General features: G+C 49.2%; 1 protein-coding gene and 1 long non-coding RNA gene across 3 annotated transcripts; one reads left to right on the forward strand and one right to left on the reverse strand.

Annotated features, from left to right (window-relative positions):
* Positions 1 to 20491: 20491 nt before the first annotated feature.
* LOC123086708 (WD repeat-containing protein 20) lies at positions 20492 to 29938 on the reverse strand. The gene is made up of 11 exons (XM_044508481.1): positions 29465 to 29938; positions 28671 to 28985; positions 28473 to 28581; positions 28281 to 28380; positions 27519 to 27606; positions 27350 to 27433; positions 25404 to 25500; positions 25225 to 25312; positions 21935 to 22040; positions 21751 to 21843; positions 20492 to 21157 (listed from the first exon to the last, which is right to left on the reverse strand). Exons 1-11 carry the CDS (start codon positions 29630 to 29632, stop codon positions 20717 to 20719), a joined length of 1689 nt encoding a protein of 562 aa, XP_044364416.1. The 5' UTR covers positions 29633 to 29938; the 3' UTR covers positions 20492 to 20716.
* A 37676-nt stretch (positions 29939 to 67614) lies between these two features.
* LOC123086710 (uncharacterized) lies at positions 67615 to 70473 on the forward strand. 2 transcript variants are annotated; one of them, XR_006441100.1, is made up of 4 exons: positions 67615 to 68150; positions 68656 to 69025; positions 69119 to 69346; positions 69507 to 70473. It is a non-coding gene; the product is annotated as an uncharacterized lncRNA (long non-coding RNA). The 2 variants fall into 2 exon arrangements; XR_006441099.1 differs by having other exon boundaries at positions 67615 to 69025.
* The last annotated feature ends 1616 nt before the right edge of the window (positions 70474 to 72089 follow it).

Genomic DNA, 72089 nt, shown 5'->3' on the forward strand with positions numbered 1-72089 from the left:
CGATCCTTAATTCGGCCACCCGTGCCCGCATTAAGGCTCGGGGGCTACTGGGCTTCGGGCTTATCATTTACTAATATTAAAGGGGCGTATCGATCCCCTGATTTGGTGTTGCCACCCGACTAGTGTCTCGGGGACTACTGCATTGGCAATCCAGTGCAGAAACTTTAAGTGCAATATAGTTTTCGAGGAGATTATGATCCTCACGTTGGTCGGCTGCACCCAACCTGAGTCTCGAGGACTCTGCACACCGCTTTTTGTGTCCCAAAGTATTCTGCCGAGCTAGGATTTGATCCTCAGACCGATTTTGCAAATCAACCTGAGTCTTAACGGCTACTGGGATCAGCAGTCTTGTGTCATCCTTCAGGTGCATCTCGGGTTTTAGACCGATACACACCTTGAGGGCTACTAGCTATATATCTCAGCAGAGAATAAATTGCACCAATAAAAAATATTGACAAAAAATCGGCCCACGGTCGGGGTGGTGCACCACCTCGGAAACAGTCCGGCATAAAGCTCGGGCGCTAGTTGCTGGCTCCATAGAGGGCATTTCCGGCATTAAGCTCGGCTAAACTCCTTCAACTCTTTTGGACCAAGATGATCTATGACATCTTGGAGATAGTCCGGCATTGGAGCTCGGATACATTTCGACGTTGGAGCTCGGAAGTAGTCCGGCATTTGTGCTCGGCTGCAAAAGATACCTCGAATGTTGTCCAGCGTTAGAGCTTGGACGCAAGAGGACACTGCCTCCCGGGAACAACTCCGAACCCGAGGTGTGGCACAAAAATAACAAGGCATTGATAAAGGCCGGAAACTTAAAGGGGCTCCTCAGATACCCGATGTGTAAACTCGTCGAATGCATTTCGGCGATCCTCAAGTTCGAAGATGAGAAGATTTGTTGAACCAGTTTTCAAGACTGACAACCAAAGATGAAGAACAGTTCGGAAGAATTGAGGAGTGTCACTAACTTGAAGACCGGTTCAGGGGGCTACTGACGATGTCCTGGACTAGGGGGTACTCACCACGTCATCTCCCGATCTAGTAGATTGGGCCGAGGACCCCCCATGGCCGTATACTCATGGGCCAGTTCGGACAGCTGCCGCATACATGGAAGATTCCACAAGACTTGGCGATCAAGACAAGGACTTCTCCCCATCGGCGTATTCGGCTAGGACTCTTGTTATCCTAGGCCTCTGGTGCATTATATAAACCGAGGCCAGGCTAGTTGATAGATATACATACAAACATACCATAGGCTAGCTTCTAGGGTTTAGCCTCTCTGATCTCGTGGTAGATCTACTCTTGTAATACTCATATCATCAATATCAATCAAGCAGGACGTAGGGTATTACCTCCATCAAGAGGGCCCGAACCTGGGTAAATATCATGTCACCTGCCTCCTGTTACCATCCGCCTTAGACGCACAGTTCGGGACCCTCTACCCGAGATCCGCCGGTTTTGACACCGACAACAGTCAAGTCCAAATAAAAGGAAGTTAAACCCCAAATGCTAGATCCCCGATCGTCCCAACTGGGCTCCACTACTGATCATCAGGAAACGAAACAAAGTAACGACCAAGGTCCTCGTCGAACCCCCCACTTGAGTTCAATAGCATCACCTGCACTGGTATCATCGGCACCTGCAACCGTTTTGGAAGTATCCATGAGTCACGAGGACTCAGCAATCTCACACCCGTGAGATCAAGACTATTCAAGCTTATGGGTAGGACAAGGTAATGAGGTGGAGTAGCAGCAAGCGCTAAGCAAATATGGTGGCTAACATACGCAAAAAGGAGTAAGATGAGAAGCTACGCAACAGTCGTGAAGCTAGGAGTGACCAAGAAGTGATCCTGAAACTACTTACATTCAAACATAACCCAAAACCATGTTCACTTCCCGGACTCCGCCGAAAAGAGACCATCACGGCTACGCACACGGTTGATGCATTTTAATTAAGTCAAGTGTCAAGTTCTCTACAACCGGATATTAACAAATTCTCATCTGCCACATAACCGTGGGCACGACTCTCGAAAGTTTATACCCTGCGGGGGTGTCCCAACTTAGCCCATTACAAGATCTCACGATCAACGAAGGATATTCGTTCTCCCAGAAAGACCCGATCAGTCTCGGAATCCCGGTTACAAGACATTTGGACAATGGTAAAACAAGACCAGCAAGACCGCCCGAATGTGCCGACAAATCCCGATAGGAGCTGCACAAATCTTGTTCTCAGGGCACACCGGATGGCCCAGACATCGGATTGGCATAAAACCTGGTTGCCCAGGGGGCGCCGGACATCGCCCAGGTTGGACCAACACTCAGAGGAGCACTGGCCCGGGGGTTTTAAAAATAAAGATGACCTTCGGGTCCGCGGAACCCAAGGGAAAAGGCTTAGGTTGTTAGGCAAATGTAAAACCAAGGTTGGGACTTGCTGGAGGAGTTTTACTCAAAGCAAACTATCAAGGGGGTCCCATAACCCCAACCATGTTAGGAACGCAAAATCAAGGAACATAACACCGGTATGACGGAAACTAGGGCGGCAAGAGTGGAACAAAACACCGAGCAAAAGGCCAAGCCTTCCACCCATTGCCAAGTATATAGATGCATTAATTAAATAAGAGATATTGTGATATCCCAACATATCCATGTTCCAACATGGAACAACCTGCAAGGCACCTGCAACTAGCAACACTATAAGAGCGGCTGAGCAAAGCGGTAACTTAGCCAAACAATGGTTTGCTAGGAAGGTCGGTTAGAGGCTTGACATTGCAATATGGGAGGCATGATAAACAAGTGGTAGGTAGCACGACATAGCGATAGAACGAACAACTAGCAAGCAAAGATAGAAGTGATATCAAGGGTAATGGTCATCTTGCATGAAATCTCGCAAGGAAGAAGAACGAGTCCATGAAGAAGACAAACGGACGTAGTCGAACGGATCCTCACAACTCCGGAATGAAACTGAAGCTAACGAGAGAAGCAAACCGGAAAGAAACAAGCAACATGGTAAACACACAAGCATAATCATGGCATGATGCACAAACAAGTATGATTCATGTCCGGTTTAATGAGGCATGGCATGGCAAAGTGCAACAAACAACACTACAGGTTAAGTGGAGCTCAATATGCAACAAGTTGCATATTGATGAAACACCACATTCGGTTATTTAGTTCACTCCCGTTTAGGTACTCAACAAAATTAAATGTTGGTTAACATGGCAAGAGGTGAGGCAAAAGTAAACTAACTATTAAGGCAAGTTTAAATGAGGCCGAAACAACAAACAACAAGTCCAGAAAAATCCTCATATGCATATATAGCAAATTTGAAGCAAACAACAATTTTAAACATTTTAAATGTTATTATCATTATGCGGATGACATGTTCAAGTTTTATGCATTTTTTGTTAAAAGTTGACATGAACATATTATGAAGCATTTGTCACCGTGGTGGAAAGAAAGGGTGCCACGGCGACGATAACGAAAATGGTGCCACGACAACGTTTCGGTTCCAGTAACTCGATTGAGATGCCGGTGCAAAAGATAGGGCGTGAGCGAATTGAGCAAGATGGTGGGGTGCTCCCGACAATCGGGTTCCCATGGGTTAGTGGCATGGAAACGAGTGACAATTCGGACACGGTGCCAACATACGGTTCATCTCATGCAACATGCATTTGTCCACGAGTCATTGTCTCGGTGGTACACCTTTGAAGCATGCGTTTTCGAGGCGGTTCGAGTTAGGTGCAATGTAGAGGAAGTAGACGTTCTCGGGACGGTCATAATGGAAGTAGTGGTACACGGCGTCGGTAATGGAAGTAGTGATACATGTTTCATAGAGGGACTTGACAAATACGAGTAACTTGGGGTCGACGGTAGTCGTTCACGTTCTTAGTCGCACAAGCTTCCGTAGATGTTCGGGGTCACGGCGAGGGACTTGACATCCATGGAGTCTTCGAGGGTTGACGGTAGTGGTACTTGGCAAAATGCACGTCGACGGTAGTTGTTCTCGTATCGTCATGGAAGTAGTCATTCACTTGACGGTCTTATCGGAACCTCGTTAACGCTAGAGATCCACCTTGGCGTTCCGAAGGGGTACTTGGCGATTTCAGAGACGGCCGAAGACGACCTTGGTGGTTCTCGTTGACCTGGTACTTGGCGTCATTCCCTGTTCGGTGGTCGTTCTAGGCAACGGGCGTCGAGGTACTTGGCAGATTCGTGATACTCACAGTCTTGGTCACACTGAAAGAGGCACTTGGCGAAACCATTCAGGGAGGAAGTAATGGAGTGATGCTAGCAACTGGTGGAACTCCACGGTCGACGCCACATGGGTGTACAGAGGCAAAACTGGCACTGCACATATGCGGTTGCCAAAGGGGAATGTTAGTGTCAAAATCGGCGGATCTTGGGTAGGGGGTCCCGAACTATGCGTCTAGGCCGGATGGTAACAGGAGGCATGGGACACGAAGTTTTACCCAGGTTCAGGCCCTCTTGATGGAGGTAAAACCCTACGTCCTGCTTGATTAATATTGATGATATGGGTGTTACAAGAGTAGATCTACCATGAGATCAGAGAGGCTAAACCCTAGAAGCTAGTCTATGGTATGATTGTATGTTGTGATTGTTGTCCTACGGACTAAAACCCTTTGGTTTATATAGACACCGGAGTGGGTTAGGGTTACACAAGGTCGGTTACAAAGGAGGAGATATCCATATACGTATTGCCTAGCTTGCCTTCCACGCTAAGTAGAGTCCCATCTGGACACGAGACGGAGTCTTCAATCATGTATCTTCATAGTCTAACAGTCCGGCTAATCGAGATAGTCCGGCTGTCCGGAGACCCCCTAATCCAGGACTCCCTCGGTAGACCCTGAACCAGGCTTCAATGACAATGAGTCCGGCGCGCTGTTGTCTTCGGCATTGCAAGGCGGGTTCCTTCTCCAAATTCTGCGTACCTGTCGAAATAATGTCCGGTTCCTTGTGACGGTTTGTACTCCTTAGCTTCTACGCCCAATAATGGCCACTTCCCACGTGTCGAGCGAATGTGAAGAGCCAGGGTGTTTTCACATTTACTCCCCTAGCTATGTAAATGAGCCGCCTATTTAAAAAGACGAGGATTCAGATCAAAATCACATCATCCTCCATTGCCGAGTCTTCATCGGAGTGTACCCGGCAGAGATCCATTCCACCATGGCCGGTCAACACAGCTCCTCCTCTCGCACCCCTAGTTCCAAGCCTGGAGATTGGGAGAGATGTTCCATCCTGCACAGCAAATTGGTGATGCTTCAGTCCAAGGGATTTCTTCCCCGGCGTACCCGGTCCCGGTTTGAGCTGGGCTTGCCACCTATAATGGCGGAGAGCAAGCGGAGAGTCGTCCCAATCCCTCCAAGGGAGAGCGGGTATTCCTTGTCCCTTATCTGGTAAGAGGGCTCGGATTCCCAATTCATCCGTTTCTCCGGGGGCTTCTGGAGTTCTATGGCCTCCAGTTGCACAACCTTACGCCTGCCTCCTTGCTGCATATCGCGGGATTCGTAGCCCTTTGCGAGTTATTTTTGGGCTGTGAGGCTCATTTCGCTTTGTGGAAGAAGCTGTTCTGCCTTGTGCCCATTCCAAGAAGGGATCAATATATCAAGTGGGCGGAGCCGAAGTGTGGCGTATTACTGGGACCGGATACCTATCCGGAACCCCGAAGAAGACGTCCGAAGACTGGCCTTCAGAATGGTTTTATATAGAAAATGTCCCCCTTCCGGACCCTATTCGGATCGGCCTTACTGAGTTTGACAACGCCCCTTTGAAGAAGCGTCGGAGCTGGCGTCCACGGAGCCCCCTGGATGAAGACGACCGGGACATTCTTTATCTGATGAGCCGGATAAGCTCTTTAGCTCGATCCGGATTGACCATGATCGAGCTCATGGCTATATGCATTATGCGGGGGGTGCAGCCGCTCCAATATAGAGGCCACCCCATGTGGGATTTCAACGGGGAGGATGACGCCACCCGCCACGGCCGCAAAGGGCCGGGATCGGCTGCTGATCTAATGAAGATCTTGTCCACTTTATACAAGGGAGAAGAGAAGGAATTCCTCCATGTCAACCCGCGGGGAGGATTCTCTATGTACAATCCTCCGAGCTGGGTAAGCGGAGACTTTTCTCGCCCATCCGTTTCATATTCCCGTAGTTTAAGTATTCATTCTGGCGATTTCATCGCATGAGCTGCGCCAGGCAGTAAAGGAGATAAACAGCCCTCCTCCACAGCCCGAGGACCCTGGACGGTCCCTTGACCCGGCCTCCCAGGAGGATCCGGACATATCCATGGAGCTGATCGACAGGGTTTTTTTACCAAGGGAGTAATGACAATACCTTGGTGGCCATTACGGCCAATTACCCTGGGCTAGTTCCGGCCTCACAGGTGACTGAGACCGAAATCCCAACACTTAAAAAGGGATCCGTCCTTGTGCTCTCTTTTTTTTTATTGTCATATAACAGCCGTGTCTTGCAGGGGAGGTCCTCGGGTCAGAAGGCCGAGCCTGTGGCAACTAGCCAACAAGGGGCCGCTGGGCCAGGCAGGCTGAAAAGATCCGCAGTCCGGATTGAGGCACCGGCGCAGCGGTATGGTGCATCATTTTTATTGCAAGACATTAGTTACAGTGGCATATTAACCCATGCCTTCTTTTCAGGAAAAAGAGCGCTCGCCGGACTATGCCCGGAGAGGCTACCAATCGCGCCTCCACAAGCCAGGCTCCAAGGCCGGACTCAGAGGTGGGAACGAGTACAAGGCGTGCGTCGGGTGCTCCTCCGACAGAGGATACAGATAGACTATCCACCACCCATTCCGAGGTGGAAAGTGCCATGAACCACAGGCGTCGCCGGACTGTTCTTCGTGACGCTTGTTTCTCCCAAGAGGCATTGGATGCCTTCAACTCGGGAGACGCGCACCTCCGTGCCGCTCAAAATGGTCTAGCCAAAGCCACGGAGCAGTATGTAAAAGACATACGGGTGAGAAAATTTGATGATTATATATATATCAGTAGCCCCTGAGACTTGAAACAGTTAGGATAACTGATTTAAGGATCATTTGTTATGTAGGTTCTTACAGAAAAGAATACTCAACTATCCCAGGAGCTGGACGAGTGCAAAGCCCAACTCCAGGCCGCAATGGCCGCAGCAGGGGAGCCCAAAGAGACCCCCTCTGGTAACATATCCGTCAAATGATAAGTATCATATTGGAGTGCGGCTTTATATGCAGATCTGACGATAAAATTGCAGATGGCGCTGGAGTGAATCCGGATAAGCAACAGCTCATACGCCAGCTGAAGGCCGGTGAGAGCGTGCTTACAAGGGTGAGGCAGGAGAAGAATGATCTCCAAGATGCCAACACCTAGCTGGGCATGGAACTAAAAGATGTTCGTGCCCAACTGTCGGACTCTGTTAAGGAGAATCGGCAGCTTCGACACAGCATATTTAGTAAGTGCTTGAACAAACTTTGAAAAAGAGTTCGGCGAGGAAGCTGGCTGACAGAGTTATGTCTGTAGGTATGCTAACAGGTCGTCCTGCCGAGGAGATGCCTAGTTCAACGGGTGATCTTCTTCCCGAGCTCGCACAGTTGCATGAACGAGTTCGGCAGGTGATGCAAGGCGTTGCCCAGGCCTTGTGGCCGTCCGTCTCCATACCCGAAGGCCTTGGAGAGCTTGCAGAAAAGTTGAAGGGAGCACGGCGGCGTTTCCGATTATGGAAGATATCGGCCTGTCGTCAGGGCGCCAGGGAATCTTGGGCAATGGTGAAGACACGGTACACGAAGGCTGACCCGAACCACATGGCCGAAGTCGGACCTGTGGGGCCTGATGGCAAGGAGATCCCTGTGAATTTAGTGTATGGCCAAGTAGAATTGGCCGCAAAGTATTCCCAACAGGACTGTAGACTAGACAGCCTATTGGAGGGCATTGAAGAGGAATTCAACCAGTCAAATTGACTATGTAATTTTAAAGTGACATATATGATGTCTTCTAGCCAGATTGTAGATCGTTTGTCGTGGCAGACCTTTTCGCTTCAACCTCGGGACCCGACAGTCCGGAGTGTATCCGAATACCCTCTCGGTTATATAAAAACCGGGGCATGCATGGAGACCAGGCGTAGGGGTCATTAGTGCTTTATCAGACAAGTGACCAACTGTTATGTTATATTACATGGGTAGTAAGAAACATCTTCCAGAGAGAATAGTTCCGTTAAGGGTTCCTTTCCCTGGGTAGGCATGCCCTAAAGTGCATGTCTGGACTGCGACAAGAAGCGCAGTGAAAACGTCTAGGGGCAGATATGGATAATAAATAAAAGTCATCTTTTGTTCACCGACCGAATATTCTCTTAAGAACACTAGCTTTTGGCTTCACCCAGTCTGAGGTACACGTCCGGCTGACCCGGCGGTAATAATCGCAGAGGTGCTCCCCTTATGCCCTAGCCGAATTAACAGGAACGTAGGGCATAAATACAAGAGCCAGGCAGCCAAGCTTGGCCAAAACTTAAGTCATATCGATGCATATAATGGTGAAAAAAGGTACATGCCTAAGTATAACACATGTGTCGGGCATTGGGCCCAGGTAAATAATTGAAGCTTCTGTGAGAGAAGCCCCCAGGTATGAAGAGTGCGGCTAGCGCATCTATGATGTATGAGTGAGGCACAAGGTGATCCTTGAAGGCCTAGGGAAATAAAAAGAAAGGAAGGGAAACAAGACAGATGATGCACGTGCAGAAAATGGACGAAGGGAGGGGACTAACATAAAGTCCGGAGCTAGGCGTAGAATCTTCGGAGCCTGGCTACGTTCCATGGGTTCGACTCGAGTCGACTGGTTGATGCATCCCGCAGTCGGTACGCTCCACCAGTCAGAACTTGGTCGATAATGAAGGGACCTTCCCATTTGGGCTCGAGCTTGTTCTTTTTCTTATCTGGCAGCCATAGAACTAGTTCGCCAACGTTATAAGTTTTGTCCCGTACTTCTCTGCTTTGGTATCTGCGAGCCTGCTGCTGGTAAAATGCGGAACAGGATTTGGCTATGTTGCGCTCTTCCTCCAATGTGTCCAGACCGTCCTGCCGATCGAGCTCGGCTTCTCTTTCTTCGTACATGCGCACTCGAGGTGAGTCATGAATTATGTCACAGGGCAGGACTGCCTTTGCGCCGTATATCATAAAAATGGTGTATATCCGGTACTACGATTTGGCGTGGTCCGCAGTCCCCAGAGTACGGAGTCGAGCTCCTCTACCCAGTGTGTATCAGACTCCGTTAAGGAGCGCACTAATCGGGGTTTAACGCCGCTCATTATAAGACCATTTGCTCATTCGACTTGACCGTTGGTTTGTGGGTGATAGACTGAAGCATAATCGAGCTTGATGCCCATTTTGCTGCACCAGAGTTTTACCTCGTCGGCCGTGAAGTTCGTGCCGTTATCAGTAATGATGTTGTGGGGGACGCCGTAATGGTGTACAACCCCGGATATGAAATCTATCACCGGTCCGGATTCGGCTATTTTTACCGGTTTAGCCTCTATCCATTTGGTGAATTTATCCACCATGACCAATAAGTATTTTTTTATTGTGAGTTCCCCCTTTAAGGGGTCCGACCATATCAAGCCCCCAGACCGCGAAGGGCCATGTAATGGGGATCGTTTGGAGGGCGGTGGGTGGCATGTGGATTTGATTTGCAAAGAGCTGGCAACCAGTGCAGCGTTGGACCAAGTCATGTGCATCTGTCCGGGCCGTTGGCCAATAAAATCTTGTGCAGAAGGCCTTGCTTACAAGAGCCCGGGCTGCGGCGTGATGGCCGCCGAGTCCGGCGTGAATTTCTGCCAAAAGATTCCGCCCTTCCTCTTCGGAGATGCACCTTTGAAGGACTCCGGTAGCGCTTTTTTTGTACAATTCTCCCGCATGGACCCTGTAGGCTTTGGATCGCCGCACTATGCAGCGTGCCTCATTTTGGTCCTCCGGAAGTTCCTGTCTAATTAGGTAGGCCAGGAATGGTTCTATCCACGAGCAATAATGGCCATTATTTCGTGGGATGATTGTGTTATTTCGGTGGCGGAGCCTCCGATTGTGTCAGAGAGTTCGGTATCGAGTATTTTGACCGGGTTCGGACTGTTGTTACCGGTGTCCCCTTCCCATGCTACGGATGGCTTGAAAAGCCTTTCCAGAAAAACGTTGGGAGGGACCGCGTCGCATTTTGTGCCAATGCAGGTGAGGATATCCGCCGCCTGATTGTTTTCCCGAGCCACATGGTGAAATTTGAGCCCCTCGAACCGAGCTGACATTTTTAGGACGGCATTGCGATAAGTGACCATTTTTGGATCCTTGGCATCAAAGTCTCCATTTATTTGGGATATCGCGAGGTTTGAATCCCCGCACACCTCTAGGCGTTGAATGCCCATGGATACTGCCATCCGGAGACCGTGTAGAAGGGCCTCATATTCGGCTGCGTTGTTGGAGTCCGTATACATTATCTACAGTACGTATTGAACGGTGTCTCCTATTGGGGATGTCAAAACGACGCCAGCCCCTAGACCAGCCAACATTTTGGAGCCGTTGAAGTGCATGATCCAGTTTGAATATGTGCCGTACTCTTTAGGGAGTTCGGCTTCCGTCCATTCAGCGACGAAGTCAGCCAAAACTTGCGATTTAATAGCTCGCCGTGGCTTGTAAGTTATGTCGAATGGGAGGAGCTCAATGGCCCATTTGGCAATCCGGCCCGTCGCGTCGCGGTTGTTTATAATATCGTTAAGTGGTACTTCCGAGGCTACCGTTATCGAACACTCTTGAAAGTAGTGTCATAGCTTCCGGGATGCCATGAATACCGCATATGCTATCTTTTGATAATGCGGGTACCGTGATTTGCATGGAGTAAGGACAGTGGACACATAGTAAACCGGCTTTTGAAGGGGAAATTTGTGTCCGTCCACTTCTCGCTCGACGACAAGCACTGCGCTTACTACTTGATGAGTTGCTGCAATGTATAATAGCATTGGTTCGCCAATGTTTGGCACGGCCAGAACTGGGTTTGTTGCCAATATGGCCTTTATTTCGTTGAGTCCGGCTGTGGCGGCGTCCGTCCACTCGAAGTGTTCGGTGCGCCGAAGGAGGCGATAAAGGGGTAATGCCTTTTCTCCCAAGCGGGAGATAAAGCGGCTTAGAGCCGCCACGCATTGTATTTGTTTGAGGTCTGTTGGGGTAGCCAACTGTGACAACGCTCGAATTTTGGCCGGATTAGCTTCGATACCTCTACTGGAGACAATGAATCCCAGGAGCTTTCCTGCTGGTACGCCGAAAACACATTTTTCCGGATTGAGCTTGATGTCATATGTTCGGGGGTTGTCGAATGTGAGCCTCAAGTCGTCTACTAGAGTTTCGACATGCTTGGTTTTAACGACGATGTCATCCATGTATGCCGCCACTATTTTGCCGATCTGGTTTGCCAGGCATGTCTGAATCATGCGCTGATATGTTGCACCAGCGTTTTTTAGCCCGAAGGGCATTGTGTTGAAGCAGAATGGGCCGTATGGTATGATGAATGCAGTTGCGACTTGGTCTGGCTCTGCCATTTTGATTTGATGGTAGCCGGAGTATGCGTCGAGGAAACACAATGAATCGTGTCCTACGGTAGCATCGATGATTTGATCGATGCGGGGGAGGGGGAAGGGATCCTTTGGGCAGGCCTTGTTAAGGTCCTTAAAATCGACGCACAAGCGCCAGGATTTGTCCTTCTTTGGTACCATCACTAGGTTTGCTAGCCAGTCTGGATGTTTTATGTCTCTGATGAATCCGGCCTCCAATAGCTTGGCTAGTTCCTCTCCCATGGCTTGTCTTTTAGGTTCAGAGAAACGTCGAAGAGCCTACTTGACTGGCTTGAATCCTTTTAGGATATTTAGGCTGTGTTCAGCCAGCCTGCGTGGGATTCCTGGCATGTCTGAAGGGTGCCAGGAAAAAATGTCCCAGTTCTCGCGTAGGAACTCTCGCAGTGCGGCGTCGACATCAGGGTTTAATTGTGCCCCGATGGAAGCTGTTTTTGTAGGGTCCGTTGGATGGACTTGGAATTTGACTATTTCATCCGCCGGCTTAAAGGAGGTGGACTTGGATCTTTTATCGAGTATCACGTTGTCCCTGTTCACCGTGGAGCGTAGCGCAGTAAGTTCTTCGGCCGCTAGTGCGCGGAGTGCTATGTCTGGATCACTAACAAGAGTGATGATTCCGTTGGGCCCGGGCATTTTGAGCTTCATGTACCCGTAATGGGGTATGGCTTGGAAGATTGTAAACGCCTCCCGCCCTAATAGAGCGTGGTATCCGCTGCTGAACGGGGCCACTTGGAATGTAATTTCTTCGGACCTGTAATTATCCGGCGTGCCGAATACCACGTCTAGTGTGATTTTTCCAGCGTAGCGTGCTTCCCGACTGGGGATGATTCCTCTAAAGGTTGTGCTGCTTTGCTTAATGCGGCTCCAGTCTATTTCCATCTTTTGAAGAGTTTCCTCATAGATGAGGTTTAATCCGCTGCCGCCGTCCATGAGTACCTTGGTGATTCGAAAGCCGTCCACAATTGGACTGAGGACCAGTGTGGCTAGTACTCGGGCTGTTTGGAATTTAGGTTCGTCACTGGCATTGAAGGTAATAGCCGTGTCGCTCCAAGGATTTGTTTCTGCTATGTGGCAGATTTCGGACGTGCTGTGGAGTGTTCGCTTCTGTCTACTATTTGACGTGAAGGTCTCAAAGACCGTTAAGACCGTATTGTTGTCCTCGGGGTGGTGCTCTGTGGTTTTTGGGAGGAGTAGATCCTTACCACTTTTGGCCACCTGCCGGAGTATCCAGCATGCTCTAAGGCTATGCGTTGGTATCGCATCCGCTGTACTATGAATTTTGCAGGGTCCGTTGAGCCATCCCTCCAGTACGGTTCCTTGCCCCGTAGAGGGCTTTTTCTTTTTGGTAGTTAACCCAGGTGTATTGTGATAATGCAGCTTTTTATTTCGGACTAGGTTTGTATTCAGGGCCGGATTATCCCAAAATTTTATTTCGGTTTTCCAGGCGCTTTCCATCGCACAGTACTTTCGTACTATGGACACCAAGTCGGCAAAGCGTGTAATTTCACGACGACTTATGGCGTTGAGGATTCCCTTGTCCATGCAATTATTGCAGAAGAATGAAATTGTGTCTTCCTCACGGCAGTCCTTTATCCTGTTCTTGACCAGGAGGAATCTGGCCCAGTAATGGTGTACTGTTTCTTCGGGCTCTTGCCTAACTTGGGATAGATCGCATATGTTTGGGTGGGTGGGTAGAATTGAATCCGAATCCTCACCCAATCTGAGGCTCAGTGGCCAAGGAGTTTCTGAACTCGAAAATTTGGATTCTTGGATGTTTTCCGGTAAATCTAGCCCGTTGCCTGATTCTGGGTTCAAGCTTTGAGTGACATCCTCCCCTCCGCGGGTATCCGGCTTGGAGGGATCGGGAATCTGGATGTAGCTAGTCCTTAAGATGGATGAAGGGTTGCTGCATTGTTCTTTCACCACTGCAACGTGATGGGTGACCTGGGGAGAGTTAATTTCTCTCAGATCGGGTTTAGGACCAACCTGATCATAGTCTGTAGCGACTCCCAGGGCGGCTGTCTGGAGACCCCCTAATCCAGGACTCCCTCAGGGACAATGTCGGGTTGAGGCGGAAGACCGACGACGCAGCTGCGAGCACCGGGAGGCGTGGCTCTGACGAGCAGGGCCGGAGACGAGGTGCAGAAGGGCGGAGACTCGGGACAGAGGAGCTCGTGCCTGCTGCGACCGGGGACTCGGGCAGGAGGGCTTAGCGTGGCCATGGCTGGGAGGCGGAGAAGACGGCGCGACGGCAAGGCGAGGTCGACGACGAGCTGGAGAAAGAGCTGCAGCGAGGGTCGCGGAGAGGCAGAAGCGACCGGCGAGGTCGGACGCGGGTGTCGGGGAAGTAGGTGAGCGGCTGGCAGCAGTCCGCCAACGAGGTGCAGGGGGTGAAGAAGACGGTGCGGCAGCTGAGTAGTGTGGGTGCGCGATGACGGTAGCAACCCTATTGCCGGCGATGTCCTTGGCACGAAGCAGGGGAGGAGGAGCAGAGGAACGGAGTCACCGGCGGAAGAGCAACTCGGGCGCTCGAGATCGAGCTCATGCGCGAGGGGCTGAGGGATCGGGCGCGGGGCTCCTCCCTGGTGCGTGAGGTGGGAGACGAGGGAGAAAACGGTGGAGGGAGATGGGGCGCTGGGTCTGGCAGCGCGAGGGGAGAGGGTGAGGGAGAGATCGAGTGGAGGGAGATGGGGCGTTGTTTGCAGGCTAGGGTTGGAGTGGCTGGGCCTTAGAGGCTGTTGAGCTAGGGAGGCCGGCGGCTGGGCCTGGTTGAGCTAAAGGGCCGGACTGATTGGGCTGCTCTCCCTCTCTCTCCTCTTCTTATTTCCTTTAACAGAAAACAATTAAATAGGAGAAAAAGAAAGAGGGGGTTAGGGAAAGAATTTGCGCATGCGTATAATTTTTCTGGACTCACAAAAATGTGCATGTTCACATGAAAAATAGAAGTGGCAAGATTGCAGGAATTTAATTCAAATGGGTTTGAACTAGGACTTGGTATTTGAAGTGTCCAAAAATGTTGAAATTTTTGGAGGAACCTCGGCAAATGGGAAGAGAAAATGTGGGCAAGGTTTTGAAGTCGAACTTAAAGTAGAAAAGACATGGGGAATATTTGCAAGTGTGTTAGAATATTTATTATAGCTCCCTAATATATTGGGAGGATATGTTATATAGAGAAATCACCATGTGAGTTCCCTCAATTTAAATAGATCAAAGATCTATGCATTTTATTTAGTGGAGTTGGAAAAATTAATGGCATGATGATATGATGCAATGCACATGATGCAAAGATGAATGCAACAAACAAATAAATAACAGAGCTAACACGCAAAACATAGAAGGCATCTGGACCGTCGGTCTCGGGGCGTCACATATATAAACATAAAATGGATCATGCCAACTAATATGATGTTTTTATGCAACTAATAAAGCTCATGATGACAACTGAAGACTACCAATGTGCAACCTGCAAAAAAATAAGAAAATATACTAGACCTGAAAACTACAAAACGTTATAGGGGATGTGCAATGATAAGAAATGATATTGCAATAAGATAACAATAACTAAAAATAGTTTGCAAGGAACTGCTCAATAGCTCATAAACACACACAAAAAACCACATACCTCAGCATCTGCTGCGAAAGATGTGGCAGCTCCTCCAACAACTGCTGCCTGCACAAAAATAGTGACCAGTGATGTCAACTACAAGATGCCAACTAATGTCAACTACAAGATGCTAATTAATGTCAACTATATTTAGATCAAGATGACCAGTGATGTCAACTACAAGATTGTTATTAACCAACTACAACAAAAATAGTGCTGGCAATGGCTGCATAATTTCATCAGCGTCTAAAAAGCGAGAAACACTTATATTCAAGAATTTACTTACCATAGAAGATGACTCAGCTCCCCTTCCAAGTGTTGCACGTCTAGTCCGCTTTACAACACGAAACTGATCAACATCCTAAGAAAAATAAAAAACATGAGCGTGGGAAAAACAAAAACAAAATTATATAACCCAAACAAAACCAAAATAAGGCGCTTGTGTCATCAGCATGCCACTTACCTCAACTTTCTCTCCCTGCTGAACACTCCGCGCAGGTCGTGGCTGGCGGTTAGCAGGATGCTTCGAGTTCCGGCGAAGCGACTGACTTCCAGAACGCTGATTAAGCAACCAAAGAAAACATGAAAAAATGACATTACCATACGTGCATAAGTTGAAAACAACTCAAAAACACAGAAAAAGTGAAAAAAAATACAACTTCTTCATTGCCATCCGCATCTCCTCCTATTATAACCATTTTTGCCCTGCGGGGGGAAATACAACAAAAGAAAACATAGTTAGAAGATGCACAAACAAACTAGAGAAATCATAAAAGGTTGCTTTGATCTGCAGACCTCTACACATAAGCAGGACACATATTGCAAAAACCTATAAACCATGTGGACAACCAACTACTACAATGATGCAGCCAACTGGACAGTCAACCTTATGCAAACTGGACAGCATATAAGCCAACTAAGTTTAACTGTGGCAAGAAAATAGTTAACTAAAGGCAACAAGATCATTATGATAACTTATGTAGCTGGGACAAACAGAACTTGTGCAACAAGAATATACTATATTGGAAAATTGGCAAGCATTGGAACTGATTTGCACAAACAAATGGTCCCTAGTTGCACACAGCAGGGGAAACACACATGAACAACCACATACACAACAAGACTGACAGATTGGGTAGACCATGTTGGAAAATTGGCAAGCATTGGAACTAATTTGCACAAATAATGATCCCTAGTTGCACACAGCAGGGGAAACACACATGAACAATCACATACACAACAAGACTGACAGATTGGGTAGACCATGTTGGAAAATTGGCAAGCATTGGTACTAATTTGCACAAATAATGGTCCCTAGTTGCACACAGCAGGGGAAAACACATGAACAACCACATACACAACAAGACTGACAGATTGGGTAGACCATATTGGAAAAGTGGCAAGTATTGGTGCTAAATTGCACAAACAAGGGTCTCTGGTTGCACACAGCAGGGGAAAACACACAAACCACCAGATCTATCACAAAGGCTCGCAGCTTGGATATAGTGTATTGGATAGAAGTATATTGGCAAGGATATGTACTAATTTGCACGGGTAATGGTCCCTAGTTGCACACAACAGGGGAAGACACATTAACCAGGATATCCACCACAAGGCTGGCAGATTGGCTATATTATCTCAAAAATTGTCTACAACTGCTCCTAATTTGCACAAAATCGTAGCATACTAAGGTCGAATCGAAGCAAACACAACAAGGGACCCTATGCAGCCCGCCAAATCCGTCACCGTCAACCTAGACACGGCCTCACCCCCGGCAACGAGACAGAGAGAGGAAGGACAACAGAAGGCCGACGTGGATGTCTCCGTCGACCGCAAAACCCAACAACCACACCCACCAACACCAATGCACCCTCCCGCCATGAATCCCCACCACCATTGTCCTTCCTGCCGCACAAATCCAAGGACAGGAGAGTCGAACGGAAGCACACATGACACGTCTACACCAAATCGACCATACGAGGCAGTTGATGCCATAGGAACCCTAGGAATCTCGGCCCGCCATTTCCGCCAACAACGACCTCGACAAGACCTAGAACCCCCGGCGACGAGACAAAGAAAGGGAGGACAATAGTAGGTACCTGCAACACCGGCAATGGCCAGCACCGAATCCCCCCACGGTCCAGTAACGAATCCGTCGGCGATTTGAGAGCCGCAACGTGATTCCGCCGCAGTTACGGGGCGAGAGCGAGAGCGGAAAGGGAGGAGAGGAACGGGAATGCCATGCCCAGCGGAGGAAATGGGGGAGAGAACGGCTCGCATTTCGAAACCGCCGCTCACGATCTCCCTCTAGCCACTTACATGTGGGTCCCACGCTGGCTCGGATAAAGACAAACCACCCACGACCGTGTGGTGGGAGGAAACGGACCAGGCGGCACCTGGCGCTTGCGCGCTTCGATCGCGACGCGATCGTGCGGTGGAGAGTCGGCCGCTCGTTCTCTCCATATAGTGCGTGTGCACTTTTAAGATTTCAGGTTCAAGTTATAAATGTAAAAGAAGTGGGTAAGCGAATATCCAATTCTGAGCCTGGGCTCATTTGCACCCGGTCAAAAACAATTTATAAAAAGATTGAAAAAATTCAAAAAAATCCTATTTTTTTATGCAAGGTAGATAATTTGATGCATGAAGTGCGCTCCAAATTTCAGAGCATTTGAACATTTGAGTAGCTCTCAGCAAAAAAGACAAATTGGATCGAAACAATATATGAACAATACACTATTTAACAAACCTCAAATTTGTCTTTTTTGCCGAGAGCTACTCAAATGTCCAGATGATTTGAAATTTGGAACGGACATCACGCACCAAATTATCTACCATGCCAAAAAATGGATCTTTTTTGAATTTTTCTAGTATTTGTTTTGATTTTTTTTACTCAGCGCAGGTGCAAATGATCCTGGAAGCCAAAACGCCTCACTCGTACAGTGGTGTACTAGTAAAATAATAAATGGCCATATCTAACTATTATATGGGTTAGTTTTTAGGTTGGCTATAGATAAAATGGGGCAATGCTAATGCGCTGGGGTGAGCGATTTCCGACAAAATCATTGTGTCGTACTCTCTCCATTCCAAAACAGATGACTCAACTTTGTACTAACTTTAATACAAAGTTAGTATAAAATTGAGTCATCTGATTTAGAACGGAGTAAGCATTAGGCAAGCACATCGGGGGGCAAAGAGATTAGAATAGAGAACTCGCCCACTTTAAAATCAGGGGGGAAACTGTGGAAAGGGAGAGATTGGGATCGAGCGTCCCAACGCTCATATAATTAGCTCCACTATCCCTACAATTACAGTGCTCAAGTTTCATGAATACGAGGACCTAGTAAGAGGGGCATGTATTGGAACATGATCAACCATGGCGTGGAGTCAAACCCACAAAAAAATGAAGACAATGCTTTAGTGAACATTCAGTTATGCACTTGATCATTTTTTTAAACGAAGGCAAAAGTTTTGCCTCATCCACTAATTAAGAAGAAGAAAGTTGTCTGATTAATTCACAGAAAACCAGGCTAAAATCGTTACAAACTTCGTCACGAAAGACAACCAAGCCATAATTCCATGATGCAAGCGGACTACTTCCATATCAGAGTAAATTGCACAAAACCACCACTTTGAAGGCTAGATTTGCGAAAAACACTATAATACATTTTTTTTGTAAAAAACACCATGTCTACGGTAATCTTTTTGCAAAAAACATTGATCGGCGGATCTTGCTCAGTTAAGTGAGTTTATGACAAATGGGGCCCGCCAGTCAGGTTGACGTGGCACCAATTTCTCACACCGTTACATGAAAACGTTTGCTGGACATGGGGCCTGCTTGTCAGCCTAACAAGCCTCTCATGGGCATTCCATCGAACAATTTGCGTGCAACGACTATGGCGGGCTCTGCCTCGTCTAGGGGCAGGATGGGTGACCTCGGTCGGGGTTGGGACGGGCCGCGGCAGTGAGCAGCACGCAGCGGGCACGGCGGGTGCGGCAAACAACAAGCAGGCAGCGGCACGACGAGCAGGCAGCGGGCGTGGTGGCCACGGCAGTGAGCAGCAGGCAGCGGGTGTGGCGAACAACGAGCATGCAGCAGGTGCGGCGGCGGCGGCGGGCAGCGGGCACGGCAGAAGCGAGGCGCGGCGGCGGCGAGCAGCGGCCGCGACGGGAGGTTGACGAATCAGTTTTTTTTTCTTTTTGTTTCAATGACAAGTGGACCCCACAGGGCCACACATGATGATAACGTTAGCCAATGTCGCCGTTACTTAGGCTATGCCACGTCGGCCTGACTGGCGGGCCCTATTTATCATAAACTCACTTAACTGAGCAAGATCCGTCGATCAGTGTTTTTTGCAAAAAGATTACCGTAGACATAATGTTTTTTGCAAAAAAAAATATTATAGTGTTTTTCGCAAATCTAGCCTTCAAAGTGGTGGTTTTGTGCAATTTACTCCCCACATCATGACACAAGACCCCAACACACTACCCCTACAACCTGTCGGCATATGCAACTCATCCTAACAAAACTGCCCCCATAAAATAAGTTGAAAGAAAGACATCATCAAGCAACCACGACCTTCCCTATAGCGCCAACATATACAGGATGAAACTTAATAATTGTGTCCAAAGTTTGTCCATGTGCTTGCATGTTTATTTTTAAGACCTAGACAGTTTTTGGAGTCTGTATACAATGGGTATTTAGCTTACTCTAAACTACACTGCTTTGCATTATAAATGCCAACAGTTCCCATCAGCCAAAATCACCCTGGACCAAACAAAGAATCAACAACGACAACTCAACCAAATTTCAGTGATAGGTCCAAAATCTTCAAACTCATCTCTCGTGGATGAGAGGAGAGCCCATTTCACAGTTGAAATACTAGTCCAAATAGATAGTAGAAAGCATAAGACATAGGTAGCAGAACATAATCATTTTAATTCAGATGCATTCCCTTCTGTTCTTAACATCAACTTGCCTCAAACTTGTGTGGGACAACTCAAGCATTTTGTTTCTCATAAGACTACATTCAAGTGACAAATCAACACTCAAAAGAAGAAGAAATGGAATACAATACCCAAGGGGATTCAGAAACATTGTATAAACAACAACAACAACAACAGTAATTTACAGTTCCATTGATAACACAAGCAGGAAAGCAACGTTATGGGGGGCAAATGGAATCTGATCTGTAACCTCCAGAGCGCCTAATAAGTGAAGATACCATTAATATGCAAAGAATGGGTACATACTCTAATCTATTGAGATGTTATGGAAGACCAGACAAATGATATGGAACAACAACCAGTAAACTTTTACTATTCATCTGGGGGCAATATCTGTATCTGTACAGGAACAAGTTCCGTTATTCTTTTGTCACATAGACATCTATGAAGCACGCCTCTGTCGCTGGCAGACTTCCCAGCGAAGCCCTGCGTCACTAATCGCCACGTTAGTGACAAGATATGAGTAGCCATGGCTGAGCAAGCATGATAAAAATGCAAGCAGAAGCCTTTGGTCATGAGAAAATAACAGATGATGGTTGCTTGAAGCTAGAGCTGGAAGTGCCTGCTTTGTTTGGTGATGTTATCATCTTATCCTTGGAGATGGCATTGCCAGCTGCCAGCTCAGAAGAATTTGGCCGCTGGCTGTTTTCACTGTGTTGTGGCCTGGCCCAGATTTTGATTAGCCCCTCACGGCATATGGTGACGATCGATTCACTGGTGAATTCTAGGCCAGAAAGGGGATCAGCATGTACTCTGTGTGCAACGAGGGGTGAGAGCTTTGGTACGTCTCGCATCCGTGGAGACGGCTGAAGAACACCAGTAGGAGGAGGACATGCACTGTCCCAGTGTGCAGAAGGGCTTCCACTGCTAAATGTTGGGGAGCCGCTGGAAGGATGTCGAAGTGGCACAGCAATCTCATCCATTGCCAAATCCCAGAGAAGAAGTTGGGTATCCTAAGTGCATGCAAAGGTAAATACATTATTTCCAGTACTAACCCAGTACGAAAAGCAATGCTAAATGGTAGCTGAAGCATAGACCACATGACAGTAGCACATCCTATGCCCAAGATAAAATCATGGAACCTCAAGTTGTAATACTTGGTCAAGAGTATATATATTCAATGCCAAAACAGATAGAAACCTATTTCGAATTCAAGATACATGAAATACAATGGAACTTATTTGTGATACCCAGTCCCTCATGAACAAGTGGTAAGTGGCACAGAGTGTAGCACAACTTTTTAAGCAAAAAAAAGCTAGTGAGACACATGAATCATGATTCATCAACTCGGTAAGAATACTAATGAACAAGAAGCAAGCATGCTCATTTTTCACAACTGCAAGTCACCTAAGCAACCCAACAAGTAACCAATACAAAATTCAGATATCACTAGCATTTAAATCCTTGTCGCTATAACAAGTATACAAGGAAACAAACAGATTATTCTATGATGTATCATTATGATTTCCGTTAGAATAAAAACCATAAAAGTTACAAATTAGGCCCAGATTAACAAATTCATTCATTCATATAAATTTACTGGTACCTGGCCAACAGAACCAAAGCGATACATGACATTTTCTCCTGCATCATCAGAACTTGGAGGGGACCAATACGAATCAAAGGCAACTGAGCTAACCTGCAACAGAAAAGGAGATCTGCATGAAAATTGGAAGTTCCGATAAAAGCATCAATATGCTGCACAAAGACAACTGTAATGATAGTAGCACCCATGATGTATGCCCCTCGCCCCACGCAACCATCTTTCTGTCATCCATGCTCCATACTTGCACAAGATCATCTTCCCCGCCTGATAATATATATTTTCCATCCGCACTGTAACAGGAGAGCACAAACAAGCCAAATTATTAACATCTTCAAGGGCATGCTGTTATACAATTATGTGGTAAAAACGCTAGCTTCACAAATCACAACTGTTGTGAAATGGCACAAATAAATCCAATTACATCAGGACAATTGTACAAGCAAGACTAGCTATATTTTGTGACTACATGCAAAGTTGGATGCAAGTATACATCACTACTTAGAATGTTACACGATATTCATCAAACTTCCTGTGAAACCGAATAAGAAAATAAGCCAATAACATCAGGACAGATAAGGCCAAGAGAGCCTCAAGTACAAATATGAAATTTTGATACAATGTTGTATCAGACGATGATAGCTTTAAAGTTTAATTCCATGACATCTCAAAAGCTGGGATTCCAGACGCTTGCCATAACAAGGTAGTCAATTCATGTACAAAAGCATAAGCAGAAGTGCCAAGTCAACACAACTTTCAATAAGCAGGTGGACAATAACGAACTTCTATTTTATACAGTATATACCATCAATAATGACAGCAATTTGCTAGCAACCAAATCAGGCAAACTTTCAGTATAAGATCATTCAACCTTCAACCATGTGCTGTGTTTCCAAGAACTTGCCGTGCCCCAATTTATCGCTAGCAGAAATCATGGCTAATTGAACAAAATGTGCCATTATCAATCCATGTCCCTTCAGCTTCTTATAGTTAATTAAAAACCTTACTTGGTAGCCTGCAATTGCGAGTTCTTATCGAGCAACTAACAAACATCATCTCTAGATGCAGACACATTGCGTTCTATATGATGAATGATTGAAGTTTAAGATATAATCAAGAAAATGACAAGCATGCTGCACCAAGTCACCGACTATGTTTCTGCTAAATCCGCCGGCTCGGCCCGTTTTTGGGGCCGGCGATCCCAGGCCGAACCCAGCGCACTGGGGAGCACTTGGGGGCTCCGGCGGAAGGGAAAAGAGCGTCTGGGCCACCACTGTCAGGCGAAAACACACCTTTGCACGTCCAGATCCCCCCCCCCTCCCGCCGCCTTGCCGATCCCGGCGCCAACCACCCCCCACCACCGCTAGATAGACCATTCCCCCCGCCGAAAAAGAGAGAGGGTTCCGTCGCGGCATCCTCACCCCGTTCTTGGGCGAGTTTTCCGGCCGCGCAGGGCAGGATACGGGCGGCTGCGCGCCTACCACACCCGCCAGGTGTTCGGCGATTTGTCTGCTCGGCCATGGACTCGGACGCACTCGCGGCGCTGCTGGAGGAGGAAGCCGATGCCGACGCCTAGGACGAAGAGCATCTCATGGTCGTCGCCGCCCTAGCCAGCCTGCTCGCGAGCAATGCAAAGCCGCGGCGAGGTGGCTCGGCGCCGGGCCGAATGAAGGCGAAGCAGAGGCATCGACTGGAAGGCTATTGCTTGCTCTACTCTGACTACTTCGCCGACGCTCCATTGCACGGCGACAAAGTATTTCGGCGCCGTTATCGGATGAGCCAAAAGCTCTTCCTCAGGATTGTGAATTCCACCGAAGAGTTCGACAACTACTTCAAGTGCAAGAAGGATTGCACCGGCACACTTGGATTCACCTCACTCCAGAAGTGCACGACAGCTACGAGGATGCTTGCATACGGAGCTCCCGGTGATTCATTCGAAGACTATGGACGCATGGCCGAGTCCACGACCATTGAGTGTTTCTACAAGTTCTCCAGGGCAGTGGTGGCAGTGTTTGGACCGCAACACTTGCGATCACCCAATGCTGAAGACACTGCTCGGATCCTAGCACAGAATGCAGCAAGAGGATTTCCTGGGATGCTTGGAAGCATCGACTGCATGCATTGGAAATGGAAAAACTGTCCATTTGCTTGGCAGGGAATGTACAGAGGCGCCAAAGGCGGTCGCAGTGTGGTACTTGAGGCAGTGGCCACACACGACCTCTGGATTTGGCACTCCTTTGGTATGCCAGGAACTCACAATGACATCAACGTACTGCAGTACTCCCCTGTCTTTGCCAAGCTTATTGAAGGTCATTCTCCTCCGGTGAACTTCGAGGTCAATGGGCGACAGTACAACAAGGGATACTACCTAGTAGATGGCATCTATCCGAGATGGTCCACATTTGTGAAGACTATCTCAAACCTTGTGGCAAGAGGCAAGTACTCCCACTTTGCGAAGGTTCAGGAGGCTTGCAGGAAGGATGTCGAGCAGGTATTTGGTGTGCTCCAATCTCGATTTGCTGTTGTCCGGTACCCCACTCAAACCTGGTCGAAAGATCAAATGTGGGAGATCATGACTTGCTCTGTCATCTTGCACAACATGATCATTGAGAGAGCCAGTGTTTAACACTGAACCATATTACATGCAGGGTCCTCTTGCCCAAGTTGATCACCACCTACTGGCAACCTGGACAGCCTTCCTCAATATGCGTCAGGAGATCCAAGACCCACTGGTGCATCAACAACTGCAGCAGGATCTGGTGGAGCACCTATGGAGGCTCAAGGGCAACGCCTAGCTCGACGTGTGATGAAATATGAGTTTTTATTTGTTGAACTATATAATTTGTATTGAACTATTTGTTGTTTAACTATTTGTTGAACTATTTGATTTCTATTAATTTTCTGTGATGAACTATGTGATAAAAAATAGCTTCTGTTGAATTTGCGCCGAAGCACGGCGAATATGGGCCGATTTGTGCCGATAGCGGGCCAATTTTGCGCCGAAAGTGGGCTGAAAAGCAGACAACTTTGCGCCAAAATTGGGCCGATATCGGCGCCTGGGGGCGGCGGCTGGGAACTCAATCGCCCCCAAGCCGATTTTAGCGCCGGTTCACCCCGAGGCAGCGATATTTCAAGCCCCCTGGGGGGGCGAACGGCTGGAGATGCTCTTAGCTACTGCTCTTGCACCGTTTCATATGTAAAATTGGCCACTTCTTATGAAGATCTAAAAAGTTAATTTACAAATGGTGTTATGTGATTCACAGATGAAACAAGATTACAAGAGGTAAGCTCATATACAATCCTAGAATAATCAGTCAATAGCAGAACTGATGCAACTGCGCAAAAAGATAGGGAAATATGAGTTTCTGTTTTTGTGAACATCATATCTGAACTACTAGTTAGTAAAAGGTAGGTGCAGGCATGCGACAAAATTGGCACCAAATACCAGAGTAACAGTAAATGCAATTGGCAGTTTACCTCCATGAGCAACACAAAAGAGCACCATAGTAACTTTTCCCACCAAATATTAGTTGTTCTTTCGCGAAGTCAAATACTCTTAAATAACCTGCATATAATCGAACAACTTAAGTACAATGTGTCACCAATAGGAAACCTTTATCACATGTCAATTCTCGTTCTTGGCTAGACAAAATTACCATCTCGCCCAACAGTTGCCATGTAAGCTCCATCCGGCGAAAATGAAATGGCATTGATTGCACCTTGACAGATGTGCCATCTTGCAGTAGGATTGCTCTGCAGCATTATTTACATCCCATAATCAATGATAGCAGCTACAAATTTAAATTCATCATGTTCAGGAATTTCTTGAGTTTCCTTGAATTAATGTTTTGCAGCATTAAAAGAACATAGCAAAAAATAGTAACTTCCAGGTTCTTAGTACTGGTTCCAGTATGGTCTGCTGGTAAAGTGATGCTACTTGAGAACTTGGCATTTCCTAATATGATTGAAATAAAAACCAAGTGACAGGTAAACACCACTGCACTAAATCCAATGCAAGGTTGACCCAGCATAAACAGTCTGCTCTATGTCAACTAGCAAGTGTGAGGACAGTTCGACCACATGAAGCTTGTGTTGAACGCGTCAACTACTAAGTGAGAACACGAGAATGAGCTTGTGGAAAATTAATTTTCTGCCATCTTCAACAACTGGGGCATATATGATCCGTAATCCCAGGATACTGGTCTATCTTCACAATTTACATAGAAATGGAGACTACTGCACTATGTATGGTCTCACATATCTACCAAGTTCGTGACACATAATTTCAACCATTGAAGGGGAGCCTTGGCGCAGTGGTAAAGCTGCTGCCTTGTGACCATGAGGTCATGGGTTCAAGTCCTGGAAACAGCCTCTTACAGAAATGTAGGGAAAGGCTGCGTACTATAGACCCAAAGTGGTCGGACCCTTCCCTGGACCCTGCGCAAGCGGGAGCTACATGCACCAGGTTGCCCTTTTTGAGATAGCAAAGAAAATAAACATGCGATCAACTTAATTGTAGGAAAGTAAATGTGGTGTTCCACTTCCCTAGAGGAACTTCTCTAATTATAAGAAAGTAAATGTGGTGTTCTCTTCCCTAGAGGAACTTCTCTAATTATACGAAAGTAAATGTGGTATTCCTCTTCCCTAGAAGAACTGTTCTTGTCATCGAAGAACTCATGTAAAAAGGGAAAACGGTACCATCCTTGTTCCCAATACAAGTTAAATTGTCATACACTTCACCCAGATGAATTAAACCAGAGTAATTTGAGGGTTATTGTGTCGCATGGGTGGGGCAAGCCTCATGACTCCCATACTTTGTTGCAGACATTCTTTTCCGGCATGTTATAATATCTAGTTTACATTGTTGCAGATGTTACACAAGATAATGTAGCAATTAAGTCTATTTTTGCACGCAAAGGCTATTTCAATATTTAGTTTGTGTTGTTGTAAATGTTATCTCAAATGCCGCGACAGCTGACTTAAGGTTTTTGCATACATGTTATTTTGGAGTGTTTCAATAAAGCATCAAAAGACGTTGGAATGTTCAAATTATGTGAGTTTTAGAGATGTTGGATACGATATTCCACAAAATGCTTCCATGTGCAATAAAACAAGATTTGACAAATATTTGCAAGGGCCTATGCACACTCTATTTGTGTTCAGCATCCCTGACACAGACTTACAACATCTGATGCTGAAAATGCTACCATTAGTTTTTAAAAATGCTACAATACATTTAAAATGACTGATGGATCATTCTACCTTTTAAGGGATGTTACAAAGTGATAAACAACTAGAGATCATAAAATCCAATAGTGAACTAAAAAATGATTATAAAACTGATATTACAAGCATATACATCATGGATATCGAACCCAACAAATTATTGTGTTAGTAGTCCAGCTACTGCATGTTAGGCATCGGTTTTCACAGATGCACAGGTGGTAATTATTTCCTTCAAAAAGTTCCCAGAACAAGTACCTCTCTATTACCAAATGTTTAAACATGACAGCATAAATGACCATGCCTGTACACATTTTCAAGTGAAGAAAAAAATCAAATGCCATAACTATTTAAACAGAAATCAAGTGCCCTAAGATACCTTATTGGACTTTGCATGTGAAATCATCAGCTGATTTTGATCCCTTACAGTTGGAAATGCCCAGTCAGCACTTCCATCCTTGGACTGGACATAGAAAATAATTGGTTTAGATTTGGCATAATGGAGTATGATTACTTTGTAACAAAATTCGATGACAGTAGGCACTCACTTTGTCATACACATACAGATTCCCATCAGCATTGCTGACAACAAAAATGCCTTCACGCTCTGGAACCCATGCAACACAAGTACAGTGGCTGCAATAACGGCATCTAGTAAAGTCAAACTTGAACTAGTTGCAAATATTCAAGTTTTTTCAACCAGTATTTACATGTATATAGATAGTCCCACAACCTATGTGTAAATATTCGCTTTAGATGCTGACTAGCCAAGGGATGTATATCACCTCAGCTATTCATACCAGTCCCCCACCCCCGCCACACACACACAAGATGCTTACACTAAACACTCCTCGCACACTCCATAAAGAAGAGAGGAACAGGACAACTATCGGACCCACCATGGTAGGGTGGCATTAAGGGATATTCAGAACAGGGGAATGTCGACATCTCTCACATGCCAATTTGAATCAGGCAGCATGAAAAGACATGCAATACAAAGCATGTTGCCAGGCATAAAGCAAAACAAATGTTTGCTACTATCGACTGAGCACCATCAAAATGAGGAGCTCAAATGAAGTTTTCGGCCCTAGTCCTTATCCATTAATAGCAACAGTTTCCTATAAGTTACAACTTCTAATAATGCACAAAAGGAAACTCTGAGTCAGACCATCTTTCATAGTTATCCTAAAACAACAGTGTGTTCAGGATGTGGCATAAAACAAAAATATGAAGAAAAAGTTTGTTACTTGTAAGGTAATTCTCATACAAATTTATCACTTCCATTATTATTTTAAAGGAAGCAAACATGCCTGTTGGCAGTTCCATCTTTGTCTTTATTGATAAAATGCTGAGACATAACAGGCTTCTTTCCAGGATCTTGCAACTGTTGCCTCAATGACATTGAATAGACTGCACAATGGACACATATAAATATAACTCGTCTCGGTCTCAGAACAGAGTTCAATTCTAAGAACAAAGCATTCCAAAAAGAAAGCACTCACCATCTCCCGACCATAATCCAACAATCACGTCATGCCCATCTTTGGCCTCCGAGTCAAATGCATGACAAACTGGGTTTGAGTTGCTGAAGTGGATGGACTTTACTGGATCCTGGTGCAATTAACAACTTGATCAGAGAAACGCAAGGCTGCATATTTGTAAGTAAAACTTTGGCATGCATTGGACAAGGGAACTAATACTTTGTCATGTGAGTTGAGATCACTAATGAACAGTGTATCTGCGGTATTGAAGATGATGTATGTTCCCTTGCCATCGTAATTCGCCACGGCTTGAGATCCACCAACGCCCGTTGACATACCAACGCCGCCACCCACACGGCTGCTCCCTGAAACAGCCCTGCTGACACCATTGCTGCCTGCAAAGCTAAGTGTCCGGCTCCCATTCCCGGTACCAAGCAGTCTTGCAGCTGCAGATCGCATGCCACTGCCGGAACTTGGTGTTGACGGTGTAGAGCCCTGCCCCACGGGCTTCTCCTTCAAATATGCCACTGTCATCTGCCATCGTCAAAAGATATTGATGTAAACTTAACTTCTCATAATATACAAGAATATAAATCGCAATGAAGTCGATCATCACGAAGCAAGCAAATAACTAAAACAATCGCTTATACAGTTAGAATCCCAAACGAGAAACCCCACTAAATTCATCACACTGCGAGGTTCCATAAATGGTCACCGGTTAATACTTGCAACCGAGGACGCCGGTCTTACCAGAAGCACAGTAACCTGACCAAAAATGCCACGATCCAAAACTTACCCGAAACCCTAACTAAAACCAAATAAAACCCAACCAGATACGCGAAAAGAGACACGCCTGAATCCGGCACCTGATCAGGTCAACACCCAACGCCACAGCTCAATTCCCCATCCCATCCGAGCGACCCATCGAGATCCCAATCCCCGTCCCAACCCGCGCGCTAACCGCAAACCCCGGGACGTGATCGCCGGTACCGCGGAGTCGCGGCCCTTCATACCTCGGAGACAGTCTTGCCACCAGAGCTGTGGTTGTAGTGCAGCACGGAGGGGGAGTGGGTCTTCTCGTACTGCAGCTTATGCCGGCCCTCGGGAGTCTTGAAGTAAGTCTTGAGTCCAGGCGCGCCCCCGGCTGCACCGCCCCCGCCAGCCGACGACGACGTCGCCATACCCACGGGCCGGCACCAGCGAGACCGCTGGCGGGTCACAGGAAGCCCCCACCTCCGCGATCGCCTCCGAAATGCTTACGCCCGCGCAGCCATCTCACGCCCCCGCCGCCGTGACTCGCCGCCGTGCTAGGAGGCGAGTGAGGGTTAGGGTTTTGGGGATGGTCAGATTGGGATCGATGCGACGGGGAGGCTGTTCGATTTGGGATGAGGGAGGACGGTGGGGAGACTGGAGAAACAGAGACCTGGTGCTGGTGGTAGGAGGAAGGGAACGGAAATGACTCACCTTTTTCTTCTGCTTTGTTCACTCCTCTGAATAACTCTTTTCGGTGCAAGGACTATGGATCCAATTGCAACTATACGAACTAGGACAACCGCCACTTGCTGCGGCAATTGCCTGCAAATTTGATTTAGTAGACATGAATTACGGATTAATAATATAAGAACTGAAACTGAACATATATATTAATCACGACAAGGCGACCACATCTTGCCCATATCGTTCGCCGTCATTGACGTACTCAACACCCGAAAGAACTCCTTCGCGTGCGGCCGCTGCAACGCGCGAATCAATCCACCGCGGAGTTGCTAGTCACTTTCCCAAATCGCCGCTCCGACAGGATTCTGCAGGCCCACCACGTCTGACTTCTGAGCACATATACATGCAAACGCTAGTTAAGGAAATTGGGCCCACCCAAAACAACCACTAATCCCCCCCCCCCTGATTTTCAGGGGGGCACGCTAATTAATCCTCCTAATCCTCCGACGTAGTTGCTACACACTTTCCATATTGGTGTTGTCCGAAAGTGGCCGCTCCGACGCGCGCGCGGAATAGCCACGCCCCTCAACACCATGGTGCAGCAGGCCGTTCTGCACGGGGTCTTGCAGCACCTCACCACCAGGCACACGGCGTGTACCATCTCCCTCTTTGCGGATAATGTCGTCATATTCTGTCATCCCGATGATCGCGATTTTCAAGCAGTGCACGTCATTCTTCACCTGTTTGGCAAGGCATCTGGCCTCAACATCAATTTCGCCAAGTGCCTGGTTACCCTCATCTGTTGCCCTTCGGATGTGTCCCAGGCTCCCAGCATGTTGGCGAGTCCCTAACCTGCCCTGTTGCTGCCTTTCCCATAACCTATCTTGGGCTTCCACTATCGGTGTGTGAAGTCCCCTCCTCGGCGCTCATGCCCCTGGTCGACAAGATTGCCAAGTGGTTGGGCACCTGGCAAGCATCCCTTCTCACTCGTGGCATGCGTCTTGCCCTTGTGCGACACGTTTTATCTGCCATACTGGTCCACTTGCTCCTGGCCATGGCGATTGCACATACTATCCTAAAGCTTGTCACCCGCTTAATTCGGGACTTCGTCTAGCATGATCGTAAGGAGGCGCGTTTAGGTAACTGTCCGGTCAATTGGCCCAAGGTTTGTCGCCCACTTGATCTTGGAGGGCTCGACATCCGCGACATCCACCCCACTAGCATATCTCTCAGGGTTCGCTGGCTATGGCTTCGGGATACCGATCCTTCCCGGCCATGGCACCATCTGCTTTTTGCCGGACGACGTTGCTACTCGGGACATCTTTCGTGCTTCCACCACTTGGTCGTTGGACAATGGGAAGACATGCCACTTCTGGTCAGTTCATTGGCTACATGGCAATTCGATCGACGAGATTGCCCCCACCCTCTACAAGCTCTCCCCCTGATGCATTCGGAACTGGCGCCTGGTTCATGACAGCATCCTCAACCAGGATTGGGTCCGTGACATCCGAGGAGCTCTTGGTGTCTTCGCCACGATTGAATACATCGACCTTTGGAGACGCCTTCGTCTGGTCACCCTCTCCTCCGCCCCAGACAGCATCCGTTAGCGTTGGACGGACAACGTAGCATACTCTACCGCCTCATGCTACCGTACGTTGTTCCATGGATCCATCCCCGACTCCGATTGGCGGCTTACGTGGAAGGGGTGGGCACCCTTGAACATCAAAATCTTCCTTTGTCTTGCAAAGCAAGAAGATGTTGGACAGACGAAAGACTCGCGAAGAGAGGGTTGGCCCACCCACCGTGTTGCTTCCTTTGTGACCAGGACCCCGAAGACATCCACCTTCTCCTAGTTGGATGTGTCTTCTCTAGGACAATATGTGTGACGCCCCCGATTTGACCGTACACTAATCATGCACGCAAATGTGTACGACCAAGATCAGGGACTCACGGGAAGATATCACAACACAACTCTAGGCACAAATTAAAATAATACAAGCTTTATATTACAAGCCAACGGCCTCGAGGGCTCGAATACATAAGCTCAAATATACAAAAGTCAGCGGAAGCAATGATATATGAGTACAGACATAAGTTAAACAAGATTGCCTTAAGAAGGCTAGCACAAACTGGGATACATATCGAAAGAGGCGCATGCCTCCTGCCTGGGATCCTCCTAAACTACTCCTGGTCGTCGTCAGCGGCCTGCACGTAGTAGTAGGTGAAGGAAATATGCCCTAGAGGCAATAATAGAGTTATTGTTTATTTCCTTATATCATGATAAATGTTTATTATTCATGCTTGAATTGTATTAACCAGAAACATAATACATGTGTGAATACATAGACAAACAGAGTGTCACTAGTATGCCTCTACTTGACTAGCTCGTTGATCAAAGATGGTTATGTTTCCTAACCATAGACATGAGTTGTCATTTGATTAACGGGATCACATCATTAGGAGAATGATGTGATTGACTTGACCCATTCCGTTAGCTTAGCACTTGTTCGTTTAGTTTGTTGCTGTTGCTTTCTTCATGACTTATACATGTTCCTATGACTATGAGATTATGCAACTCCCGTTTACCGGAGGAACACTTTGTGTGCTACCAAACGTTACAACGTAATTGGGTGATTATAAAGGTGCTCTACAGGTGCCTCCAAAGGTACTTGTTGGGTTGGCGTATTTCGAGATTAGGATTTGTCACTCCGATTGTCGGAGAGGTATCTCTGGGCCCTCTCGGTAATGCACATCCCTTAAGCCTTGCAAGCATTGCAACTAATGAGTTAGTTGTGGGATGATGCATTACGGAACGAGTAAAGAGACTTTCCGGTAACGAGATTGAACTAGGTATTGAGATACCGACGATCGAATCTCGGGCAAGTAACATACAGATGACAAAGGGAACAACGTATGTTATTATGCGGTTTGACCGATAAAGATCTTAGTAGAATATGTAGGAGCCAATATGAGCATCCAGGTTCCGCTATTGGTTATTGACCGGAGACGTGTCTCGGTCATGTCTACATAGTTCTCAAACCCGCAGGGTCCGCACGCTTAAAGTTCGATGACGGTTATATTATGAGTTTATGTGTTTTGATGTATCAAAGGAGTTCGGAGTCCCGGATGAGATCGGGGACATGATGAGGAGTCTCAAAATGGTCGAGACGTAAAGATCGATATATTGGACGACTATATTCGGACATCGGAAAGGTTCCGAGTGATTCGGATATTTTCGGGGGTACCGGAGAGTTATGGGAATTCGTATTGGGCCTTAATGGGCCATACGGGAAAGGAGAGAAAGGCCTCAAAGGGTGGCCGCACCCCTCCCCATGGACTGATCCGAATTGGACTAGGGGGGCGCCCCCTTCCTTCCTTCTCTTTTCCCCTTCCCTTTCCTTCCCTCCTACTCCTACTACTTGGAAGGGCTCCTTGTTCTACTAGGAAAAGGGGGAATCCTACTCCCGGTGGGAGTAGGACTCCCCAGGGCGCGCCATAGAGAGGGCCGGCTCCTCCCCTCCTCCACTCCTTTATATACGTGGCCAGGGGGCACCCCGTAGACACAACAATTGATCTCTTGATCTCTTAGTCGTGTGCGGTGCCCCCTCCACCATAATCCACCTCGATCGTAGCAGTGCTTAGGCGAAGCCCTGCGTCGGTAGAACATCATCATAGTCACCACGCCGTCGTGCTGACGAAACTCTCCCTCAACACTCGGCTGGATCGGAGTTCGAGGGACGTCATCGAGTTGTACGTGTGCAGAATTCGGAGGTGCCGTGCGTTCGGTACTTGATCGGTCGGATCGTGAAGACGTACGACTACATCAACCGCATTGTGCTAACGCTTCCGCTTTCGGTATACGAGGGTACGTGGACAACACTCTCCCCTCTCGTTGCTATGCATCACCATGATCTTGCGTGTGCGTAGGAATTTTTTTGAAATTACTACGTTCCCCAACAGTGGCATCCGAGCCTGGTTTTATGCGTTGATATTATGTGCACGAGTAGAACACAAGTGAGTTGTGGGCGATATAAGTCATACTGCTTACCAGCATGCCATACTTTGGTTCGGCGGTATTGTTGGATGAAGCGGCCCAGACCGACATTACGCGTACGCTTACGCGAGACTGGTTCTACTGACGTGCTTTGCACACAGGTGGCTGGCGGGTGTCAGTTTCTCCAACTTTAGTTGAACCGAATGTGGCTACGCCCGGTCCTTGCGAAGGTTAAAACAATACCAACTTGACAAACTATCGTTGTGGTTTTGATGCATAGGTAAGAACGATTCTTGCTAAGCCCGTAGCAGCCACGTAAAACTTGCAACAACAAAGTAGAGGATGTCTAACTTGTTTTTGCAGGGCATGTTGTGATGTGATATGGTCAAGACATGATGCTAAATTTTATTGTATGAGATAATCATGTTTTGTAACCGAGTTATCGACAACTGGCAGGAGCCATATGGTTGTCGCTTTATTGTATGCAATGCAATCGCCCTGTAATGCTTTACTTTATCACTAAGCGATAGCGATAGTCGTAGAAGCATAAGTTGGCGAGATGACAACGATGCTACAGTGGATATCAAGGTGTCATGTCGGTGACGGTGGTGATCATGACGGTGCTTCGGAGATGGAGATCACAAGCACAAAATGATGATAGCCATATGATATCACTTATATTGATTGCATGTGATGTTTATCTTTGATGCATCTTATCTTGCTTTGATTGACGGTAGCATTATAAGATGATCTCTCACTAAATTATCAAGGTACAAGTGTTCTCCCTAAGTATGCACCGTTGCGAAAGTTCTTCGTGCTGAGACACCACATGATGATCGGGTGTGATAGGCTCTACGTTCAAATACAACGGGTGCAAAACAGTTGCACACGCGGAATACTCATGTTAAACTTGACGAGCCTAGCATATAACAGATATGGCCTCGGAACACGGAGACCGAAAGGTCGAGCGTGAATCATATAGTAGATATGATCAACATAGTGATGTTCACCATTGAAACTACTCCATCTCACGTGATGATCGGACATGGTTTAGTTGATATGGATCACGTGATCACTTAGAAGATTAGAGGGATGTCTGTCTAAGTGGGAGTTCTTAAGTAATATAATTAATTGAACTTTAATTTATCATGAACTTAGTCCTGGTAGTATTAGCATATCTATGTTGTAGATCAATAGCTCGCGATGTTGCTCCAAGTTTATTGTGTTCCTAGAGAAAAATTATGTTGAAAAATGTTAGTAGCAATGATGCGGATTGGATCCGTGATCTGAGGATTATCCTCATTGCTGCACAGAAGAATTATGTCTTTGATGCACCGCTAGGTGACAGACCTATTGCAGGAGTAGATGCAGATGTTATGAATGTTTGGCTAGCTCAGTATGATGACTACTTGGTAGTTTAGTGCACCATGCTTAACGGCTTAGAATCAGGACTTCAAAGACGTTTTGAATGTCATGGACCATATGAGATGTTCCAGGAGTTGAAGTTAATATTTGAAGCAAATACCCGAGTTGAGAGATATGAAGTCTCCAACAAGTTCTATAGCTAAAAAGATGGAGGAGAATAGCTCAAGCAGTGAGCATGTGCTCAGATTGTCTAGGTACTACAATCGCTTGAATCAAGTGGGGGTTAATCTTCCAGATAAGATAGTGATCGACAGAATTTTCTAGTCACCATCACTAAGTTAGTAGAACTTCGTGATGAACTATGATATGCAAGGGATAATAGAAATGATTCCCAAGCTCTTCGTAATGCTGAAATCGACGAAGGTAGAAATCAAGAAAAATATCAAGTGTTGATCGTAGACAAGACCACTAGTTTCAAGAAAAGGGCAAAGGGAAGAAGGGGAACTTCAAGAAGAATGGCAAGCAAGTTGCTGCTCAAGTGAAGAAGCTCAAGTCTGGTCCTAAGCCTAAGACTAAGTGTTTCTACTGCAAAGGGACTGGTCACTGGAAGCGGAACTGTCCCAAGTATTTGGCGGATAAGAAGGATGGCAAAGTGAACAAAGGTATATTTGATATACAGATTATTGATGTGTATTTTACTAGTGTTCGTAGCAACCCCTCGGTATTTGATACTGGTTCAGTTGCTAAGAGTAGTAACTCGAAACGGGAGTTGCAGAATGAACATAGACTAGTTAAGGGTGAAGTAATGATGTGTGTTGGAAGTGGTTCCAAGATTGATATGATCATCATCGCACACTCCCTATACTTTTGGGATTAGTGTTGAACCTAAATAAGTGTTATTTGGTGTTTGCGTTTAGCATGAATATGATTTAATCATGTTTATTGCAATACGGTTATTCACTTAAGTAAGAGAATAAATTGTTGTTCTGTTTACATAAATAAAACCTTATGTGGTTACACACCCAATGAAAATGGTTCGTTGGATCTCGATCATAGTGATACACATATTCATAATATTGAAACCAAAAGATGCAAAGTCAATAATGATAGTGCAACTTATTTGTGGCACTACCGTTTAGGTCATATTGGTGTAAAGCGCATGAAGAAACTCCATGCTGATGGACTTTTGGAATCACTTGATGCTTGCGAACTATGCCTCATGGGCAAGATGACTAAGACTCCGTTCTCCGGAACAATGGAGCGAGCAACTGACTTATTGGAAATAATACATACTGATGTATGTGGTCCGATGAGTGTTAAGGCTCGCGGCAAGTATCGTTATTTTCTGACCTTCACAGATGATTTGAGCAGATATGGGTATATCTACTTGATGAAACACAAGTCTGAAACATTTGAAAAGTTCAAAGAATTTCAGAGTGAAGTGGAGAATCATCGTAACAAGAAAATAAAAGTTTCTACGATATGATCGCAGAGGTAAAATATTTGAGTTAAGAGTTTGACCTTCAGTTAAAACAATGTGAAATAGTTTCACTACTCACGCCACCTGGAACACCACAGTGTAATGGTGTATCCAAACGTCATAACCGTACTTTATTAGATATGGTGCGATCTATGATGTCTCTTACCGATCTACCACTATCGTTTTGGGGTTATGCATTAGAGACAGTTGCATTCACGTTAAATAGGGCACCATCTAAATCCGTTGAGACGACACCGTATGAACTATGGTTTGGCAAGAAACCTAAGTTGTCATTTCTTAAAGTTTGAGGTTGCAATGCTTATGTGAAAAGTTTCAACCTGATAAGCTCAAACCCAAATCGGAGAAGTGTGTCTTCATAGGATACCCAAAAGAAAATGTTGGGTACACCTTCTATCACAGATCCGAAGGCAAGATATTCGTTCCTGAGAATGGATCCTTTCCAGAGAAGGAGTTTCTCTCGAAAGAAGTGAGTGGGAGGAAAGTAGAACTTGATGAGGTAACTGTACCTGCTCCCTTATTGGAAAGTAGTTCATCACAGAAATCTGTTCCTATGACTACTACACCAATTAGTGAGGAAGCTAATGGTGATGATCATGTAACTTCAGATCAAGTTACTACCGAACCTCGTAGGTAAACCAGAGTGAGATCCGCACCAGTGGTACGGTAATCCTGTTCTGGAGGTCATGTTACTTGACCATGACGAGCCTACGAACTATGAGGAAGCGATGATGAGCCCAGATTCCTCGAAATGGCTTGAGGCCATGAAATCTGAGATGAGATCCATGTATGAGAACAAAGTATGGACTTTGATTGACTTGCCCAATGATCGGCGAGCCATTGAGATTAAATGGATCTTCAAGAGGAAGACGGACGCTGATAGCAGTGTTACTATCTACAAAGCTAGAATTGTCGCAAAAAGGTTTTCGACAAGTTCAAGGTGTTGACTATGATGAGAGTTTCTCACTCGTATCTATGCTTAAGTCTGTCCAAATCATGTTAGCAATTGCCGCATTTTATGAAATATGGCAAATGGATAAACAAAACTGCATTCCTTAATGGATTTATTAAAGAGTTGTATATGATGCAACCAGAAAGGTTTTGTCAATCCTAAAGGTTATAAGGAAATATGCAAGCTCCAGCGGTCCATCTATGGACTGGTGCAAGCATCTCGGAGTTGGAATATACACTTTGATAAGTTGATCAAAGCATATAGTTTTATACAGACTTGCGGTGAAGCTTGTATTTACAAGAAAGTGAGTGGGAGCACTACAACATTTCTGATAAGTATATGTGAATGACATATTGTTGATCAGAAATAATGTAGAATTATTCTGCAAAGCATAAAGGAGTGTCTGAAGGGAGTTTTTCAAAGAAAGACCTCAGTGAAGCTGCTTACATATTGAGCATCAAGATCTATAGAGATAGATCAAGACGCTTGATAAGTTTTTTCAATGAGTACATACCTTGACAAGATTTTGAAGTAGTTCAAAATGGAACAATCAAAGAAAGAGTTCTTGCCTATGTTACAAGGTGTGAAATTGAGTAAGACTCAAAGCCCGACCACGATAGAAGATAGAAAGAGAATGAAAGTCATTCCCTATGCCTCAGCCATAGGTTCTATAAAGTATGCCATGCTGTGTACCAGATCTATTGTATACCCTACACTGATTTTGGCACGGGAGTACAATAGTGATCTAGGAGTAGATCACTGGACAGCGGTCAAAATTATCCTTAGTGGAATAAGGATATGTTTCTCGATTATGGAGGTGACAAAAAGGTTCGTCGTAAAGGGTTATGTCGATGCAAATTTTGACACTGATCCAGATGACTCTAAGTCTCAATCTGGACACATATTGAAAGTGGGAGCAATTAGCTAGAGTAGCTCCGTGCAGAGCATTGTTGACATAGAAATTTGCAAAATACTTACGGATCTGAATGTGGCAGACCCATTGACTAAACTTCTCTCACAAGCAAAACATGATGACACCTTAGTATTCTTTGGGTATTAATCACATAGCAACGTGAACTAGATTATTGACTCTAGTAAACCCTTTGGGTGTTGGTCACATGTCGATGTGAACTATGGGTGTGAATCACATGGTGATGTGAACTATTGGTATTAAATCACATGGCGATGTGAGCTAGATTATTGACTCTAGTGCAAGTGGGAGACTGAAGGAAATATGCCCTAGAGGCAATAATAAAGTTATTATTTATTTCCTTATATCATGATAAATGTTTATTATTCATGCTAGAATTGTATTAACCGGAAACATAATACATGTGTGAATACATAGACAAACAGAACGTCACTAGTATGCCTGTACTTGACTAGCTCGTTGATCAAAGATGGTTATGTTTCCTAACCATAGACATGAGTTGTCATTTGATTAACGGGATCACATCATTAGGAGAATGATGTGATTGACTTGACCCATTCCGTTAGCTTAGCACTTGATCGTTTAGTTTGTTGCTATTGCTTTCTTCATGACTTATACATGTTCCTATGACTATAAGATTATGCAACTTCCGTTTACCGGAGGAACACTTTCTGTGCTACCAAACGTCACAACGTAACTGGGTGATTATAAAGGTTCTCTACAGGTGCCTCCAAAGGTGCTTGTTGGGTTGGCGTATTTCGAGATTAGGATTTGTCACTCCAATTGTCGGAGAGGTATCTCTGGGCCCTCTCGGTAATGCACATCACTTAAGCCTTGCAAGCATTGCAACTAATGAGTTAGTTGCGGGATGATGTATTACTGAACGAGTAAAGAGATTTTCCGGTAACGAGATTGAACTAGGTATTGAGATACCGACGATCGAATCTCGGGCAAGTAACATACCGATGACAAAGGGAACAACATATGTTGTTATGTGGTTTGACCGATAAAGATCTTTGTAGAATATGTAGGAGCCAATATGAGCATCCAGGTTCCGCTATTGGTTATTGACCAGAGACGTGTCTCGGTCATGTCTACATAGTTCTCGAACCCGTAGGGTCCGCACGCTTAAAGTTCGATGACGGTTATATTATGAGTTTATGTGTTTTGATGTACCGAAGGAGTTCGGAGTCCCGGATGATATCGGGGACATGATGAGGAGTCTCGAAATGGTCGAGACGTAAAGATCGATATATTGGACGACTACATTCGGACATCGGAAAGGTTCCGAGTGATTCGGATATTTTTGGGGGTACCGGAGAGTTACGAGAATTCGTATTGGGCCTTAATGGGCCATACGGGAAAGGAGAGAAAGGCCTCAAAGGGTGGCCGCACCCCTCCCCATGGACTGGTCCGAATTGGACTAGGGAGGGGGGCGCCCCCTTCCTTCCTTCTCTTTTTCCCTTCCCTTTCCTTCCCTCCTACTCCTACTACTTGGAAGGGCTCCTAGTTCTACTAGGAAAAGGGGGAATCCTACTCCCGGTGGGAGTAGGACTCCCTAGGGCGCGCCATAGAGAGGGCCGGCCCCTCCCCTCCTCCACTCCTTTATATACGTGGCCAGGGGGCACCCCATAGACACAACAATCGATCTCTTGATCTCTTAGCCATGTGCGGTGCCCCCCTCCACCATAATCCACCTCGATCATATTGTAGCAGTGCTTAGGCGAAGCCCTGCGTCGGTAGAACATCATCATTGTCACCACGCCGCCGTGCTGACGAAACTCTCCCTCAACACTCGGTTGGATCGGAGTTCGAGGGACGTCATCGAGTTGAACGTGTGCAGAACTCGGAGGTGCCGTGCGTTTGGTACTTGATCGGTCGGATCGTGAAGACATACGACTACATCAACCGCGTTGTGCTAACACTTCCACTTTCGGTCTACGAGGGTACTTGGACAACACTCTCCCCTCTTGTTGTTATGCATCACCATGATCGTGCATGTGCGTATGATTTTTTTGAAATTACTACGTTCCCCAACAGTAGGCACCTCCAGAGTAGTAGGAGACGTTGTTGACGGTGGCGTCTGGCTTAGGGACTCCACCGTCTGGTCACAACAACCGGGTGTAGAAAGGGGAAAAAGGGGGAGCAAAGCAACCATGAGTACTCATCCAAAGTACTCACAAGCAAGGAGCTACACTACATATGTATGCATTGGTATCAAATGGAAAAAAGGGTAGCATATGTGGACTGAACTGCAGAATGCCGGAATAAGAGGGGGATAACTAGTCATGTCGAAGACTACGCTTCTGGCAGCCTCCATCTTGCAGCATATAGAAGAGAGTAGATGGTAAGTTCACCGAGTATCATCGCATAGCATAATCCTACCCGACGATCCTCTCCTCGTCACCCTATGAGAGAGCGATCACCGGGTTGTATCTGGTACTTGAAAGGGTGTGTTTTATTATGTATCCGATTCTAGTTGTCATAAGGTCGAGGTACAACTCCGGGTCATCCTTTTACCAAGGGACATGACTATTCTAATAGATAAACTTCCCTGCAGGGGTGCACCACATTTCCCAACACGCTTGATCCCCTTTGGCCGGACACACTTTCCTGGGTCATGCCCGGCCTCAAAAGATCAACACGTCGCAGCCCCACCTAGGCATAACAGAGAGGTCAACACACTGGTCTAAATCCTATGCATGCAGGGGTCTGGGCCCATCGCCCATTGCACACCTGCACGTTGCGTACGCGACCGGTGAGCAGACCTAGCAACCTCCATTACAAAGGAAGTTGTGTTACGCGGTCCAACCCGGCGCGCGCCGCTCAGTCGCTCATGTCTAGGAGGCTTCAGCCGATACCACGATATCGAGTGCCCATAACTGTCCCTGCATAGTTGGTTAGTGCATATAGGCCAGTGGCCAGACTCAGATCAAATACCAAGATCTCATTAAGCGTGTTAATTGATGTAACTGCGGACGCCGACTAGGGCCAGGCCCAGCTCTCACCTAGGTGGTCTCAACCTGCCCTGTCGCTCCACCACAAAGTAACAGTCGGGGGCCGTCGGGAACTCAGGCCCACCACTCTCTTGGGTGGAGCCACCTGTCCTTTCAGCCCCCACGCCGGAATCACTCACGGGTACTCTACGAGCTGACCCAACTTTGGTCATCAAGTATCACATATTATGTATGTAAGTATATACCCGTGATCACCTCCCGAGTGATCACGACCTGATAGTATAGCATGGCAGACGGACAAGAATGTAGGGCCACAAATGGAATACTAGCATCCTATACTAAGCATGTAGGATTGCAGGTAAAGGTAACAATAGTAGTAGCAAGGACAGGCTATGCATCGGGATAGGATTAACGAAAAGCAGTAACATGCTACGCTACTCTAATGCAAGCAGTAGAGAGAAGAATAGGCGATATCTGTTGATCAAGGGGGGGCTTGCCTGGTTGCTCTGTAGACAGAAACGGACCCTCGAAGGTGAAGTAGTCGATCACTAGTTCAACCGCGGTCTCGGGGTCTACCGGAAAGAAGTAACGGAGGGGGAACATAATAAATAATAGAGCAATCAAAGCATCACAAAGCATAACATGGCAATACATGGTGCTAGGGGTGACATAACGCAGTACTAGGTGATAATGGCAAAGGGAGAAAACATCCGGGAATGTATTCCTGGTGTTTCGCGTTTTCGGATAGACGGACCAGAGGGGGCGGTTGCAGGTTTGCTATGCTAGGGACGTGTAGTGAACGAACAAACTGAGTAATCGGATTCGTCTCGAAATTCTGAGCGACTTTCATGTACAAAGTATTTTCATCTGATATACGATTTATTTTATATTGATTTTTAAAGTTTTAATAATATTCTGGAATTTCCTGATTTGAGTTAATTCGAAAATTAAAATACCTAAACTGCTACGGGTACATAGAGAGGTGTACCCAATAGTGTGCAAGAGGCTAATAGGTGGAGTCTAGTTGACTGCCCAGTCAGCAGTCAACTGGGACCATTGACTGGTCAATGGGGTCCACTGGACCCACCTGCCAGTGACTGGACTGACATAGTCAGCATGTTTGACTGGTCAACGGATCCAGTGGGACCCACGTGTCAGTGAGTATGAGTTTTAAGCGAGTTTTAATTAATCTAACTAGCTAGGTGGGTCCACATGTCAGTATCACTTAGCACTTAATTGATTTAACTTGAACCTAAACTAATCCTACTGCTAAATTAACAGGGCAGGGGCCTATTTGGGCGTGGCACAGCAAGCAGGCCGGCGCACAAGCGCTCGGGCAGGCAGGGGCCAGCCACGGCGTTGCCGGCAACGGCGACGAGCGAGGAGAGCAGGCAGGCGAGGGTGGCCGGCGGCGGCGGGTCAGAGGCAGGGTGACGCCAAGGGGGGGGACAAGCAGGCAACATGGCGGAGCGCTGCGGCGGGAGGGTGGAGCAGCAGGCGAGCGGGGCTCACGGCGACGGGCGCGGCGAACGCGAGCCCGTCCGGAGCTCTGGCACGGGGCGTACAAGGGGGGAGGGGGGAGGCGCGGGCGACCATGGCCAGAAGCAGGCGGGGCTGGGCTCGGGCGGCAGCGCACAGCACTTGCGGGGTGCGGCAGGGGAGGCCGGAGGCGGCGGCAGCCAGGCAAAGCAGCAGCAGTGGGAGGCAGCGGGGGAGCGTGCGGCGCGGGCACGCACGCAAGCCGAGCGCGAGGCTGGCAGCGGCAACGCCACGCACGGGCGTGCAGCAAGGGCGCGAAGGGGAATGGCGACGCGGGGCTCGACGGTCGTGGTGGCCGTGGCCACTGGCCGGAGACCGACAGCTATGGACGGCGGCCTATGGCAATAATCAGACAACTACAACGACTAAATCGAGAGGGGAATAGGGGATTCGGTGGCGGAGCTCACCGCGAGGCGCAAGAAAGGCCGGTGGAAGTTTAGTAGCTGCAGGAGGCGGCGAATCGAGGCGGAAATCGACGACGGCAGAAGGAAGAAGACGATCTCGATCCCGTCTTTTGGTGATGCCCTGGCTCGATCTAAACCTTATAGACGACAAGGAAGCCGGTGGACACACTAACTTGGCGCGGGGACGACGGTGGCCATGACAATGACAACGATGAGCGCGGTCACCGCTCGAGCTCTGGGCTTGTTTTCGAGCTGAGGAGGAGGGGGTGCGATGGGTAATGGGAGGGAATCGGATGGGCACGAGACAGGGTTTTTGAGGGGCTTATTTGTAGGTCCAGAGGGGGATGCATGGAGGCCATCCATGGCCAAGGCGCCATGGATGCGTGACAAGCACGTCCTCTATCTCCTGTAGCGGGAGGTGGAGGAAAGTCAGTTGGGCTGGGCCAAAAATATTGTGGTCATCAAAGGCCCGGTGGCACAGCAGTTAGTTAGGCCCTATTTCTATTTTATTTTATGTATCTAAGTTAGCTACTATTTCGTATTAATTTGAGTGACCAAATGAATTTAGTTGAATGTTAAACTTAACACATAAATCAGACACAACATTGTAGTGTTTCATTAAAAGTTTCAGAGCCAAAGGAATAGTTCAAGCATTTTTAGGAATCGAATAAGCCAATTAAGATGTTGTTGGATCACTTTATATTTTCCTAGGTATTAAATGGTGAGTCGAATGATGTTGGTCTCTACATGATAATTAGCTAGTGAATATTTGCAACCCAACGAACATTTTTGTCTTTAAATTTTTGAAGAAAATAATTTGACTAGAAATTTGAATTTGAACTTGAGTTTGATTTGGAAAAAATGATGATTAGCAAAATAATTTTGATGACTTGGCAGTCATTAGCAGGAGTTTACTGTAGCTTAATTATCCGGGCATCACAATTTTCCTCCACTACAAGAAATCTCGTCCCGAGATTTAAGGGGGGATAAGGGGGAAAGACTTGGGGAGGACAAAGCTCAACACCTGATAGGTACCTGGGGGCTATCTCAATGAATGTGGCATAGAGACATCTCTCGAGTTGAAATTCAAGAAAGTCATCAAGAACAAGGTAAGAAGGTGCAATATGAAGCTTCAAGCGGATAGACAATCGTCTGATGTGTGGAACAGAGTGTGAAAAGGGGTTCGGAGCAACGGGAATAAGTATTGTGTCTGATACCAGAATAGATCGACTCTTGGAAGGCGGCTCGGGATTTTCATACGAAGCCAAGCATGAGAAATAACTTTAGCAACAGTGTGTACAGAAGTGTCAGGTTTCGATCATGCGAGACCTGTGGGTTATGGGCCCACCATGTGGGTTAAAAGTAGATAAGGGGGTGACAGCTTGCACGATCATGTAAGCAAGGCATGTCAGAGGATAGTCTGTCGGTCATGTCGGCAACAACATCGGTACCAAGGGCGAGGGACGAAGAGAACCATTTTCCTGCTTGTTAAACGAGGCGGACCAGTAGGCAAAGTTCTCGTCCATCGGTGGTTACCGGAATGTCATCAACAAAAGTAACAGGGTCTTTCTGACAGAGTGGTACAACGAGGTGTTTACATAAGCAGGGATATATTACTGCTTATATAATATATATCACAAGAAGGTTTAAACAAACCAATGGAAAGGAAAAGTGATTATCAGGTTTAAACAAAACAATGGAAAGGAAAATGTGTTTAAACACATATTTCAGGGGTATATCCTTCTCAAGGACAAGCAGAGCATGATATCCATGATAGGATATAACGTAGAAAACCCTTTAGGAAAGGGGAGTTAAATATCATGACATTACCCATACAACGGTGTTTGGGGTAATTAATAAAGAAATTTTAGCATTGTGCTTCAAATGTTCTTATTGAAAATCGGAGTACCACATGCATGCTCCGAGATAGCGTTGACATGGTCTTCAAGCAAAGGTCAGACTTGGATACCCAAAGGATTCATTAGAAACAACTTATAGAATAAGTCCTACAATTTCCTCATGGAAGAATGGCTAACCTTTCTAAAAGGAAACTGTAACACTGGGTCCTTCGGCCAGGTGTGCTAGGCATGACATCACCTTATCGGGTCAAAATACTAGTATGTTCCAACCACCATATCTGACTAAGATTTAGTTTAGGTTGGTGCCAGGTTACCTCAGGGCTCAGGACGGCTGAGAAGAAAAGGTGCGGCACAAATTAACAAGATGACATTATAAGATTCTTGGGAATTTGAACTATGGAAGCGAGTTCCGAAACAAGAGTTCATCATTAAATCAAGGAGGTGAGGAGGTGGCTGATTGACTCAGCGACAATTCATTGAGATTTCCAAAAAAAATTGGATTTCCACAATTATGTGAACAAGGAAAATAACATTTGTCAGATCAAATGATATAATGAGGTATGCTCGAGGAAAACATACACAATTTAACAATGATGGAAGGGTGCACCCGGAAATCTAGACTAGGTAGCACGATCAATGTTTGAATGATGATTCAATAAGCAAGAGACTCAGAATGAAACTATCGACCATTAACTTCGAAGCAACAGGTTGCTTGAATTATAGAGTCCAATCAGCATCATTCACTTGTCGATATTCTTGGTTAGGAAATACGGGGATCAAGAAAGAATGGTGCTTGTGAGAAGTATCACTACACCAAGAATTCTTAAGAGGTGTAACAATTCTCACAACATCCTTGACGTAAAGGATGGTAATACTTCAAGGTAGAACATAATACAAGCTGGATAGCAAGTTGCATCCATGACATGAACAAGTTTGTGATGAAAGGAAAGTAAGGGTGTTGTTGATGGTAACTCAATTTACCAAGGGACGAGGATCGTACTTATCACCACGAATTCGATTGATATCCTGTAAGGAGTCAAAATGTTGATGACGATCACAAAACATTTGTTGAGAGGTTCCATGCAGATGTAATCGACCAGCGACGACATCAAGCAGAAGCAATGGTGAAGCGAAGGGTTATTGGAACCATGGATACGACACAAACTCGGAATCAAGCTTGTTGTTTGAGGTGGGACGATAAGACGAGTAAATCAACATAATCTTAGCTCATCATCGAAAGTTGTGCTCCAGGAATAAGGACCGGGTGGCACAGTTAAAATTTAGCACGATAATGATATAGCCGATCAGGTTAGGAATAACTTGAAGGATTATTAAACTCATAAGCAACAAAAATTACTTAGAGTTATTTAATTGGAGTGCGGATCAATTCACTTATCAGTGTTCTCGAGTGACTATTAACTCAGAACCCGAGGGGGATTGGAATCGACGAGAATAATAGTTGATGAAGAACTCATAAGAAGTTATGTAGTTCCGTCATATTCTCGAGGTACCAGAAGATATACTCGAAGGTAGAGCAGAATAGAGGTTGGACAGGTGTATTGTCCTACAGAAGACAGGTACTTCAACTTGTCCGAGAATGGGATCAAAGAAGAACAATATGGTCGGAACCATGATCGCAAAGGACCAAACATAGATACAGGACGAACCTATAACAAGGGGATTATTATCATTACAAGAAGCTTCGATGATAAGTTTCACATCGGGTCCATGGGCATGAACGCAAAGGCTCAAGGTCGACTCTCACTTCTTCAATGCATAACCTTTCATTTTACTTATCGCTTTTAATGAAGCTGTAGTGTAGAAATTTTATCTGGCGAAACAACAGACGAGTATGACTCGCAAAAACTTTCGGGTTCATACGGTTTGGGGAAGGCATAGGTTCAACCCATCGGGGCATCTTAAGATCATATACCACAAATTTCAAGAATAAATAACACAAGCTCGATGGTAGAGCATGCTTGAGCAAGCAGAGGATACAATTTACCAAAGGCATTATGTATCCGAGGAAAGGCTCACAAGATTATTGAATATGAAGGACATTGTCGGATAAAACACGACAAAGGGTCTGGTGGTCCACAAGGGATCTGATGTGAGCATCGGTACTCAACCAGAGGAAGAAAGAATGTCAGGAGATCAGATTATAGAAACAACTGACTAACTCAAAGCTCAAATGCAAAGGAATTATTAATTCCAAGACAAGGGATCAGAAGCAATGCTCTGATTAGGGATGGATAAGATGAATAGCCTTAGGGGTACAATCGACGGCAATTTGATTGGTCGAGATCCAACTCATGTTTAAAATGGCGTCTGAGCCAGAAGAAAGAATTCTAAGATTCTTCTGAGGATTGCAAGAAATCACAACATATTGAATCAATGGACTCAAAATGATAATGACAATGGATGTCAACAAGAATACTAGACTTATGGGATTAATCGTAATGCATGCAAGGAAGAATTTCAAAAGCGATAGGTTGTTGAGGATCTTCGGAAGATCGACTGGCAATTCGAAGACTTTTGTGAAATACATTGATCAACCGGGGATGAGTGGATACTCGATAAGTGCGAGAAATTATCCGTAGGGGTATTTAGGTGGTAAAGAAATGCAAGGCGGTAGGCACAAAGGATTCTCAGACTATTGAAAGTGCAACTATCCCTGGGTAGTTTTGGTAATTCCTAACAACATATAGCTCATTGAGCTAATGCTATTTCAAGATAAATATTTCAGGAACACTCAATGATTGGCATAACATTGATTAGTGTCGGAGTAATGGGCCACGGGTAGGCTAACCCAGGCCCAGAACCTTTCAAGACATTGAGGCATACTGCGCCCCTCGAGATCCCAGGACGAAGAGCCGCCTTCTGAGGAGTCGGAGGCGAGGCGGCCGAGTCCTAGGAACGGCTTCAGGGTAAAGCCGACTCCCGACTGGCGACTTCCATAGAAGCCGGCCTTGGGGAATCTGCCCGCGACGCCAACAACCCCCATGCCCTCATAAAGAGGGACGGGACGGGGAGTGACCATAGTAAGGTCCACTCCCACCCCTTTTCCAAGGGCATGCGTGGCTACAGTACGCCGTACCCGCGGAGATCTCCGCGTGGCGCGACACTATTGCCATGCCGGCCTTGACGTCAGCCCCAGGGGGCGGAGCCCTGTGCCCACGACGGCCTGCCGGTACGACCCAGGGATGATGGGTCCCACCAGTCGGCGGGCGTACGAAAGACGGCGAAAGCGCCACCAGTCGGCCCGGATGGGAGTCGGCCACCAGAAGTCGGCCGACCCCTCCCACGGGCCCCACGCACCATTAATCAGACACGACAAGTAGTGGCCACAGTGATCGCCCGCCAGACGGCGGAGCTGTCGCCACGACCTCATGACCGAGCCTGCATCATTAGAGGCACGGCTATAGTAATCTGTAGCCGGCAAGACCCACCCGTGGCGGACGTGGCCTGTCGGCTCCATACCGAGCCAGTCGGCGGGCCCCAGGAGTCGGTGGGCCCCAGGAGTCGGCGGATAAGACGGCGGCCAGAGAGACTGACAGCTGGGACCACGTCCAGCCGGATTACCATTGTACCCCTGGGGGGTAGGCCTATATAAACCCCCCAGGGCATCCATGCAAAGGGTTGGAATCCATTAGTACTAGACCAGATCGTATAGGAAGGAGAGAGCTAGCCTTGCCTTCTCCTACCTCCAGGAAACAGCTCGAGGAGCAACCGTGTAAACACTTTGCCATAGTGATCATGCGGAGACCCCGTAGAGTAGCAGTAGGGGTATTATCTCCCCGGAGAGCCCCGAAGCTGGGTAAGATTCGCCGGCGTGCATGCCTTTGTAACACCCCGGATGTAACTTTCCCTATTTGTACTCCAATTCTTGCCGTTTCCGGCGTTAAGTTATATTTATTTTCTCAGGTTCGGGTCTTTGTCTCCATGTGTTGTGATCATTGTCATGCATCTCATATCATGTCATCATGTGCATTGCATTTGCATACGTGTTCGTCACATGCATTCGAGCATTTTCCCCGTTGTCCGTTTTGCATTCCGGCGCTTCGTTCTCCTCCGGTGGCCATTTCTAGCTTTCTTTCATGTGTGGGGATTAAACATTTCCGGATTGGACCGAGACTTGCCAAACGACCTTGGTTTACTACCGGTAGACCGCCTGTGAAGTTTCGTACCATTTGGACTTCGTTTGATACTCCAACGGTTAACCGAGGGACCGAAAAGGCCTCATGTGTGTTGCAGCCCAACACCCCTCAATTTTGGCCCAAAACCCACCTAACTCTGCTCCATCATCTAGAGCGTTTGATCACGATCGCGTGGCCGAAAACCGCACCCCATTTGGACTCTCCTAGCTCCCTCTACCTATAAAATAGCATCTCCCCCGAAATTTCCGGATCAAATCCACCCTAGACCTAGATCCCCCTCCTCTCCGCGTGGCCGGACGTGTCCGCCCGCCGCCGGATGAAAAATCCCGCCGCCACCGCCGCCACGTGGCAGCCTCCCATTCGCCCGCGCCCGGTCCCCAGATCCCCGCGCCGCCCGGGCCCGGGAAGCCCGCAGCCGGCCCCCGAGGCCCATCCATTCGCCGCCCGCGCCTCCCTGCTCCCCGCCGAGCTCCGCCGCCTCCGCCGCGCCGCCGCCCGACCGGACCACGCCGCATCGCCGCGCCATCGCCGCCGCATCGCCGCGCCATCCCGCCGCCTCGCCCGCCCGGCCGCGCCGCCTCGCCCACCGCCTCCGCCGCCGCGCCCCTCGGGCCCCGCGCTCCGGCCGCCACTCTGGCGAGGCCCGGGCCGGCCTCCTCCTTCCTCCGGCCAGCTCCGGCGTACAGGAAACTCCGGCGAGCCCGGATCCAACCTCGGTTCGCGTGCCGGGTCTAACCCTAGATCCGGAGGTGTTTTTATTCTTCTAAGTCCCGAAATTTTCAGTCCAAGTGCTCATGTTCGTAGTTCCGTAACTTCGCATCCGTAGCTCCGATTCATGCATATAGCATATCAAAATGTTCATCTCAGAGCGTACATCATTTCATTCCATTGCATAATTTTTATTTGAGTTCATCTTGATGCCCGAAATGCTGTTAGAAGAAGGCTACTTGAGTTAATTGTCAGATCTGCTACTCCATTTACGTTTTTGTCATTTTTGCCATGATTAATGTGTGCATGCTATGCCCTGATGCTCTACATGTGTTTTGTTAAGGGTTTTGTCATCTTTCCAGAGGTGCAACCCATGTATTTTTGTGATGTGTGTGGTGACTTATGCAAGCTTGCAAAGTGGTGCACTTGCTAATTCTGTTTTCAGGGACAGTAATTTCACTAAGTCCTGGAGCTGTTTATCTCATGAGGCCATATGTTCATGTTGTTTCCTAGTGATCCGTGCCTCTTTTGAGGATGATCAGTAGGGATGTTTTGTTAATATTGTAGTTCTATATCCATCCATGTATTTTTTTGCAATTATGGAGCACCCTAGTTTGAGTCAATCGAGCTCTACTTTTGCTACTTTGTGAATCTGGGCAGACTGTCAACTTGTTTGCAATTTTGCCGGCGATGTTGTAGTTGATCCGTGCATGCTATGCTATTGTTCTTGCCATGTCCAGCTTGTATTTTGTGCCTTCTTGATGGGTGTATGCTTGTCTTGCCATGACTTGCACCGTAGTGAGTGCATCGAGCTCGTAAACATGCCTACTTGAGTTATATTTCAGGATGTGTCAGTTTTCACTAAGTATGAAAACTGATTATGTTTTTGCTATGTTCACATGCTTGCAATTGTATTTTCTGATCCCTTTTGGCTCAATGTTACTAAGGGACTTTTGTTAAGCTCTTTGAGTAGCTCCATGCCATGTTTTACTTTGCCATGTTCAGATCCTGTAGCATGTAGTTTTGTTGCTCCGAAGGGGGCTACCTGATCTGAAATTCCAGACAAGTGTTGATTTCACTAAGTCTAAGATCTGTTTGCCATATGCATTTTTGCCATGCTTGTTTGAACCTGTTAATGGATGAATTGGCGGTAGCTCAGTGCTAGACTTTTGTTAAGCATCTTGTGTGCATCCCTGCCATGTATTTTGTTGTCTTGTTGGGGTGCTGTAGCATGTTCATCTCATTGGTTTTAGATGCCTACTTGCTGTAAATCGCAGACCGGTGTCATTTTTGAATCGCTTGCCATTTCCAAACCATAACTCCGATTCCGGCGTTCTTTATATCGTTTTCAAGCGATTTCATCTCATCTTTCCAGTGGCACACTTGGAATTCCAAGTTGAGGCCAGGTTCATGCATTTCCTGTCATATCTTGCATTTTGCATCCCGCATCGCATCCCACATAGCATATCATCTTTGCATTGTGTTGTTTGAGTTTGCACGTGGTTGATTGTGTCCTTGTTGCTTGTTTGTCTTGTTTGGGTAGAGCCGGGAGACGAGTTCGCTAACGAGGAGCCCGTTGAGTTTGCTTTCGAGGATCCAGTCAACTCTGACAACTGTGCAGGCAAGATGATCATACCCTTGAAATCACTACTATCTTTGCTATGCTAGTTTGCTCGCTCTTTTTCTATGCCATTGCTACGATGCCTACCACTTGCTTTCAAGCCTCCCAAATTGCCATGTCAAACCTCTAACCCACCTTTGTCCTAACAAACCGTTGACTGGCTATGTTACCGCTTTGCTCAGCCCCTCTTATAGCGTTGCTAGTTGGAGGTGAAGATTGAAGGCCGTTCCTTGTTGGAACATTTATTTACTTGTTGGGATATCATTATATTGCTATGCTATCTTAATGCATCTATATACTTGGTAAAGGGTGGAAGGATCGGCCTCTCGCCTAGTGTTTTGTTCCACTCTTGCCGCCCTAGTTTCCGTCATATCGGTGTTATGTTCCCGGATTTTGCGTTCCTTACACGATTGGGTTATAATGGGAACCCCTTGATATTTCGCCTTGATTAAAGCTTTTCCAGCAATGCCCAACCTTGGTTTTACCATTTGCCACCTAGCCTCTTTTCCCCTAGGTTTCCGAAGCCCGAGGGTCATCTTATTTTAACCCCCCCCCCCTCCCGGGCCAGTGCTCCTCTGAGTGTTGGTCCGACCGAGTAGACTCCGGGGCCACCTCGGGGCAACTTGAGGGTTGGTTTTACTCGTAGGATGTCTCATCTGAGTGTGCCCTGAGAACGACATATGTGCAGCTCCTATCGGGATTTGTCGGCACATTCGGGCGGTGTTGCTGGTCTTGTTTTAACCTGTCGAAGTGTCTTGAGTAACCGAGATACCGAGTCTGATCGGAACGTCTTGGGAGGAGGTCTATTCCTTCGTTGACCGTGAGAGCCTGTCATGGGCTAAGTTGGGACTCCCCTGCAGGGATTTAAACTTTCGAAAGCCGTGCCCGCGGTTATGGGCAGATGGGAATTTGTTAATGTCCGGTTGTAGATAACTTGAACCTTAATTAATTAAAATTAATCAACTGAGTGTGTTACCGTGATGGCCTCTTCTCGGCGGAGTCCGGGAAGTGGACACGGTGTTGGAGTAATGTTTGCGCGGGTTGCTCTCTAGTTTCTCGCTCGCGCTTTGCCTCCTCTTCTCGCTCTCTTTTGCGAATAAGTTAGCCACCATACTTGCTAGTCGCTTGCTGCAGCTCCACATATTTTTACCCTGCCTTACCTACAAGCTTAAATAGTCTTGATCGCGAGGGTGCAAGATTGCTGAGTCCCTGTGGCTCACAGATTACTATTACACCAGATGCAGGGCCTGATGATTCCGCTCCAGGAGACGCGTATGAGCTCAAGTGGGAGTTCGACGAAGACTCTCAACGTTATTATGTTTCCTTTCCTGATGATCAGTAGTGGTGCCCAGTTGGGGGTGATTGGGACCGTGTCGCATGTTGGGTTCTCTTTTATTTTGGCGCCATAGTCGGGCCATGAGTGTTTGGATGATGTAATGTTATTTATGTACTTGATTGACGTGGCGAGTGTAAGCCAACTATGTTATCTCCCCTTTATTATTCATATTACATGGGATGTTGTGAAGATTGCCTAACTTGCGACATATGCCTTCAATGCAATTATGTCTCTAAGTCGTGCCTCGACACGTGGGAGCTATAGTCGCATCGAGGGTGTGACAGCCTTCGCCTTATCCCGTTTCCAGGCACCGACGACGTTCTACTCGCCCCCACCATGATAAGCCATCCTTTGGCATATGTCCCACCCAACCCTTGAGATTTGGCGCCCACCGTGGGGCCTGGTGCACCGTCGTCCGGAGACCTGCTCTGGACGGGAACCCTTTTTCTCCCTGGCGAGCGCAGCCAGCCCGGCACGCCAGATGGAGTTTGCACTGACGCGCTGCACGGCGCTGAGATCGCCTGTGCAGCCAGCTGCCTCGCCGATCTTGCCGGCGAGGTTTGCCTCTCCGATGAACCTGCATCCAACGCAGGCACGGGCGGCCCCGAGAGCCTCCTCGCGGGCCTCGTCGACCAACTCCACGTCGTCGGCGAGCCTACTGTGGACTTGGAGTCTGTAGGCTCCACCGACCCGATGCTGGTCGACTCCGACACCGCGTCGCTCGACGCGTTCCCCACCAACGTGGTGGTCTATGACGAGCCTCTCCCTCGTGCGGAGAGCGACGGAAGCACTGTCACCGAGGTGCTCGTCATCGGTCATGACGAGCCTCCTGGCGGAGGAGCGGATGACCTGCTTGGCGCGACACTGCAAGACCTGACTGCGCCCATTCCGGAAGACGCTGACGCGGAGATGTTGGAGGCGCGCCGCCTTCAGCTCGCCGAAGGCGCGAAGAAGCTGGCTAGCATGAGACGCTTGTCAGAAGCCTACCAGCATGAGATGGATCGCGCTGTGGGTGGCTCGCCAGCCCCAGCTGGGCCCAGCCGCCTTGGCGTGGTCCAGCAGCGCGGCGTGGCCATCGCCAACCTGTTCGGGGCAAATCGCCCTGTGTACGCCACGCCTGCGGAGAACATTCGAGCCGCCCAGGCGGCAGCGGACGAGCTGGACAACTTAGAGGGTGAAGAGCGCCACGTGATGACGGAGCGAGTCTAGCGGCTCCTCGACGCGGCTGCCGCGCATAACGAGGCCGGCTGCCGCACGGAGGCGCCGCAGCGACAAAACGACGACCCGCCTCCACGCCGAGATCAAGGCGCGACGTCTCGGACACCGACTGGTGGCGACCGAGGAAGGAAAGACAAGGATCCGGCTGTCAGCCACAGTCGGACTCACATTACCATAGAGCGCGACCAAGACGGCCGCCCGAGAGCAGTGGAACGACGGGGCGACTGTCCGCCTCCTCCTCCTCGCAAGGAAAGACGAGTCTCCCCGCCACCTGTTGACCATCCGACTCTCGGTGACCGCCTTCGCCGTCGAGAGGGAGTCGGAGAAAATGACGCCCGCCACCGGATCGACCGACTTCACCGATCCCTGGCGCTAGAAGAAGAAGACGAGTTGGGTCCGCCTTGTTTCGGGCCCCGCATTCGAGACGAGCCCTTTCCCAAAGGGTTCACGCTCCCGAGAGACATGCCCAAGTACACCGGCTCCGTGAAGCCGGAGGAATGGCTGGTTGACTACTCCACGGCCATCAACATAGCGAACGGCAACAAGCGTGTCGCCGTAAAATACGTTCCACTCATGCTCCAGGGCACGGCCCGGACATGGCTGAACAGCCTGAAGCCCCGCAGCATCAACAGTTGGGTCGACTTCACCGACATATTCTTCCGCAACTTCACAAGCACGTACAAGCGTCCTTCCAAGCCTCGTTAGCTTTACTTGTGCATGCAAGGCCCCAACGAGTCGACTCGCGATTACCTCACGCGTTGGGCCGAGCTTTGGAACTCCTGCGAGGGCGTGCACGAGGTGCAGGCTATCGAGTACTTCACCACCGGGTGTAGAGAAGGCACCCTCCTCAAGCACAAGCTCCTCTACGACGAGCCAGAAACCCTCGACGAGCTGCTGATCATAGCATACAAGTATGCCACGGCCGACTCCTCCATGAAGGCGGAGATTCAAGTCAGCGCGACTGGCAAAGTGTCCCCTCAGGCTCCTAGAACTCCGGCAGGAGATGCCAGTCGGCGGCAACAGCAGAACGACCACAAGCGCAAGGCCCCCCAGCCGGCTTCCAGCAGCCGGCAGGTGGCGACAGTTGAAAACCAGCAGCCGGCAGGTGGCGACAGTTGAAAACCAGCAGCCGGACGGGCAGCCTCCACCCAAGCGGCAGAAAGGTGGCAAGCCCAACTGGTTGCCGGCTTTCTCATGCGAGCAGACTCTGGATGGTCCTTGCAAGTTCCATAGCGGCGCGAAGCCGTCGAATCACACCACCCGGAAGTGCCACTGGCTCACCAGGATCGCCAAAGGAGACGGCCTCCTACCTCCCCCGCCTGCTGGGCAGTAGCCTCCGCCTCCGCCCCAGCAGCCGGCTGTTAGGCCAGTCGGCGCAGTACAAGACGAGTACCCCGAAGAGCACAGAGCCTACGTGATATTTACCAGCATGGCTGATGACCGACGCAGCAGGCGACTGCAGGGACAAGAGGTGAATGCAGTAGCATCAAAGACACTAGAGTTCATGCACTGGTTCGAGAAGCCTATCAGCTGGAGCAGGGCTGATCACCCAGAGGTGATCCCGAGTTCGGGCTCTTATGCCTTGGTCTTGGATGCCACCTTTGCCACGGATAGACGAGCTGCTCGTTTCTTGCGAGTTCTGATAGATGGAGGCAGCAGCATCAATATCCTGTACAAGGACACCATGGAGAAGTTAGGAATCAAGCAAAGACAGCTTCAGAACAGCCGGACTTTGTTCCACGGCATTGTTCCTGGTCTTTCCTGCTCACCAATTGGCAAGATCCTGATGGACGTCCTCTTTGGAGACAAAGATCACTTCCGCCGAGAGTCAGTTTGGTTTGAGGTGGTGGACCTCGAGAGCCCATACCATGCATTACTTGGCCGACCCGCCCTGGCCAAGTTCATGGTGGTCCCCCACTACGCCTACCTCAAAATGAAGATGCCCAGTTCCAGGGGGATTCTGACCATAGCAGGCGACTACCGGAAGTCGTCTGCTTGTGCGGCTGAGAGTAGTCGGCTGGCCGAGTCCCTGGTGATCACGGCCGAGAAGCGGCTCCTTAACCGGGTTGTGGAGATGGCCGGCAAGCAGCTAGAGGTGTCGCCTAACCCAAAGGAGTCGGAGGCTGAGGGTTCGTTCAAGCCGGCCAAAGAGACAAAGAAGATACCCTTGGATCTGGAGCACCCAGAGAGGTACGCTGTCATAGGCGCAAACCCCGACAACAAATAGAAAGGCGAGCTCGTCGATTTCCTCCGTGAGAATCGGGACATCTTCGCATGGTCCCCCAAAGACATGCCAGGTGTACCGACGGAATTCGCCGAGCACAAGTTACATGTCTGATCTGATGCAAAGCCGGTCAGGCAGCCCTTGCACCGCCTATCAGAAGAAAAGAGAAGAGTTGTCGGAGAAGAGATAGCCCGACTCCTAGCAGCCGGCTTCATTATGGAAGTATTCTTTTCAGAGTGGCTAGCCAACCCGGTCCTGGTACTGAAGAAGAACAAGCAGTGGCGAATGTGCATTGACTACATAAGCCTCAACAAGGCTTGCCCCAAGGACCCGTTTGCTTTACCAAGAATTGATCAGGTGATAGACTCCACAGCCGGATGCGAGCTGTTGAGCTTTTTGGATGCATATTCAGGATATCACCAGATCAAGCTGAACCCGGCTGACAGACTGAAGACCGCCTTTATCACGCCGTTTGGAGCCTTCTGCTACCTCACCATGACATTCGGCTTGAGGAATGCCGGCGCCACCTTTCAGCATTGCATGCATAAGTGCCTCCTCAAGCAACTCGGCAGAAACGCCCACGTCTACATGGACGATGTGGTGGTGAAGACGGAGAAGCGTGGAACACTGCTGGAAGACCTCAAGGAGACCTTTGAGAACCTGCATCGATTCCAGATCAAGCTCAACCCTGAGAAGTGCGTCTTCGGAGTACCAGCCGGCTAACTCCTTGGCTTCCTGGTCTCCGAACGGGGCATAGAGTGCAACCCTGTAAAGATCAAGGCCATTGAGAGGATGGAGGTACCCAGCCGACTGCTGGACGTGCAAAAGTTCACCGGCTGCTTGGCGTCCATCAGTTCATCAGTCGGCTGGGCGAGAAAGCTCTCCCCTTATACCAGCTCATGAATAAGACCACTTTTTTTGAGTGGAACCACAAGGCGGATGAAGCTTTTCTCCAGTTGAAGAAGATGTTGACTACTCCACCCGTTCTAGCGGCTCTGACTCCTAAGGATCCTATGCTCCTGTACATCGCCGCCACCAGCCGGGTAGTGAACACAGTCATTATAGTGGAACGCAAGGAGGAAGGCAAGGCACTACCTGTCCAGAGACCGGTATATTACCTGAGCGAAGTGTTGTCGGCCTCCAAGCAGAACTACCCCCACTACCAGAAGATGTGCTATGGCGTGCACTTTGCCGCCAAGAAATTGAAGCCTTACTTTCAAGAGCATCCAATCACTGTGGTCTGCACGGCCCCACTTGCTGAGATCATCGGAAGCCGAGATGCTTCTGGCCGAGTGGCCAAATGGGCCATAGAGCTGGCTCCCTACACCATCCACTACCAGCCCCGCACCACCATCGAGTCACAAGCACTGGCCGACTTTCTCGTCGACTGGGCCGAGACCCAGTACCTACCTCCAGCGCCCGACTCCACCCATTGGCGGATGCATTTCGACGGCTCCAAGATGCGCACCGGCTTGGGAGCCGGTGTTGTCCTCACTTCTCCTAAAGGCTACAAGCTCAAATACGCACTGCAAATCCACTTTGCCGCCTCCAACAACGTCGCCGAGTACGAAGCACTCATTCATGGGCTCCGACTTGCCAAAGAACTTGGCATTCACCGAATCTTGTGTTATGGCGACTCGGACTTAGTGGTCCAGCAGTCGTCTGGCGACTGGGACGCCAAAGATGCAAACATGGCGAGTTACCGTTTCCTCATGCAGCAACTCAGTGGATATTTCGAGGGGTGCGAGTTCCTCCATGTGCCAAGAAACGACAACGACCAAGTAGACGCCTTGGCACGAATCGACCCTACCCGCCAAGAAATACCATCCGGCGTCGCCCTTCAACGCCTCCTTAAGCCGTCTGTCAAGCCTTCACCAGAATCAGACTCCATCTTTGTGCCGGCTCCTCCCGAAGAAGTTGGATCCGACTCCAGAGCCCCGGCAGACGGTACAGGGATTTTGGCAGATGGATCCAAAGCCGCCACAGTCAAGGCTGGCCTAGGGACTGCAGAAACCGGCCCGGGGACTGCGACGGCCGGCCCGAAGACTCCAGAAATCTGCCCAAGAGCTGCGCCAGTCGGCCCGGGGACTTCATTAATCCAACAAGCGGCTGCTTACTCCAGCCCGCTGCCTCCCAGCCCAGCCGCCCTCGTCCAAGTCACAGTTCTGGCGATCGAAGAAATAGCAGCACCCTCATGGGCCCAGCCCATCCTCAAATTCCTGGTGAGCAAAGAGCTGCCGACTGATGAGACCTTAGCTCGGCAAGTACAATGCCGAGCGGCAGCCTACACCATAGTCAACAGAGAGCTGGTCAGGCGCAGCATCACTGGTGTCTACCAGCGCTGCGTAGAGCCAGAGCAAGGCCAAGCAATTCTCAAAGACATCCATCAAGGCGAGTGCGGCCACCATGCGGCTTCAAGAGCACTCGTCGCCAAAGCTTTCCGACACGGTTTCTTTTGGCCAACGGCCTTATAAGAGGCCAAGGAATTGGTCCAAAAATGCAAAGGGTGCCAGAAGTTCCGCTCCAAGCCGCATCAGCCGGCTTCTGCACTCAAGACCATCCCCATTGCCTGGCCTTTCGCAGTTTGGGGTCTAGACATGGTGGGACCATTCAAGACGGCATGAGGTGGCTTAACTCACTTACTTGTCGCGGTGGACAAGTTCACCAAGTGGATAGAAGCGAAGCCAATCAAGAAATTGAACGGTCCGACTGCCATGACTTTCATCTCCGACATCACAATTCGGTACAGCATACCACACAGCATCATCACTAGCAACGACACGAATTTTGCCAAAGGCGCCTTGGCCCGTTTCTGTGCGACACAGGGCATCCGATTGGACCTAGAATCCGTCGCCCATCCATAGTCAAACGGCCAGGTGGAGCAAGCAAACGGCCTCATCCTGTCCGGCATCAAGCCCCGACTAATCGAGCCTCTGGAGCGCTCGGCTGGCTGCTGGCTCGACGAGTTGCCAGCCGTCCTCTGGAGTCTGCGCACGACTCCAAACAAGTCAACCGGCTTCATGCCTTTCTTCCTCGTCTATGGTGCTGAAGCCGTCATCCCAACGGACATAGAGTTCGATTCCCCGCGAGTCACCATGTACACCAAGGAAGAAGCAGAAGAAGCACGACAAGACGGCGTGGACCTGCTGGAAGAAGGCCGGCTGTTGGCACTCAGCCGGTCCAGCATCTACTAGCAGAGCCTGCGCAGATACTACAACAGGAAGGTTAGGCCGAGATCTTTCCAGGAGGGCGACCTCGTGCTCCGATTAATCCAGCGAACAGCCGGTCAGCACAAGCTGTCGGCACCTTGGGAAGGCCCCTTCATCATCAGCAAAGTGCTGGGCAACGACTCCTACTACCTGACCAACGCTCAGAAGCCTCGAGCACACAAGAGGGATGACTCCGGCAAAGAGACAGAGCGGCCATGTAATGCAAATCTCCTCCAAAAAATTTACAGTTAAACGCAGTATGTATCACGCTACCTTTTGTATTAGAAGTACCAAAACTTCGCCCCCCCCCGAGAAGAGCTCGGGGACTGCCCTCTTTTATCTATATGATAAGAAATATGCCTTCGAGTATATTACTCTTTGTTATGCCGCTTGGCACCGGGTTCGACTAGTCGGCCCGGGGACTTGCCGACCTGCGCTATGAAATGCTTCCTGCAGCCGGACAAGTAGTGTGTGGCGTCTAAACCGTCTCCTGCCAGAAGCCGCAGCTCGCAGAGCGACTGTCTGGTGGGCAGGAGTAAGGAAGAATGGGCGTCCACATGAAAAATGGCTAAGGACTCAAAGCACAAACATAGCTTAAGGCCGGCTTCCAGCCTTTTTTTCGCAAACCGACTCTTGAATAGTCGGCTTGCCGCCTTCTATCCGACTTGTTAAACAACTCTAAAAATGGCTAAGTACTTGCCTTCCCAAAGTGACCAAGAATTTGATCCAGCAACAGTCCGCAGAGCGGCTGTCTGACTGACAAAGACGGTAACTGAGGGAATACGGCAAAGGAAAAAGCCAAAAGAACAATGAGCAAAAAAGATAGAAGTCGGATGAATCTTTACATAACAAAGGCCCTTGGCCAAATCTTCGAGCAGAATTTCAAAATACACCCCGCGGGTGGAATTGTGCGAATTAACAAGTTCTTCAAAAACTATTAGAACAGATAAAACAAAGACAAGGTGGCAGCCTAGGGGGCGGCAGACGGGTTTGGAGCATCGGAGGAGATGGCGGTGTTGGATGTTGGGGCGGCCGGCTGGGCGGTCTCGGCTTGATCACCTCCGACAGCAGTCGGCTCGGGCAGGCATGGCTCGTTGCTGGAGGCATGGTCGAGCTGAGGCTGGCCGTCTGCTCCGTCTTCCGGTGCCTCCGTCTCGCTTCCGTCCTCCGCCTCGTCTTCCTCCTCGACGCTGGAGCCGATCACCTCTGCCGAGTCCTCGCCGTAGTCGGAGTTCAGCCCAAACCACTCCGGCGGCACCTCCTCGCCATCTTCAGCTCGCTCGGGGACAAAGATGCTGGTGTCGATGTACTCGGCGATCGCCGCCGAACGTTTGACAAGGGCGTCTTTCGCGGCTGCCAGCTCCGGCTGGGCCTCTGACCGGAGTGTGGCCAGTCGGTCTAGGTCCAGCCCCGGATACCACGCCTTGACGAATTCCAAGGCTCGGCGCGCTCCGGCCCGGGCCGAGGAACCCTTCCAGGCCTCAAGACGGCCAGCCGCGACCTCCAACCAGTCGGCAGTCCGACTGGGGGTGCGCGGAGCCTGCACGTCTGGCCACAGGGTGGCGATCGCTTGGGCGCCAACACGTTGAAGCCAATGCAGCATCTGGTGGGACGGCCGCAGGTGAGCCCCAATGCTCAGAATATGCTCGTCAAGGGTCCGAGGGGCATCAGCGGCGATCTCCGCGCCACCCGCCCTCCGCTCCTCGCGGTCGGCCTCGATAGCTTGAATGGCGGCCTGCGAGTGGCCGGGGAAGAAGTCTGCCAAGACGGAAAGAATGAAGAACAAGTCAAAAAAAACCAAGAGTCGGCTCGACATATAGTCGGCGACTCGAAGAAGGAAAGCAAAGAAGCTCACCGTCGACGAGGTCCTCGATCTTGTGGAAGCCAGAGACAAGCATTGCCTCCTTGTCGGTCCAGGAGGAGCGCTCGCTTGCGAACTCGGCCAGGAGGGCGGCTTCCGCCTCTTCCGCCTCCTTCTGCGTCTTCGTAAGTAGCTCCTTCTGCTCTACCAATTGTGCGACCAGCAGATCATGCTCTGCGGCAAGCTTGCTGCACTCCTTCCCCTTGGCGCGCAACACGGAGTTGGCTTCGCTCAGCTGCTGTTGAAGAGTGGCGTTGGCCTCTGAAGAGAAAGAAGAAAGAAGGCGTTAAGTCATCAAAGAAGAAGGTCGCCGGGGAGATCCGGCCCGACTGCTCAGCAGTCGGCCTGAATCTCGGGGACTACAGCCCGCGGGTGCGCCAGCGCGCCCCCGCAAAGAAGAAAAAGGACTCACTCCGGCTCTTCGACAAGTCGGAAGTCCGCTTTCCCAGCTCTTCAACATTGCGGTTGAAGGCGGTGACATGGAGGTTGTGATAGTCCTGCAACAAGTATTTCAGAACAAAAGTTAGGACCCGGGACTTACCAATTGGAGTTCCGGGCCGCCTGCTCAGCAGCCGGCCCAAAACTCGGGGACTACACCCAGTGGGTGCGCTGGCGCGCCCCCACAGAGAGGAACAAGAAAACAGGGACAAAGGAGAAAGCATACCCGGATGGCTGCCCGCGACGCCAGGTGCGCCTTGGTGCAGTTTTGGATGGCGTCGCTCTCAGCTTGCAGCTTCGTCTGGACATCCAGAAGCGCCTGGTTCAGCGGGCCCGTGCCGCCTCCTCGCACCCACCCAATGGGCGCGGCGCTCGTCGCTTCGGCGTCTGGAATCGTCGAGCTGGCGGTGCCGGTCTCCAAGGGGCGTGGCGCCGAAGTCGCCTTCTCAAGACGGCGGCGCATTGGCGAGCCGACTTGAAGGAGTAGCCTTGCCACGGCCTCATCTTCAGTCGGCGACAAGGGTGGATCCACCGGCTGTTTGCCGTGCGCGCTTCTAGACGGCGGCGGGGGCGGCTGTGGCGGCGCGACCACGTCCGGCATGGGGGCATCGCCGCCGCCTCTCTCCATGATCGGGAACTCGCCGCCGGCTTCCCCTGACTGCCCCGTGAACTCCGGGGGCGGCGGCGCGGAGTTCAGAGGGGTGACGAACACCGCCGACCGCCGGGGCGCAACTTCCTTGGCCGACCGCTTTGCCACAGCGGCGGCCTCGGCCGCCTCCAGCTTCTTCAGGGCGGAGGCCTCAGCCTTCTCGGCCTCCGCTTTCTCCCGGCGGGCGGCCTCGTCCTCCTCGTGCTTCTCCTGCGCATTTCGCTCCGTCACCTCCCGAAGATCGACGGCGGGGTCAATCCGCCAAGTGGTGGCAGACGTCTCCACCGACCCCATAACGGAGGCGACGGCAACCCTCTCAAGAGTGAGGGGAGCCCTGAGGCGAGAAAAGCATATGAAAAACTCAGACAAGATCAACAAAGAGAAAATAAAGATAAGGGACGGAGGCGCTTACGCAGAGACCAGCGGCGGCTTCTTCACTTCCTTGTGGAAGCGGTTGGCTTTTGCGGCCGCCTCTTCCCGCTTAGTCGCGGCGGCCGCTCCCTTGAACTTCTTCGACCGGCCACCAAGCGTACTCGGCCCGGCCCGGCGCTTCTTCGCACCACCTTGAGCGTCCAAGCCGGCGGAGGAACTCGTGCTTCGCTGGCCGGCCTTTGGCTGGTGACACGGGGCGACTTCTCCCTCGGCCTCGTCGTCAGGCCAGTCGGCGAAAGTGGCCGAAGGCCTGGAGCCGCCTGCTTCTCCTCCTCCTCCCTCGGCATCGGCTTCCATGGCCGCCGCCCCCAAGTCAGGATCATCGACGTTGCTCTCCGCCCGATCGGGGACAAACTGACGAGCCGGTCCCGTGGTGCCGGCCGAAGGAGGGACAAGAGGGTTCTGATTCAAAACAAAAAACGGTCAGACTTGACAAGTCGGACTCGGCAACAAAAGAAACAGAAGAAGAAGGAAGACGACTTACAATAGGCGGGGGGTTGGCGCGCGAATACGGCTCCTTACCGAACTGCCAGTCCACCGAGAGACCGCAGTTCGCGATGTAGTTCACCGTGTTCGCCACCTCCACGTGAGGCATGTCCTTGGAACACATCCGACTCGGGTCCCGATGACCGCTCATCTGGCAGATCATGTGAGGTCGGCCTTGGAGTGGGAGGACTCGGCGCGCCACGAAGGCGGCCAGCAAGTCGGCCCTGGTCAGGCCCTCCGACTGCATCAACACTCGGAGTCACGCGACGGCAGCGACACCAGTGGGAGACAGCATCTTGGCTCGGTGTGACCAGCTGGGGAGCCTTCCAGCCGGCGCGCTGGCTTCGTAAGCCGACAGGTTGACCCAGTCGCTTTCTGGGGCGACGTTCTTCACATAAAAATAGGACCGCTGCCACATCTTCACCGACTTAATCAGTGTGATGGTGGGAAACAGATTGTTGACCACTGATCTCCACATCGCGATGAATGCACCGCACTGGGCCGGCACGCCGGCGACGTGTGTGCCGAGCTTGGACTGGAAGAACTCACCCCAGAGCCCGATGGTGGGGAGAATGCCGAGGAAGCCTTCGCACAGGGTGGCGAAGACAGCCAGCAGCACCACCGTGTTCGGAGTAAGGTGGTGAGGCTAGAGCCCATGGAACTCCAAGAAGGAGCGGAAGAAGCCGCTTGCCGGCAGCCCCAGGCCGCGCATAAGGTGCGAGCAGAATATGACCCGCTCGCCCTCCACCGGCGCCGGCGATATTTCTCCCTCCGGCGCGAGGCGGACCCGCACTAAGTCCTTGTCGGGCAGCCGCCGTGTCTGGCGGAGGATCTCGATGTCGTCGTCGTCAACCTCGGAGCCATCCCACACTCCGGAGCGAACAACATGAGGCGCGGCGGCGAAGGAGGAGCTCATCGCTGCGGGCGCGACGCGGTTCGGAGCAGCAGCGGCAAGAGGAAGAAGAAGCAAGAAGGAGCAAAAGGAGGTGGGGAGAATGGGCGCGCGTGCTTCACCGCCCCCTCCCCCCGCCTACTTGTAGACTCGTGGGCTGAGAAGTCGAGGGGGCGGTCGTGGGATTAACTGCGCCCGGGACCCCACGACCCCCACGATTTACCACACGAAGTTACCACGTGCAATAACCGTGTGGGAACCCCAACCATTTGCGCGACCACAACGGATCCGTTCGCATGCCGAGGCACGGTAGTGGCGGGCCCCGCCTGTAGGTCTGTCCCGTCGCGCGCGTGGGTGAGCAGACTAGCTCCGGCACGTGGCGCCTCGCGACGGGTCAACCACGGGCGGCAACCCGAAAGATTATCAGGCACGCCGCCTGAACTCTGCCGCAACGTTCAAACTTTTTTAGGGGCAAGTCGGCCTCGAGCAAGTCCGACTCCAACTAGTCGGCTTGACAGAAGACGGCTTGCGAAGCCCAGATCTGACCGCCGGAGAGAAGAAACTGTTGAGGCTCCATGACATGTCGCCCTCGGAGCCTCACCAACTTCGGGGACTACTGTCGGAGTAATGGGCCACGGGTAGGCTAACCCAGGCCCAGAACCTTTCAAGACATTGAGGCAGACTGCGCCCCTCGAGATCCCAGGACGAAGAGACGCCTTCTGAGGAGTCGGCGGCGAGGCGGCCGAGTCCTAGGAACGGCTTCAGGGTAAAGCCGACTCCCGACTGGAGACTTCCATAGAAGCCGGCCTTGGGGAGTTGGCCCGCGACGCCAACAACCCCCATGCCCTCATAAAGAGGGATGGGACGGGGAGTGACCATAGTAAGGTCCACTCCCACCCCTTTTCCAAGGGCAGGCATGGCTACAGTAGGCCATACCCGTGGAGATCTCCACGCGGCGCGACACTATTGCCATGCCGGCCCTGACGTCAGCCCCAGGGGGCGGAGCCCTGTGCCCATGACGGCCTGCCGGTACGACCCAGGGATGATGGGTCCCACCAGTCGGCGGGCGTACGAAAGACGGCGAAAGCGCCACCAGTCGGCCCGGATGGGAGTCGGCCACCAGAAGTCAGCCAACCCCTCCCACGGGCCCCACGCGCCATTAATCAGACACAACAAGTAGTGGCCACAGTGATCGCCCGCCAGACGGCGGAGCTGTCGCCACGACCTCATGACCGAGCCTGCATCGTTAGAGGCATGACTACAGTAATCTGTAGCCGGCAAGACCCGCCCGCGGCGGACGCGGCCTGTCGGCTCCGTACCGAGCCAGTCGGCGGGCCCCAGGAGTCGGCGGATAAGACGACGGCCAGAGAGACTGACGGCTGGGCCCGCGCCCAGCTGGATTACCATTGTACCTATGGGGTAGGCCTATATAAACCCCCCAGGGCATCCATGCAAAGGGTTGGAATCCATTAGCACTAGACCAGATCGTATAGGAAGGAGAGAGCTAGCCTTGCCTTCTCCTACCTCTAGGAAACAACTCGAGGAGCAACCGTGTAAACACTTTGCCATAGTGATCATGCGGAGACCCCGTAGAGCAGTAGTAGGGGTATTATCTCCCCGAAGAGCCCCAAAGCTGGGTAAGATTCGCTGGCGTGCATGCCTTCACCTTATCCCGTTTCCAGGCACCGGCAACGTTCTACTCGCCCCCACCATGATAAGCCATCCTTTGGCATATGTCGCACCCAACCCCCGACAATTAGAAAAGTGGACCCCTCAAAATGCCAAGGACAAAAGGATTGGCTCAAGCTCAAAGCACAAGACTCTACATTTTTCATTTTAGTGATCCAAGACCACATTGAGTCCATAGGAAAAGCCAATACTATCAAGAGGGGGTGAGGTGCTGCTTAATGAGGTTCTTGCTCCAAATGCTTAGTGATATGCTCCAAAGCCCTCAACTACTTTCTCATATCCACATATGTCCCAAACCAAAAGTTAAACTCGGCCCCATCGAAATTTTCTATCCGGCGCCACTAAGTTCTCTTGACATAGCCACTGCCAGAAACCCTAGTCTTTTCGGTCTCACCGATAGGGATCTCGGTCTCACCGAGATGGGATTGTAATCTCTTTGTTTCCCTTCGTAATGTTTCGGTCAAACCGAGATGAGCGATCGGTCCCACTGAGATTGCAATGCAAACTCTCTGTTTCCCTTTCATAATGTTTCGGTTCAACCGAGATGAGCGAATCGGTCCCACCGAGTTTGCCTGACCAACTCTCTGGTTAGTCTATTACCAAAATCGGTCTTACCGAGTTTGTGTAATCGGTCTCACCGAGATGAAGTTATTCCCTAACCCTAATGACATCGGTCCCACCGAGTTGACATGTCGGCCCCATCGAAAACCCTAACGGTCACATTATGAACCAAACCGGTCCGACCGAGTTTCATGATTCGGTCCCTGATACGTCTCCAACGTATCTATAATTTTTGATTGCTCCATGCTATATTATCTACTGTTTTGAATATTTATGGGCTTTATTATACACTTTTATATCATTTTTGGGACTAACCTATTAACCCAGAGCCCAGTGCCAGTTTCTGTTTTTACCTTGTTTTAGGGTTTCGAAGAAATGGAAAATCAAACGGAGTCTAATTGACCTGAAACTTCACGGAACTCATTTTTGGAAGGAAAGAAGCCCAGAAGACTTGAAGTGCATGTTAGGGATCTACGAGGAGGCCACGAGGTAGGGGGGCGCGCCCACCCCCTGGGCGCGCCCTCCACCCTCGTGGGCCCCTCGTGGCCCCCCACGTACTTCTTCCGCCTATATCTCTCCCTAATCTCTCCCTAATAATAAAGCACGGATTGGGTCTCCGGATTCACCGTCGCGCCGCTTTTGCAAAAGAGTCCCTGCGGTTTGCGAAATTCAACCCGCGGTCCTTTATTTAGTGGATATCTGGAAAACGTTTCGTTTTTGCAGAAGAGACCCTGTGTTTTGGCACATTCAACCCGCGGTCCTTTCGTTTCGTTTCTTTGGAGGGGCGGCCATGGCAGGAAGTGGAGGCGGCGCTGCGCTCGATGCGGCGGCAGGGAGGCGGGAGCCGCGCGCGGAGACGAAGGAGGAGAAAATGGGAGGCGTGGAGGAGAGACATGCGAGCGGGAAGGTCTGGGGTGTTGCCCACAACACACACGAGACCGGTGGCGGCCTTGCAGGTGCTCGCGGTGGCACGGTCGGCGAGGACCTGTCGGAATCTCGCCGGATCCGGTGGGAAATGGCGCGTAGGCGGTGGATCTGGAAGGAAGACCTCCGGAGCTTGGAGCACGATGGCTGGTGGGCGCGGCATGGCTTTGGGTACCTGTGAGAGAAGAGAGAGATGAGCGGGAGATAAAAGGAAGGATGGAAGGCCAGAGGGAGAGAGAGGGAGCGATGAGATGCGACGGTGGTCTTGCTGCTGCTGCTCGCCGGACGCCGTGGCTCGCCGGCCATCCGGGAGACGGAATTGGGGCCTCCCGCATCACGTGGTGACGCCAAGGTCCAGGTCAGTCTTGCGATTGCTGACCTGCTGCCTCTTTCTTTCCCATGTAGAAATTCATCGGTCTTGCAGATGCATTCATGTGTTGCTTTTCAATCTTACAAATTAGAGATTTTGATTGATACGTACATGGCAAGCAGCAGCACTACATGAATATAATAAGAGAAGATACACCAAATCTGAAGGTGCTACAATTGATCTACTCATCTTTCCCCTGATTTGAATAATTGTCAGTTCGTGAACACGTCACTTAGCATCTTTTCTAATGTATGTGAGGGGCTTAGCTGGGGAAATTTTGAAGCGGTTCAGATGGGGATTTGTATCATACCCTGCTGTTGTGTATGCTCTTCTTTGCTTTGCTTGGGCCAATTTTGTACAGGAAGATATGATTTGGATCAGTTATGTGATGCTCTGTCATGCTCTTTGTGCTCCTGCTCGAGACAGAAATTTTTAGATATTTGTACTGATTATTGGTACCGGCACTGATCGTATTTATTCTCAATTGTTCCAGGTTAATCATCTAGGGAAAGTAACACCTGATCACAGGGTATCAAAGTTAGTAGATGTATGTAAAGTTATGTAGCTTCGTCAAACAAATGTCAGTTTTTACATGTTGGTCAATTATGTAGCTGCTCTCCAATGACCTTTTCAACTCAACATGCCGTCGGTCAAATATCCATGGAGGACACGAAACAAATCAAAAAGAAATTAGCAATCTGTTAAATCCAAATATTTCTCTGATTTACTGCTTTCATTTTTGTGGAACCTAGCATGTGAAATGTTCATGTGTTCTTACTTGAGCGCCTCTTGTGGTTTTAGCAATGGAGTTGGCTCTAGCTCTTGAAAAGATGGTGAACGAGAAGCTGCCCAACCTGCTCATTGTAAGTTTTTCCTTCTTGCCTGTTTATATAAGGAAGTTACTTTCAAGGTATTTGTGTGCCTGTTCAACACATTGAATTCTTTATTGAGTGCAGCTAGGAGATTGTGGCGGCAGCGGGGGTTTTGTGTCAGTAGAAGATCATCAAATATTAAGGATATGTTTTGGAAATATAATTTTGTGAAATTGAATGCACAACATGTTCAGAGGAGAGGAAACATAGGCTTGCTGTTAATAACTTGAGTCGCTGTGATGATCGCCCGGGCGGCCGTGTAGCCGTCTCAGATGGAGTCCCAGGGGAAGGACCAAAAGGAGGTGCCCGCAGGTACGATAAGATTCAGCTTTCCGGAATTTTGGAGAGGCGCTCGGCGCACTGCAAAACTTTTATTTGTAAATGTTGCATGCTACTACCTCCTAATTAATATGTCATTGAAAAGAAGTAGATACAGCTCATCATAGATATGGTAACATGTTTTGGTTTGCAGGTTTAATATTTGATGTCCTCTATTTGGTAATGAGAGCAATGCAATATTCTGAAGGGGCACACATGTAAGGGAAACTGTATATGTTTACCTGTCAAGCTGGAAACTGCAATTCGTATTCTGAGCTACGAGCTCCGAATAAATTGCTTTTCTCTTTCCTTCAAGTGGTCATCTTATTTCAGGATTGGCATCACTAATAATGCGAAGGTTTTTTTCCATTCAATCAAATTTAAATTCCAAATTTGTTACCCGTTTCTATAAGTACCGTACTATTTTGTTAGAATGTTATTTAACATTTATATTAATTGCCATTCTTGACCACTTCCTCTAATTGCAGCTCTTACATTGCCCCAAAAGGCATTTGGCTTTTACGTTTATTCCAGAAGTTCACTCTTTCACCTCATTTTCTTCAATGGTTGAATTTTTCATGTATGATATATTTATAAGATAAATGATATGCATTGTGATCTTTCTTAACTTGAATATGAACTTGCAGCCATATATCCTCGCAAGTAAGGGATGTGGACCTATGTGTAAGGAGTGCGGAGGTCACAGTTTGATTTTGTGGTTCCGTGGCGCAGATGACAAGGCCGAGAAGGAGCACCTCCTGGCGCTGGCCGGCGGCGACGAGGCCCGTGTCCACTTCTTCCCGTGTGACCTCCTCGGCGGCGCCACCATGCTCACCGCCGCGCGTGGCTGCTCCGGCATCTTCCACCTCGCCTCGCCCTGCATCATCAACCGCATCCTCTGTCAATTGTACGAAAAGTAAATTATCTGAATTTACAGCCTCTGAGGTTCTTTAGTTTCACCCCTAAACATGATATTTACAGGCCATCTTTCACTTGAAAGGCATGCTTTTGCTGTACTTTTTCTTAGTTGGTTTAGATTTATTGGATACTCCAATTTCATCCTATCGGCATATGTGCAATCAGATTTACAAAACCATGAGAAAGCAATTTATGATATTACAAAAGCAACCATCTTTTGTTTGTCAATGTCGCATTCTTCATAGTTGTTGTTAGTTACCAGATGTGCTAGAACATGGTATGCTAGAACAACACACGTGTGTGATTTTGCCCGGACTTTCTGATTTCAGGCGCTTGGGTTTCTTGAGAGGCTCAAGTAGTAGGGCTTCGAGCTTGATATCCGGCGAGTCCACAAACATAGTTTGTCGAACCAGCTACCCCTTACTCATGTCGTATGTCTTAAACCAACTTCACATGACCAAGTTCCTCAACCCGGCCGACCCTTGCAGACATGTTTGTGCAGTGGCTCAGCTCATTACCTAGAGATTAACCACGTTCAGATGGATTATGATCAGGTGGACATCGTGGTCGAGTCTTGATCCATGCTTATTGGGCTGGGAGCGTGCGGTATTTTTTGCTCCCGTTGCAACGCACGGGCATTTGTGCTAGTCTTTACCTACTAATAAAGCACCGATGGCTTCTGGTCGTACGTCGTCGCGCGCGATTTTGCGAACCCCCCCCCCCTCTATTTCTTTGAAATCAACCCGCAGTCCCTGTTTAAGTGACACCCTGGAAAAACATTTAGTTTTTGCATAAAACCCCCTGCATTTGTTACAAACACAAACTGGTACTCCGTACATGCGAGATAAAAGAAAAAAAGAAATAGCCATGACCCATCCTCCTCGGCCATGTCTGCCTCCCGATCCCACCTCCAGCCCGCCGCCCATCCCGCCCCACCGTGCCCGCAGGTCGCCGCCGTGCGTCGCCACCGCCTACCCCGCTGGCGGGCCCACCCCTATCTCTGGATCGAGGTGGGTCAACGAGCGTGTGGGACGACGGCAGGCGGCTCTCTCGCTTGATCCGATTGAGTGAGGTCTGCACAGGGTGGTGGCAGACGAGTTGGATGCGTGGAACGACGACGGCGTCCGGATCCAGGCGAGCGGCAGATGGACCTTGCAAGGCGTTGGGGTTCTCCTGGGTGGCGCCATGGTTGCGCCGCCGTGCTCCTCAAAGAAAACGAGGAAGCATGAGGGGGAGAGAGAGAGGGGAAAACCAAGAAGAAGGAGAGAAACGAGAGATGGCACGGCATGGCGAGCATGGCGGCGAGAACCCAAGCTGCTCCCTCCAGCGCGCCCCTCCATGGCTCCCGCACTTCTCTGTGAGGATTAGAACTCAAAAATAGTCCCACCTCGCTCATGTGCATCCAATCCAATCAATTTATATACGCGAGCGACTTTGCCGCATCAGAAATCAACCAGTGAAGGAGGAACAGAACGAAGGAGCTTATAATCAAAGAGGGAAAAGAGGGGAGAATACACGCAATCCATAGTTCGAAGGAAGAACTCTGAATCAGATAAGCGCGCAATCAGCAGCTAACAGAACAGCCATAGGTCCAAACCAAATCGGATCAATCGACAGGCGACGGCCTGGGAAATCAGATCGGCAGGTCTGTCCGTTGAATCAACAACATCTGTAAAAAAGCAGATGGGGAGGATTAAAACAAGCCGCATCAAAATGGGAACGGAGCGAATCCGGGCATGGTCACCACCGCGAGCTAGGCCCCAAGCAAGGCGACTACAAGACAGTGCCCGGCCCGGGGGAGCACGGCCTGCACGACGGA

Source organism: Triticum aestivum, chromosome 4A (genome assembly GCF_018294505.1).
Source record: "Triticum aestivum cultivar Chinese Spring chromosome 4A, IWGSC CS RefSeq v2.1, whole genome shotgun sequence".
Lineage (NCBI taxonomy): Eukaryota > Viridiplantae > Streptophyta > Magnoliopsida > Poales > Poaceae > Triticum > Triticum aestivum.

Excerpts from the sequence above, each read along its gene's own strand:
- LOC123086708 (XM_044508481.1), bottom strand. The coding sequence starts at position 29,632 with ATGGCGACGTCGTCGTCGGCTGGCGGGGGCGGTGCAGCCGGGGGCGCG. Across the intron at positions 28,582-28,670 it reads ATCTCAACTCACATGACAAA|GATCCAGTAAAGTCCATCCA; the intron begins GTATTAGTTCCC and ends TAATTGCACCAG. Across the intron at positions 21,844-21,934 it reads GCGAGGGGCATACATCATGG|GTTAGCTCAGTTGCCTTTGA; the intron begins GTGCTACTATCA and ends TTTCTGTTGCAG.